Source organism: Cynocephalus volans, chromosome 9, assembly GCF_027409185.1.
Source record: "Cynocephalus volans isolate mCynVol1 chromosome 9, mCynVol1.pri, whole genome shotgun sequence".
In the NCBI taxonomy this organism is placed as follows: domain Eukaryota; kingdom Metazoa; phylum Chordata; class Mammalia; order Dermoptera; family Cynocephalidae; genus Cynocephalus; species Cynocephalus volans.
Window position 1 is genome coordinate 123,194,610 of NC_084468.1, and position 72,089 is coordinate 123,266,698.

Below are 72,089 nucleotides of genomic sequence, written 5' to 3' on the forward strand. Positions count from 1 at the left end.
TGGGCACATGCAGTGTTCTGCTCCATAAGGACTTGATTTATTTCCAAGAACTTTATTTTTGTGTTGCTTTTTAAAATCATTTAAAAATATTTTTGTTTTCTAATTGCTTATTGCTGATGGATGGAAATAAATTGATTTTTATATACTGATTTTGTATCAAGGTGAAACATTTATTAATTCTAATTATTGACTTGTAGATTCTTTTTAGTTTCTACATAAATAATCATATCTGCAAATAATAACAGTTTTTTTTCATGCTTTCTAACTCTTATACATTTTTAACCTTTATCTTGTTTTATTGAACTGGGCATGATATTCAGCACAATAGGAGCGGTGACAGCTGGGTATATGTCTTGTTCTTGATCTAAAAGGGGATGATTTAGACATTTCGCCATTAAATATGATGTCTGCTTTAGGTTTTTAATAAATACTGTTTTTTTCCATTTTCTCATTAAGTGTACCCCAACCTCACCCTACTTGTCTTGAATTTATAACTTCATTGCTCTTGTCTATAATGGGCCAGGTGCCTTCTGCATCATATCTAAAACAAGCCTGAGAAATAGGTGGGGCAATTTCTATTCAATTCACTTACAAAAGGGGAAACATCGTTAAAGAGCACAGATCTCATAGGGTATAGAGCAGGGGCTTGAGCGCAGATCTTCTGACCTCGAATTGCATGTGCTTTTTCACTACCTTTCACTACTCTGGGCCCTGCAGAGGGCTAATCCTGGTCACATAAGTCCTGGTGAGTCTGCTAGTGAACCATTCATCCAACTCTGTGTTCAATATCCAGCATATCCAAGCGAGTTTCATGACTGAACAGGCACTGGGAGGGATGCTAGGTTATTGGACCAAACTTTGGAAAGGACAGAGCTTTCTAAAGAATGAGAAGAAAAAAATAATAAATAATGTCTTCTCTTCCACTAGGAAATCCTATTCCATCAAACAGAATGATAAAGTGGGCAGCATGTACCCCAGGGAAAATGAAAGTCATTCCATTGGAGTGTGGGAAAAATATTAGAGTTCTGTGTTTGTATGGATATAGATGATATACACAGAAGTTCAGCATTATTAATATTTAGTACATGAATTGACACCGGATGTCAGACAGGCACATGCCTTACACCTGTGAGATTCTGGTATCCTGATTCTACAATGTGGAGAGGTTAACAGCAGCCTTCTCAGGGTTCATTCACTTTCACTGGATTATGACAAGGTGGGTTTACAAAGAGCCTGGTTTTTACTGTAATATTATCTTAAATGGTAAATTTTATAATCCTTTGTGATGAGTGGAAAATTTCAATGAAATTGTACTTAGAAAAACAATATTTTATAATGCTACATATATGATTTATTTAATAGATATATTTATTTATATGTTTATATATTTCATACATCACTGTAGTAGAATATGGCATTATAGATTATAGGCAGTAAGTATTCAACATAGCTATGTTTTCCCAGGTTAATGAGCAGTACCTTTCATTTGTTTTTTTGTGCATTTTTTTCTATTAGCAGTTTGGATGGAAACCTTTCCAAGTAATTATATACCATGATGTTTCTACTGTGAAAATTAAATGAAATAACTAATGGAAAGTAGCTAGTACAATGCTTGCTGCACAGTAAGCATTCAGTACATTAGAGCTATTGTTTCTCCAGAAATTTAATTAAGACAACCACAGGATGGATGGGGTGTTAATTCACCTGGCTGGCTTTTTCCTAGACATTACATCAGGAAATACTCATTACTTTGGGAGATTTTCCTCGGTTTAGTCCTTTTTCTGATCTTTAAAGGCTCAGAACCTGGATATTTTGTCTGCACACTATGAATAGCTTCACCTTTCAGGACAGTCTTATTAACCAAACTTGTAAGACCAACGTACAAAACCAGAATCCTGTGTAGTGTAGTCACAAATAATGAAGCATATTACTGTCACATGGATCGAGGAGCTGTGCTGGCTTGATCAGAGCATTTTCTCCCTGAAGGCAGATTTGGCAATCAGAGAATTGCTTGGAGAGCAGGTGCTACACTTCTCTCTGTGTCATGGAGACACAAAAGGATTACTCAAAGCAACATCAATGCATTGAGAAGCCCAGAGGGTCTGCATCCCACAGAAAATGGGAACAGCCCCCATTCAAAGTTAGCTTCTCTTTTTTATTGCAAAGACAAAGAAGTTTCACGAGAAAATTCAGTTGATTAAATCATTACAAAAGGACTCAAGGACATGGGCAGTGTTACAAAAGTTATCTAAAATCTAGCTTAAGCAATGGAAACTAGTGACATCAGTAAAATTGACAATGTGACATTCCAAAGAACAATTAGTGAAAAGCTAAGTTGGTCAAATTGGCTCATTATCTAAAGTATAACCTCTCCTTAAGCAAAAGTTACATTCCTATGATAAAATCTAAGTACAATTATCTCTAAAGTTTCTCCCAACAGACAGCTTGCTTCTAGCAAATATATTTTTTCACATCTTTTTCTTCAACAATTCTTAAAATCTCTTAACAGTATCAGTATGACAACTACCTGTTAGCTCTAAAATTATTAAAGTATACAATCCCATACCTAAGCAGTGATTAGAGTTGATCAGATGGGCTTTTGCCCTCTGGCTATAGGTCATAGCCTCCTACTCCAAGGGCTTTTGCCCCAATATATATTTACCTAAAAACCCTATCCTAAAAATCAAATGAGAATCAACATTATTTAATTAGAATTGATTAAATGGGCTTTTGCCCTCTATCTGTAGACTTTGGTCTTCTATCTGAAGGCTTTTGCCCTATACATGCATTTACCTAAAAGCCCTATTCTAAAAATCAAATGAGAATCAAGATTTTTAACCTACCACAAGCAGGGAATCAGGATGAAGGGAATTTTCACTTGTATAAATGTAACGTTTAATGATATCTGATATGTCCATTTCACAATAGGGATTAGTTGCCAACAGGCCTAGGAAATTCTAGGAGGGCAATTGTTTGGGCAGAATTAGGACAGGTAATGTTTGCCTCTGTGACACTTGTTTTCTGATAATGTTTATAGCTAACAACCTTCTGCGCTTAAAAAAATTTTTTTTTTAACTTTTATTGTGGAGATTTAAAAACATATAAAAATACACAGTATAAGATAATAAACCCAGCTTCAACCATTATCTGCACATGGCCAGTCTGGTTTTATCTATAATCCCCATCCATTTCCCCTACCTCTTGTATTATTTTAGAGAAAATGTAAAGCAACTTGATTGTTTTTTAGGATATTTTATCTAATCAAGTCCTGCTGGCTTGAGAGTTATTTATTTATTTTTTTCTTTCTCTGGTGATTTTAGGTATCTCTGCTGTAATTTTTTTTTTTTGGCAGCTGGGCTCCTGGAGAGCAATTTTTGAGTTCTCAGGGAAAGCCCATGTTTTGATAACAGTTACCATTACGATTAGGTGGGGTACATTCACTTATTTTTACCTGTTTTTGTTACTCAGGAACATCATTAGAAGCAACAGTTGTTGGACTGCACTGTAAAGCAGGAATGCCAGGTGTTCTGCCGGGGAACTTGATCTGCATATGGGATCTCCAGGAATGCAGTGATTCCAGGTGATTCTTCTACCCACTGACGTTGGAGGAGCAACTGGCCCAGAATGTTTTCAGAGATTATTAAGGGACATAGGTCTCAAGCCGGGGTGCTACAGAAAAACTGGAAAGGAGACTCTCAGAAAACCAGCTGCATTTTTCTTATGCTTTCCCCTCTTCTCTCTTCCGTTAGCTCTTACTTCTCTTTGGAAGTTTGTGAGGCTAGAATCTGATGTTCCATGTGGCTGTGTCAGGGTCATTGTTCTACAGAGTAAAGTGCATGCTCTTTGAAATAGCTGTTGACTGCTTTCAGGTTTCTGGCTGTGGGTGCTTTTAAGTACTAGATAAGTAGTGTTCCTGTACACACACATGCACACGCACACACACACACATATACACACACACAAACATGCACAGTCCTAGTGCCATAGTAGTCCTAATATATTAGTAAAGAAATTTCAAGAAATTTCTCTATTATCTCCATTCTATCCGGATAAGTTAATATCCTTTCAGGGACCAATTTAGTTGGTATGGGATGGACACGGTAATTTGCCCACTCATACGGTAAGACTGAATATAACTCCATTTTAAATTTCAAGCTCCATTTTAAGGTACTTAAGACTTTCTGCTCCAGATAGGAGCTAGATTCTAGAGTCTAGAACAAACTCAGGAAGCTACTAGTAGGTAAAGGTTGATTTAATTCTGTATACTTTGTGCATGTGATTAACTAGAAGGTAAATTCCCCTGGTGAATGATGAGTCTTTCACCACATCATGGTTGACTCATTAAAAAAAGTGATAGGTCAGAGTATAAAATTAGATTAATTTAGGACTAATGAACTCATAACTCATGCTTTGTAGACAACTGTGCTATAGCCAGATAGATATTTTAAAGAGCTGTATGACATACAAATGTTTTTTCATTTTATACGATAAACCAGCTTTGTTCAACTTAGTTCACTGCAGGCTCCAAAAGTGCTATTAGCCCTCTTGAAATCTGGGCTTATTTAAAAAATAAAAACACCCTGCAAGTCTTCATTTAGCTATTCAAAGTTCAACCTGGATGACAGGAAAGACCATCACCTGAGTTTTTGGGTTTGTTTTTAAAATGTATTGAATGATCCTTTCCAAAAAAGTTCCTTGTTTCATATCTTCATGTCAGAAACAGGAGAAGAAATCCTCACCACAAGAGGGAGCTGGACAATGAAGAAATTCATGGATTGTTTTGTAAATAAAAGAAAAGCTGGGAGAGTGCAGGTGATTTACAGTAAGACCATCAGTATTAGCAGTGGTGACATTAATTTTTACTAAGTAATTACTCCATTCTTTTAGTTGCTCAGATGAAAAATCAGAGTTTGTCCTTGATTCCTACTTCCTAATGTATGAAGCATGTCTTTTTATTTTTATAAAAAGCCAAACCAGAGTCCATACCTGCAACCACTTCCTTTATGGACCTCTTACTCTCTGTGTGACTATTACTCCAGGGCCAGGTATCAGACAACTAAAGACAGCCTCTATAGCCAGAGCCCACGAAATTATTCAAGTTAGCCAATCCTAAACTTGCTTATCCGGCTTCCCTGTTACTTCCTGCAGAAACCACAGTAAAGGCTCTTCCCACATTTTCCCCTTGATCCTTCTACCTCCTGATTGACTCTGGTGCTCCCCTGGGTGCCGCCCTCTCCATAGCATGGCATGCCCCCTCTTATTGGGAATTGTGAGTCACTGTCTTTTCAATGGCACTTGTCTTTTGATCTGTTCGCCTCACCATATCTGAATAATAATAAAATCTACAATTTAAAATGCCTAACCCCACATCTCAGCAAATTCTATTCTCTCTGCCTTTATGATACATCCCAAGTTCAACAACTTTGTCCCACCCGCCATCATCATGAGCTCTCTTCTTCCCCGAGTCCGCCACTTGCACTCCAGTTATTCTCAATGCAATAGCCAGAGTGATCCTGCTACACACCTAAGGAAGCTCTGTCACTCTTCTGTCCACATCCCTCGAATTAAAGAGCTAATAGCAATTACAACTTTACAAGCATTTTTGGAATCTGCAGTAAACTAAGTTGAACAAAGTTGGTTTGTTCTTAAAAACAAAAGTATTTTTGCTTGATTGGTTGGCTTCCTATTGCTTTCTGAGTTGAAAACAAAGTCCTTAACATGTTTTTCAGACCCCGGTAGAATTTGATTCTCTGCTGTTCCTCTGAGCACATCCCCAATCCTCCTTCCTCGCCAGCTGCCCCAGCCTCTCTGTGTTCCTCGGACATTGCACGCATACTCCCCCTCAGGCCTTGGCTCCTTGCTGCCCCTCATCAGCCTGGGATCTTTCCCCAGAATCCCCTCCCTCAGGAAGTGAGGGCTTTCCCAACCTTCCAAAAAAAAAATAGCACCCCTCCTGCCCCTGCACCCCTCTCCCCATGCTGCTCCTTCCCCTTTATTTGTCCCCTACACTTACCCTGGCACACGCAGTCATTTACAAGCTTGTATAGTCAGTTTCTCCCATCAGAATGTAAGCTCCATAAGGGCAGGGACTTTGCTTGTATTCACTGCTGATTTGTTAATGCCTGGAAGAGTGACTGCTGTGTGGTAAAGCTTAAGAAACATGTGTTGAATCGATGAAAAACCTAGAACATGGTATCAAAAAAATAAAAAGATGCCCTAGCTCAGTCACGCTCACATCAGATACCTAGAGAGTGCTTTGTATGCATCCAGTAGGATACATTTGCTGATCCTCAAAAGCCTGTCATTCAAGGGGGGGCCAGCTAGATGTTTCACTCATTAAACAATCGAGAACCTGTGGTATTAGCCTGGCATGGCCTGTCACTGTCCATCCATGTGGGGCAGGGAAGGGGGGACCACTGAGGGCAGATCTTTAGGAGTCATGCCAGGCTTTCTGGGGCAGGGGCTCTCACTGGGGACTTCTTGGAAGGAAGCAGGCTTTGGCTATGCCTGGAAAGGTGGCATCCCAGAGATGAAGGGACAAAGTTAGTGAGCCCACTTCATGGGTCAAACACTCAATCTTTTTTTTTTCCAAGTATCATTATTAGTTTACTTTTACAAATGGGGAAACTGAGGCACAAAGAAGTTATGTCACACAGTTAGAAAATGGCAGAACTGGGATTTTAACCTAAGGTGATTACGGAAGTTTTCTGAACCAGAACAATCTACCGACTCCCATGTATTCATTCTACAAGCACTTACTGGGTGCTTACTATGTGTCACTTACCGAGTGCTCAGTACAGATTAAGGATGTATTAGTGAATGAAACAGACTAAAATCTCTGTCCTTTCTAGAGGGAGGAGACAGACAATTAACAACAAGCGTAATGGATAACTAAATTCTACAGTATGTTAGAAGGCAATAAGTGGTATGATGAAAAATGAAGTGGATGCTGGGGGGAGGAGAATGTTGGAATTTAAGTGGAGTGGTCACTGAAGTCCTCCTTTCGGTAAGGGCTTGAAGGAGGCAAGAGAAGGCACTGTGTGGACATCTGGGAAAAAGACACGCCTAGGCCCTGAGAGGGGAGCCAGCCTGGCACTTCTAAAGATGACAGGGGGTGAGTGTGGCTGGAGTGGAAGAGGGAGTAGGACATGTGAACAGTCTTCTAAACCTCAAGCAACCCTGTGCAGCAGGGTTTTTCCATATTTGCTCAAGGCATAACTGAGTGAAAGCAGTCGGACTCCAGATCCCATGTCCTTTCTACTGCAAAACCCTCTCTGGTGCCACCACAGAGAGGTGGGAGGAGTGAAACCTCATCACTGAGGATTCTTTGCGTAGTGGAGGCAAGGCATGAGAGAGAAGGCAAGGGACTGAGAAGCTGTGACTGCAGCCCTGGCAGGCAGAGGGTGTGGAAGTTCTGGACCAGGACAGAAACGGTTGAGAATAAAGTTTTAGGAAGTGGGTCTGTGTGTTGCATGGATTGGACCAAGGAGGGACCGTGGTCAGGGAGATCAGTTGATTGGTTGGCTCAGTGAATGATCAAGGGAAAGGAAGACTAAGGCTATTAAAGGATGACCTTAGCCTGTGGAGAGCACGAAGGAGCTAAGGGCAGGGGAGAGGAGCACCCATGAGTGTGGTTAGGAGAGCAGCCTGGAGCCCAGCCACCTGGCTTCATCCTCTGCCTCTACCACTCCCAGCCCAGTGCCCATGATATTTAACATCTCTGTGCCTCAGTTTGTCTTTCTGTAAAATGGAGTGATAACAGTACCTATATCGTGTGGTTGTCAAGAAGACCAAATGAGTAATATGAAACATTTAAAACTGCCTTGTAAACTCTAGATAAATGTTGAACTGTCTCCACAGCCGACACTGGCAAATTCTCTAAATTGATTTGAAATAATTAAAAAAAAAAAAAAAATCCATTTCCTTATTCAAAGAGACCAACCTCCCTTCTTATCTGAAGAAAATACAAAAACAGAGCCTGATGCAGACGAGGCAGCTACTTGGGTGGCCAGCCCACCTCTCACTCTCCCCTTCTTCCCTGCTGGGAGAGCCTGGCTCTGCTCAGCCATCTGCCCTTTCCCACAGCCCCATGCTGCACTCAGATGATCGTGGTGCCCCACTGCCCTTGCAGTGATTGGGTTAGGTTTCCTCGGTGTTAGAGGCCATACAAAAGACTTTCCTTTTCATGCACTGGCTGCTGCCAAATCTGACTGGATGTCTGGTACTGGGATAGCCGTGTTGTAACAGCAGGTGAGCCGGCCCCTGAGGGCAAAGCTGACAAGCTAAGTGCAGGGCAGAAAGACAGAAAGAACATGGTTGAGCTGCCACATTCACCACCCCCAGGGTCACTCAACACTTCTTCTTATGTGAAGTAGTAAACCCTTCTCACTATTGAATCCATATTGAGTTGGGTTATGTTTCTTGAAGCTGGAAGCATTCTGATACTTGCAGAAATAAAAATTTCATGGCTATCTAGATGGATTCATTAATCCTTTCCTATGTACACTATAATTGAAGCTCTAGATTCAAAACCCTGGCTTTTGGTTTTCATGAAGAAATAAAATTTTAGGAGAAAAACATTTACCAGGGGAGTTAGCATTATCTTCTTATATGAAAAGTAATAGTTGTTTTCTGAAATACTTTTGGGGCAAAACCTTATTGAACAACCCCAAATCAGTCAGATGCTGAATTAAAAGATGACTGCTGAAATAATTTCATATTTAATATGAACTAGCAGGCTGAATGATTCAGAATATTCAAACCCAAAAGCAGATATTTGTAAGAAGTTTATGTGGGATGATTACTGAGAATAACATAATTTGGTCTTGATCTTCTTCACATTACCTTATTCTATAAACAACCTTGGGTCCACACCAATCATTTTAACCCATAAAAGTTGTCTGATCCTTCACTTTGAGAGTTTAGCTTCTTAGACTCACCTCAGTTTGTATTAAACTTTTGATCCCACACCTGTATCCCCCACAAGGACGAAGAATATTAATAGTATGATCTGATCCATGTTAGTGGGTGAAACCCTGCCTTAAAGATCCAGCATATGTATCTTTAATGTTGTAGGGGAGGGTTTGGGAATGCTGACTGGGATTTGAGTAGGAATAAGAGATTCCTGCATTTCTGAGCTCCAACTCATCTTAAGATCACCAAAATCTACCACGACATCTAACAAAGTTTCTATATCTTCTTTAAACCATGAGTTGAAGATTTCTGTTTTTCAGATCTCTTCCCTGATCATCTCATTTGCATTCAATTCCCTTAACATTTATGTATTCAATCAGACACTTTCAGTTGACATGGGTAATTGTTCATAGGTGTATGTGAAGTTAAACAAATACATACCAACCTCCTAAACTTACTATACTTCTCCTCAGCTCTTACTATAATGCTTTGAAAATGGTAAATGGCTAATAATATTTTTAAACAACTTAAAATGTAAAGTTTGCTTAGTAATTTAAATATACAGGTAGACATGTCATTAAAAAAACGTTTTGGTACTGCTTTTCTGTCACAGAAAACCAAAGAAAGAAGATGACAAATGATTGTATATTTTGTTTAATACTTGCATTGTTCCTATAGCATAATTATAGCAATCTTTAAATTTACTTTTCATTACAAATATTTGTCAAGTTTTGTTTCAGAAACATTTTTCCTACTCTCTTGCACATGCACCCAGACACACTACAAAAAACTCATTCATAACACAGTAAGGGCAAACATTATTCATGTAAACATCTTTCATTAATTTCCCATAATTTAAAAAAAAATCATAGAATTATAGATATTGAATAAGGCTCATAGATTAAGATCAAATTCCACAAAAGACCAAAGATGCTCATTAACTTTGATGGGGTTAACTTTTGGTTGCAATAAACGCTGAAAGCAAACCCCTGGCTTCTACTCCTTAAACATACCTCACAACCTAATAAATGCATTTCAGGATAAAAAGAGAACATAGAAAACCCAGGAGGAAAAACTTTTGAAGCAGGGAGCTCAGAATCATGGTCATAACTTTCTTATATGGTAAGCAGGCATTACATAGTCCCTGTAGTTTCCTAATACATGAATCAAGATTAATTATAGTAACCCAAAATATAACCAAGTAGCTATGTTAAGATACATTGGCATGTGTGTTCATATTGCTAGTATACACAGTGAAAATTTGTCATAATATTTTTTCATTTCATTATATCCAGGACCAAAGTTAAAAAAATAAAACCCCAAAAAAACCACTCAAGTTGAATATCCTTATAAAGGAGTTTTTTCAATAACATAAGAGTCAGGAGAGTTGGGAGGTATGTCCTAGGGACGTGCGTGACTGGTCTTGATATTAAAGCGACTTCTAACAACTGTGTGTCAAGTCACAGAGGAAGCAAGGATTTTCGTTATCCGAGGACGTCTCTCTCTCTGGTTGGAAGTTTGGTGCTGGGGTGCATAGTCTTTTCCAGAGCTGAGACAGGAAATGCACTGTGCTGAGAAATGGGCCCCTTGCCAGCTGCTCCCTCCTGCCTTCCTCTCTCGAGGTGGAGGTCAGAAGGCAGAGGTTGCTGGCAAAACCGTGAAGTCCCACCCTGGGGTCTGAACCCCAACTCCACTGAGGGCAGCCTCCCTGACAGGTGTGACTAGGCAGTAAGGGTGGCGGTTGATGGCGGCCAGGGAACCCAGTTCTGAGGTTCCCATGGCCAAGTCTGGCTTCTAATTCTGCTGCCCTGCAAAGAAATTGTGCTCCAGGTAACTGCACCGGTGTCTCTAATGCCTCTGATTCACTCTCGGGCTCCTCAGAGGCCCGTAGTGATATCACTAAAAGGTGAACACACCTCTGTTAGCACCTAACTTACCACCAGGAAGCGGCTGAGGCACTGGGGAAACCTACAATCTCTCTCCACATCAGATGCAACGACGCAGGGGAAGTTGCCATGAGTCAGAGTCATCTGTAGGCTTTTGATTTTTAAAAATTAAAATTGACCTGCATTACATCTCAATAGACTCAGATAATTCTCACCAAAATTTCTGTGATGTGTTTAAATAGCACTGGAATAATTCAACTTCATTTAAATAGATTCATTCTACCATGAAAATATTTCATACAAACATCTATTTACATACAAACACATTAAAATTTGTGAAAAGGGTTTCCACCCCATGGTTGTATGGCTTGAGATAGTTTCATTGCTTTGAATATGTATGCACACATTTGGCAAAAGAAAACTATTAAAATTTAGTATTTTAAAAACAAAGTGACACCGAGGCTCCAAATTCCTGAAGGGAAGAATCAAAAGAACAACCTATCAAGGTACCTCGAGGGGATGTAATTTAATATATTTTGTGAACCTTTGATCTGTGGCAAATAAATAATACATACAACTACCAGTCCTGCAACAGTTTTGCTTGTTTTTCTAAAACAAAAGATGTCTGGATTCTAAATCACTACTCTTAAGACAGAAACTTGAGGCAACTGTTTTAAAACAAAGCAAAACAAATTCTACCTCTACCTTCTTGGAAGAGTTTAAATGCATTTTGCAGTGAGTGATTTAAATATTTATTTATTAAATGAAAGTTACTAAAAGTGCCACATAACTGTCTCACTGAGAAGACAACCCTTTAATTCACTGTTCACAATCGATGCAATTTTAAGTTACAGTTAAATGTTGCAGATGGTTACATTTGGCCTCATTGGCCTTTTCGGGTTGTTGGTGATAAGGAAATAGTTTTTCAAGTGTGAAGAGCCCCCATAGGGCAAATAGGTTTCACTATAGTCTCCCAGACAGGTTCAAAGAAGTCTTGAAAAACTAATTTCCTTCTTAGTTTCTCAGGGAGACCAGGGATGAAGCAGGTTAAAATAAGAATAGGTACTGCAAAACTCAAGTCCTCCTCTCCTGCTGCTATTTAATCTCATCATTCCTTTTTGTCAGATATTCAGTCCTTCTGGTTGTTTTTGTTAGTCCATTCAAATGTCCATTTGGGGACATGCTTCTACAGATTAGTTCGTATTCCTAACTCTAACACAAGATAATATTTTGTCATAGAAAATATGCTAAGGAAAGATCTAGTCATGCAGGAGCTGGACTGAGATAGCTCTGAGTGATCTGCTCGAGGCCAGGGTGTCATGCACACGCAGGGCTCCAGCTGGTTCTCAGGAGAGCAAAAAGCTATTTCTTTATTCCCCACCACATGGAATCTTCCACATTTCTGTGGTGATTATGATGCTGATGAAATGACCAGATTCGGCTGCTTCCTAACATAGTTCCTTCCACAGCGGATGTAAGGTAGAAAAATACATTCTAAGGCTTTTCCACTTGCACTTTGATGCAAACAAGGGACAAACCCTTACTTCCTCAACAGTTAATTGCTAGGGGATCCTCAGGCCCCTTGACTTCTTTCCCTATGTACAGAACACAGCCAATCTCAAGCCCCTCTCCAGTTCCAACCTGGGACAAAGCCTTACATTTGGGAATGTGTGTGTGTGAGGGGAGAGGTGGTGGGGGAGCAGGCGACACAGAGCCAGACAAAGACATGAGCAAACGGAGAGAGGCATACACAGAGGGCAAGACATAGGTGGGGAGGGTCCGATAGGTGCACACAGAGAGCCAGAGGGAGAGACTTGAAAGAAAGGACAGCAGTTCAGAACATGGAGACTTCAGAGCTGGACAGATTGGCTGGGGCTGTGGGTACACATGGACACCCAGGCATTTTCGCACATGTAGAGTGAAAGGAGGAAGAGACATGGCAGGAGAAAGAAGAGACTGAAGACACGGGAAGTAGGAAGAGACTTAGGGAGAAAGACAGAGGCTCAGCTTGGGTGTGTTGCTTCTTCTGAGAGTTGGAAGGTCACAGACACTGCTGGGTTTTATGCTCATAGTGTTATCATTCGATATCTAATTTGAAGAACTGATTAGCTGGTTAATCACTACTTACACCTCTTCAATCCTTTTTTATCCAAAACATTTTTTAAAAATTCTATTTGAATGGGATAATTAGAGCAGGATAATTCCTTAGGACCGAACTTCTACTCCACTGTAGCCATGACCAGGACAGTATCACCCTCAGTAATGAAAATCGTTCAGAGCATAGCACATCGGGGGTGTAACCTGCTATCTGCTGCCTGGCCTCACTCCCTGACCTGGCTCCACAATCCAACTGACTGCGGGTCATGAAGACACTCACCTTGGGATACATTTACACTAAAGCACCTATCAGAATAAAAGTCCAGAGATCCCGCCCATCTGTCACAGTTTACAGAGTGGTCTCTTTCTACAGAATAGAAGTGATCCTATCCTGGTGCCTTTTTTCTAAAAAAACTCTATTCAGTTCCTTTTGTGGGAGATCTTTCTGGAAGTCCCAAAAACTTCCTCTCATGTGTGAACCATCAGTTTAAGCTTTCAAACAAAGATTTAACTGGACCTCCCTGAAACCATAGCCACAGAGCAGCCAGGTGCTCCATGAAGCCATGCCTTGCAAAGAGGGAAGGGTGGCTCTGCCATGGTCTTGAGGGCTGAATGCTGTGCCCAGGGGGCGCCTGATCTGAAAGTTCTGAGCAACCCTGGATCAAGCACTTTTGAAGTCTTTGCAAGAGCAGTGTGTAACTGACAAGAAATAGCAAACTTCCTTCTGCCCATTTCCTTATTTTTCTCTCACTCCCAGCAAGCCTCTAATCAGCTAGATCTCAGGCTCTGTTACAGCTTAGAAGGCTTTAGCTTTCAAGACCAAACAGGTGCCACTGCTCACAGCTGCAGGTCAGAGCAACTGCTGCTCTCCAGACCTTCTGGCTACCTCATCAAGATGGCTAAAGAAGACATGGCTATTGCATGTGGTGAGGATGCTTATAAAAAACCAAAACTCTCAGGACTCACTCAGAGCAATCCCAGTTATGTTACAAATCTAATTAATCTAAACTAAAAAATGGATTTTCTCCTTATTTCTGCAGTTGTGATTACATATGGCTTGCAATACGGCTGAAATGCTGTTGATATTGTTGCTTTAAAACTATACAGGTGTTAACTCAGTTTACAGTGCTTTGAAGCAGGCAAGTGCTTTGAAATTACAATGATGAAGAGATTTAGCGTTAATGTTTGAATTGTACCTAGTGATCGGTGTGTCTGCCTTAATAGTATTGATTTTTAAAAAAATTCTGAATTCTGTTAGAATTCATTTGCTATTTGACTTTTGAATTCAATGCGCTGTGCCACAAGCCAGACTGCACTATGTACATGTAATGTGTACCCAAGGAGAAAAAATTATTAGCACTATTGAAGATATTGCAAAATTGCCACAGTTACTGCTTAGAAATACTAATTTTCCTCTCTTCTTTCTTAAAGTATATATTACAACTCTTCCATAACTTAATGCAAAGTAAATTCATTTCTTCTCACATCTTAAAGCAAAGATATCTTTGTTTACATGCGAGAATAATAAATCTATAATACCCTGGCCCTATGAGCCAGTACTTTATATTAGGACATATAATGAAATAATGATATAGAAAGAACCAGAGAGACCTACACATTGCCACTGATGCAAAATCCATTTGGAATTTTTCTCTTGTAAAGGATATCTAAGATAGGGAATAGGACTGAGGGGAAAAATGGCTCAAAAAGCGGGCTTCTGTTCACTAACAGAAAAAAGAAAGCCATTCTATTGCAAGATACAGATCAAAGGTTAAAAGGCAAATTATACTACATTTAGAGAATAAAGATGTAGTAATTCTCTACCCTTGATATGGCACAGATGCAAGTGTGATAACACAGTTTGCACTGGCCATAGGAAAAAAACACCATGGAAAAACCACTGACTAAAAATGACTGAAAAACCCCATTTCCCTTTTTCAGTCTAATCATTTGGCATCTCTGAGTGTGGTTCAAATTTAGACTTGAACCACCAAAGAATATCATGCTGTCTTATGTCAAATGCTCGACACTACCTCTCAGTAGGACATCGTTGCAAGGCTAGCTAATTTTAAATCTGGTATGAGTAATACAGTCAAACCTAGTTAGTATGCAAGAAAGTCGTTGCTAACGCAGGGTGAGAGGATGTGATGTCACAGCATGAGCCGTCCCTGGTTGTCCCGTTGCCGGATAAACGTAGTGCATAGATCCAAATTTCTATTCCAGGTCTCTGAAGCCCAGGGCTGGGCCTTCACTTCTGCTGGGTGGCTTGAAAGGCCTTCAGCTCCACCTGGTACCACTCAGGCGCTTCAGGCCCACTCTTCCCCGGGGGGCTGTGGTCATAGCCGTAGGCAACGGTGAGCTCCTCATTGGCCTCCACAGCTTGCAGGGTGCGGATGCATTTGATGGGCCCAAAGCGGGGGTGGACAAACCTGAACATCAAGATGCACACCGTCATTTCTGGGCCAGACCGGGAAGTTAGAAGCACAGGCTAGCAAAGGGGCTGCTGCAGGAATCACCCCTGTGTGCTTTTCCCCTCCCCTGGACACCACTGGCAGCTACTCAAGGTGTGGTCCACAGATCAGCCAGCATCAGCTTCACCTGGGAGCTTGTCAGACAGGTAGCACCTCAGCCCCTCAACCCACTCCCAAGGCCTGCTGGGTTGGAATCTGCATTTTTAACAACACCTCCAGGTGACTCACTGCCATCTTAAAGTTTGAAAAGCACTGCTCTACATTCCTTTTTGAGCATATTTGGTACTTTGTATTTACGAACCAACAATCACGGTCAACACCAAAAACATGTCCTTAATGAGTAATCGGATCTAGTGCAGCCTGTCAGCATTTCAGCTCATCTGGCTGGTGGCATCAGATGACCTGGCTGTCAGACCAGAGTACTTTTGGAGTTGTAACAAAGAGCCCCATGCATTTTCAAAAGCAGAGAATTCTGTATTCCACCCTATAAATATAAACGGAGTATTATTTTCTAGCATAAAGTAGATAAAGATGTTTTTCCAGGAGGGAAGTCTAGACCTTTCTGCCAGTCTGCTTCTTTAATATTTCCCTGCAAAGCCGCCTGTGAAGGGAGCACTATCTCATCCCTGTGACAAGTCCTCTTGGAACCAGAGTGGGGTTAATGCTGTGACTATGTACATTTGCCAAAGGCCCCCGACCCCATTCACCTGTGGGGAATTCCCTGCAGAACAGACAGATAAATAAATGATAGACTTAGCTCACCTCATGGCTGCTGAAATGGATATATATAAGGGATGGCCAGAAGGAAATCAGCTCTATTTTTATATGCATCTAGACAAAACAATCTCATTCATTTATAGCTGCATTTTGAACAAATGGCAGGTGAGACACTGAGGGGGAAGGTTCCAGGCCCTATGTTAGACTGACATGTGGAGCATGATAGTACTTGGCTAGTTCCATCTATGGGTGGTGGAGAAAGGGGAGTGACTGTGGTGCTGGGACATCTTTTATGTGGAGTACAAAAGAACAACCTCTACCTCATACCAAAGGGTTCTCTATGTCTACCTACCTGGGGATCATGTTTTGTGGAAAGGACACAATGTGGGATCAGCAGATTTTGGTGTGAGTCCTGATTCCATACATTATTACTGCCTCCTCTTGGAAAGCCCACCTCATATTTCTGAATCTCACTTTCCTCGTCTGTAAAATCGTGATGATACTAGTAACACTTATCCTACAGGATCTTTGTGGTGACAAAATGGAGTCACATATAGAAATTACCTCACACAGTGCCTGGCACAAAGTGAGAACTCAACTAATATTGGTTACTACGTATGCGAGAGAGTATGCATGCGTGTGTGTGTGTGAGCATGTGTAAGTGTGCAAGTGCACAGAATTATCAGATTCTGCACCATCGGAAAGGAGATGCCTGGACCAGGCATTCAGGAATTCCTTATTAAAATCACAACTCTTCGTTTCAATTAAAATATTTCATTAAAAAAAAATACTCCTGAAGTGAAGCTCTGGTTAATCTTTTGGTATACTGAAAAAAATCCTGTGTAGAATTTCTGGCCTAAAACTTCTCTTATGATCCTCTTGTATTTTCATTTTCTTGTTCATTATTGTTATTTTCAGAGAGTGGAAAATAGACTGAAAAGAGAGAATTCAATTTCAGGTGTTGATTCTTGAAGGTGGCACTAAGGCCCAATGGTTAAGAGCACTTTACTGCGCCTACGAGACCTGCGTTTCCTGTATCTGGGATCTGTGATAGTAACAGTGTGGCCTCGCTGAGTTAGTGGAGGGCTGAATGAGATAATGCATGAAAAGCATTTAGCATGGTGCTGACCTCGAGTGAGTGCTCAGTAAACATTAGCTGCACGATTAGCAGTCAAACCAAACCTCTGTGCCAAGTGATTTAGCCTCTTGTCTACATGTTACCTACATTTACAGCTAGAAAGGTCTATTTGTCTATTTGCCCATTTGGCACTTTGTACCAGACTGCAGTTAAAACAGCTTACAGAAGCTGTTTTTGTTTATGTTAAAGCACACATAACAATGCCAGTGATTTTGAAAACAAATGAATGCCATGAATCAGTATCTGAATTTTATATTTGGTTATATTCAAGTAGTCTTCCCATTACCCCAAATAACTAAGATTTGGTCACATTGGGCTTACAAACAAACAAACAAAAAACTACAAACAAATGAAAACCTGCAGAGCACAGGGACTTGATTTTGCATAAATGGAACTTTCTCTTATCTCCTGTGCTCTCTTCTGGTGAGAAAAATAGTGTCCTTACAGTGAAAGCACAGAACTAGTTTGGTTTAAAGGAGAAGTCTAAGTGGCATTTATAATCGTTAGTTATCACTGCTTTAAAGGGTTGTTGTTAAGCCGTATGCAGCTTGGAACTCTGCTTTGGCCTAATTCACACTGACCATGAAGGCCTTGGGGTTAATAACAGTGTCAGTTTCATTTCACATGACACATGTCCTTTGCCATTTCTACCCACCCTTTAAACAGACGTTGTAGCTTCAGTGCTTGTTACTGACTGCCAAGGAGAGCAAGTCACTGCCAGAACAGTTTTAAGGCATCTCAGGGTTGCAAGAAGAGACATTGTTGAAGCACCTCCAAATCCTGGCAATTTTCCTACAGATTAAATGTACATGATCTGATCCTGCTTATGCTAATAAGCTAGACGACTGAGGGATTGCAAGCTCTAACTGAGCAGAAAAGCTAGCACACAGCTCCCTGGCTTCCAGAAGAACCAGTATTCTTAGGCCATGCTAAGGACAGCAGTGATGATAGAATCCCAATTGCATCCTTTAGAGAATACGCAGAGATGCTTGGCTCTGGGAAGAGAACGTGCAGGGGACACATGAAAACTACTAAAATATTTGTAGGACTACCAGGTAGAAGAGAGGTTGACATAGTGCACAGGACAGAAAGGGAGATAATTAGGGCCAAGGGCAGGATGTTACAGAGAAACCCATTTGGGCTCAATATAAAGAACACTCTAGTCATCAGAGCACAAAAGCTAATTTCATAATGTGGATTTTATCTGTCCAGACAGGTACATTTGTGGGTAATAGTAAGCTCCCCACCAATGGAGGTTTCCAAGAAGAGGTTCAATGAGCAGGAAAGGGAGGATCAAACCTCCAGAGGGTGTGGGATTATTTGAATCATTCTTTTAACAACAGCTTTGTTAATATTTAATTCATACAATTCAGTGGTTTTCAATATTTTCACCAAGTTGTATAACCATCACCTTATCTCATTTTAGAACATTTTAATCACCCCCAAATGAAACTCCATCCATACCCATTAGTAGACACTCCTCAGCCCCCTCCCCAGCCCTAGGTAACCACTAATCTGCTTTCTGTCTCTATAGATTTCCTATTTTGGACATTTCACATAAATGGAAAAATGTGGTCTTCTGGGACTGGATTCTTTCATTTAGCATAATTTTTTCAATTCTCATCCATGTGGTAGCCTATGTCAGTACTTCATTCCTTTTTACTATCAAATAATAGGGACTTTCTGATTTGACAAGTCTCTTCCAGCACTGAGACCTCATGCCTGGGCTTAGGACTTAGTTTTCCTCCGCCCTTTCACATCACAAAAGGGTTCCTAATCTTCTCTTGTGCAGAGTAATTTCAATTTTTACTATTATTTCAAATAACACAATCTTTAATTTTCTAGAATGAGAAAACTGAAGGACAAAAAAGCAGCAACAAAACAGCAACCACTATACTATTGCCACAACTTTTCTGCTCTTCGAAGCACTTTTCCATTTCTTAGCTTGCCAAGGCCAGAGAGTGGGGCTGCTTAGGTTTTGAGTTTCAAGTTATAATCCTGAGGCAAGGACCCTTGGTTATTCTGATGGAGTGGACTTTCTCTGAGCAGGATGACACCTTTTACATGACCTCCTCAGGCTCAGGGCCCTAAGGCATAGATCCACTCCAGCAACTAGGAGCCCTACTTACATATCATAGATGCAGTTTGGAGTGAAGGAGTGATTTGCCTTGTGTCCCAAGGAGGCACAGTACTTGGACACGTGGTTATAGGGTGCAGGCACATCAATGACCGTTTCTTCATCGAGGGAGAGAGTGTTCCCATTAAGGGCCCAATCCCTGTTGTCAACCTGCAGAAAACAGGAAAGTGACCATTAGAGAGCCCGTTTCTCCCAAAAGCTCAAAGGACATCAGAGATATTAACTCATCTATCCTTAAACTTCATGGTCTGAGTGTTAAGAAAGTGAAAAAACCCAAGGCATCTCTCAGCATGCTGATGGAGCAAACGACATATGTGGGCAGCACCGGGCAGCTCAACTTACGATTTACTGACTTTTCCTCACATTATATGGAAAAAAAAGGATTTAAAGTCCCTTATAAAGACGCTCCAAAAATATAACCAGATAACTTGAATTAAAAGTAGATGAAGATGAGGCAAAAGTAAAACAAAGCAAGAATGTCAAATGGAACCAGAAACGTGAGGAATACAAGAATACACTCCAGGGAAGTCCCACACCTGCGCTCAGGCGGGCCAGCAATGTCACCCGCAGACAGTCACCAAGGACCAGTGTGCTTTCCTATCTATACCAGGACTCACTGTCTACAGCACGACCATCAGGCTTCCCCTCTCCAAGCCACTCCTGACCAACGCCCTCCAGGATCTGGTGATGCCGGCGGAACAGCCTTCTGGAGCAAACAGGATCACCTTTTCATACAGAACTGTTGACTCTCAAAGTATACCGTCTCTCCTGTCTGTACATTACAATTGTGCTTTTATATGTATTTGATATTCACTCAACAGATATTCACTGAGTGTCTACCATGTACCAGACACTGTTCAAGTACAAGGGATACAGCAGTGATCAAAAGGGAAAAAAAATCCTCATGGATCTTAATACTCCAGACTGTCATGTGATACTGATATATGGCACTTGGTACCATCTACCTTATGTTGCCATTAGTTGTGTATTCTTCTTATCTCTCCAGTAGGATCTAAATTTTATGAGGGCAAGGAGGGTATCTTATTCATTTATACAATACATCATAGTGATTTTCAGCACAGAGCCCTATTTGAAACCCTACTTGAACTCTGCCATTTCTGTATTTTTGACCTTGGGCAAGGTGTAACCTCTCTAGGCTTCAGTTTCTTTACCTATAAAAGGTTCAAATAAATAATTAACATGTCAAGAATCCCAAAGTCACCTTTCATATGCTGAATTTCTTGGACTTTCTGGATTGTAGATGGAGAGGTCTGGCTATTGCATGGGGACACTGTCTGCCATCACAGCTCAGCATTAGAGCATCGCCATCTTATACCTGTGCAACTGCTTTCAATGTGTAATAACTTGACTGTTTCATGGCATTTCCCACTTATTGTTCCACAGGAATAAATGAAAATGTGAAGATGAATGTGGGATATGAACCATAAGCGTGAGTCCCACACACTTAATAAAAAGGGAGATAAGGATGGAGATCACTGGCTGTGCTAAAAGCATCAAACGTTTGCCCCATGAAGTAGGGGCCTGGCCAGTTAGCTCAGTTGGTTTGGGCGCAGTGTTATAACACCAAGGGATCAAGAGTTCAGATCCACCAGCTGCCAAGAGAAAATAAACAAAAAAAGAAATGAAGGGACAGAAATTTTAAAAAAACAACATATATGAAGTCTCTGAAATATATCAAAGATTGTGTCATACAGGTAAGAGGTGATTCTACTCCTTAACTTTCTGTTTTTAATTTTGGGGGCAATAGAACCCTACCTGAAGAGATGTAGGCTATTGTCTGGCTTTTGCAGAAATAGAAGTAGGGGGCCTTCATATAAATCACCCTGCCCAAGGTCATAAGTAATTATTGACAGAGTCCAATTTGGTCTCAATCTTTCAGGCATTGGGTACAGTCCAATACATAGCAATTACTGTCTCATTGATGGCGTCATCCCATTTTCTATAAAATAGCTGCGGAATTTTAAAAGATCATATTAAGGCTCAAAATAAAAAGGAGAAAAATATCCAATCAATTTTACAGAAAAGTCAACATGTTTGTTCCTTTATATTTCTAGTGAATACTAAAGTAAGTAAAGGGACTTTGTTTGAAACAAAGCCCTTTAACCCATCAGGTGGATTTTCCACTTCTACCCCGCTCACCTCTTGGTGTGTAATTCGGACTCCATTATAAAAAGACATTACAGTATTAGGTCCCACTGCTACCTTTGAAAACAGTCCTTCTCCAGCACTGGAAATGAGAGATTCAGCAACATAAACCCTACACAGAAAAAAGAGTTGAATAATAACTTTTTAAGTTTAATATATCATTCCTTATATCAATCACCAAAAAATCATTATGGCTACTGAATCCAAAATGTTACTTCATGAAAATCCAAAAAAGAAAGGAGGGATGAAGAGAAAGTTAAACCACAATATTTCAGCATTGGAAAATAAATAAATGGCAGCTTTATCTCTTTTAAGAGTGGTGTTCAAAATTTGCTCTCTAATAAGGTGGTTATTATTATTATATATTCATAAAGCTACTCGGTGCTTGACATAAGGCTTTTAGGATAGAATTTTATGTTTTTAGTTAATGACAATTTTTACTGTCTTACTGTACAAGTAAAACATTTTCCAAAGTTAATTAAAGCTATACCCAAGTTTGTCAATGTCAGACAGGAGAGAAAGACTGTTTTAGCTAAGCCCCAAGATGCAACTTTTACATAAAAGAGTGGCAGTTAATGAGATATAACCAATAAACACTTCCTAACAAAAGGGTTTATAGCAGGGGTTAGCTAACTATGGCCCCAAGGTCAAATCTGGCTGCTGCTCATTTTTGTAAGTAAAGGTTTTTGGAAAACAGCCATACCTATTTGTCTAGTATTGTCTATGATTGCTTTAGCATTATAGAGGCAGAGTTCTGTAATTGCAACATGGATTGTATAGGCTGCAAAGTCGAAAATATTTACTACACAGCCCTCTACAAAAAAAGTTTGCCAACCACTGGTTTGTAAAAGAGAAAACAGCACTCACTATTATGGAACTGGATTTAATGAGAGAGAATATGTTCCATCAACAACTATTTCAGTTCATTGGACCCTGATGAAATGACCCTGTAGGAACTGGTCATCTGTAACTTTTGTTATATGGATCTTATGCTTATTTCATGTATTGAAAGACTGAATTATTGCTTCCAACTCTTTATTCCTTCCCTGTGATAGAATTACACTTCCTACCACTTTGCCACGTGGCCCTGTGGGGCCTCCCTCAGAGAGGGTAGAGTATATATGCCTGTCCCCCTGGCTTAGCAGTTGGCCATATGATCTGCTTTGCCCAAAGTGACTGCTTGCTAGGTCTCATGTGTGAAGAGGTATGGCCAGTTTCTGCAGCCTCCTCCAGAGTTTTCATCATTTTCACAGAAGAATATGCCCGAGGGGGCTGTTGTTCCTTTAGCCCCAGTCTTGGAATAAAGACATGTGAAACAGACCTGAACCCCACTTGAAACCTGGAGTCCAGCCTCGTCCAGGTGGGCCTAGTTGAGCCCACTCAAAAGTGGCTGAATCTCAGCCAACCTACAGAACCATGAGTGTAATATAAAACGTTTGCTTCTGTAAACCACTGAGGGCGTTGTTATGCAGCATCATCGCAATCACGATGATGGAGAGGACTGATACATACAGTTACAGTACCGTTGTGTTTGGGGACTAACAAAGAGATGAACCTTTCCCTTTCTACCTGGGCCAGAGCCTTATGTCAAAAAAGAGGCCATTCATTAAGGCCAACCGACCAGCCCCATCAGTTAAAATGGGGAAGAGGCCCATTTCCCAGATGGGAACAGAAACTGAATGGAGGCAAGCCATGCTTACAAAGACCAAGGCAAAGAGAAAACCCACTTTGGATGGTACCCTTACTCATAGACAGACCAGCTGCTAGGAAATGAGAGGCATCCCAGGCAGGATACCAGAGAAAGCCGTACCAAGAACCGAGGGCTAGGGTTTAGCCATCACAGATGAATATGAGATGCAACAGGACTTGACATGCTGGGAGTGAGCTTATAAAATCAGAAACGTGTCATTTAGAAGCTGGAATGTTTTTGTGCTTCTATACTTTCTTTCCCTCCTGCCCTCCCTTAGTGAATAGAGAAATTGTCTTGTGTTCCAGACCCCCTTAGCTGGGCTAAGAAGAAAAGCAGATGTTCTGTGTGTGTGTAGGCCCCGCTTTAAAGTGTGTGAAATGCTCCCCTACCTCTAGGTATTTGTAGCCACAGCACAAACTGTGGCACCAGAGAACTAAGAAAGGGGACACTTGGGCAGGGCATAGCTGGCTGCCTGGCCCAACTGCTCTGTCCACCCAGAGATTTCACTCTAGGACTGACACATGGGCTGTTCTATGCTTTATGGGTGGAGAAGCTCTGTCACAGGGACAGATGAGAATAAAAATATTCTTCAGAATATATAAATATTTATTTGGAAGATGTGCCACGGAAAAGGACACTTTAATGAGGAGCTTGGTCTAAGCAGGAACCTAGCCTGAGCAGAGAGCCATAGAGGCACATTAGTTCCCACCCCTAGGGTTATTTAACCTCACATAAATAATGCAAGTAAAACCAGAAAAAAAAAATTACCTCTCCAATTCATATGGATCTGGAAGAAGAGCATTAGTAGAAATGCAAGATGACGTTGACTTATCAAAGTGGTATACTGAACCTAAAAGGCAAATGAAAGTATCAGTACAGGTACAGAGCTAAGGAAGAGCATTTAAAACATTTCTCTCTATCCATGGGACAAGGAAGAGTTAAATAACTAAAAATGTTATTCAAGTTACACCAACTAGAATGGAATCCTGCAATTTAAATCAACAGTTTTTAGATTTACTCCTCAATTTTATTTTCAGGTCTTAATGAATAGCCATCAGACATCCCTCTTTTTTTTTTTTATTGAATCATAATTGATTATACATATTTTGGGGATTCAGTGTTGACATCTGTTGATCAAATCAATATTACTAGTATGTATATTGTTACGAATTGTACTTATTCTCTATGCCCCTTGTCTAATCTCTCCCCATCCCCCTCTCCCTTCCCCTCCCACCACTGATAACCCTAGATTTCTTCTCTCCTTCTTAAAGAGTAATGGTTATTCTGTTGATTTGTTTCCTAGATGATCTGTCCAATGCTGAGAGGTGTGTTCAGTTCCCCCAATATTATTGTAGAGCAGATGCTTCTTCTGTCACTCTGGAATGGGCTTTGTGGAGAGAGACATCCTCTTCTTTGGTCTCTGCTGGTGACTCTCCTTACGTCAATGCATTCCATTGGCTGGTGGACCATCTGTGTGGTGATTCTGATGTCTAGCCACTTTTGCAGCAGCTGTGGTTACTGTGGTGGCTGTGGTGCGCCACCCATATGGAGGTGATGTTTTTGGCATGCTCCTTGGTGCTGGCAGTGTGCCTGGTTGTGGGAGGGGGGGGTCTGGTCCCCGGCTCCATACCTTGAGCCCCCAGGCAGGGCCCCGAGGTGCTGGTGGTATGCCTGGGCTGAAACTAATGTTTTGTCCTTTGCTTACTTCTAAAATGAGGGAACTTCCTGTGGAAACCAGTACTTGAGCTGTGTGGTTGAGCTAAATTGCTGCTTTGCTGCTGTTTCCCTAGGGAAGACTTTTTGTGCAACTCAGGGTTTAATGGTTGACTTTATAGGTACTTCCAGCTCTCCAGAGACCAGGTGCACCTGGGTTGTGTAGAAACTATGATCTGTGCCTGAGTCTTTTCATCAAACTGCACTCCATGCAATTCTGCATTCCCAATCAGTCTCCTCTAAGTGGTCCTGTGCTGATTGGGGGCTGGATTGGCTGTCCTTGCTGTGTCCCAGTGTTCTCCCGGTGGGCCCATCTCCCCCACCTCCCGTGCTCCAAACAGTTCTCATGGGACGGGCCCTGTGCCAGTCCCTTGCAATGACTCACCAGCCTCTGAATGGCTCCCCTTTTTCAGCTGTTCTGGCTCCTTTCTCCTATGTGGGTCCACAGGAACCTTATTAGTGGTTGTCCTGTCCTGGGGGCCACCAAGCCCTCTTCTCCCCTGCCGCCTCCAAGCAACTCCATCTGAAGGGCATAGCCTTGGCTTCTGCTGGCTCCTGCTCCATGTGCTCAGCAGCTCCAGCCTTAAAGTGGCTGTGGCATGAAATGCTGATAGCAGTTTTTTCTTTCTCTCATTGTGGCTTCTCCCCCTTCATGAACTCTGTAGGTCTCTCCTCCTCTTCCCCTGGGCTCCAGTGGCCCCAACTTGGCTGTTGTTATATTTTTATAGTTGTAAATTGGTTGATTTGTGTGAGAGAGTGACACTGGGGACCATCTATTCTGCCATCTTGACTGAAACTCTATCAGACATATCTCTTAAAAATCCCTATTTTCTCTTAAATTTTCTTTATTTAAATGATTTAAAAGATGCTTGTGTACTTAAAATTTTTAATCAAGAAAATTCTTTGTCATAAAATTTTGAGAACTCTCTGGTCAGATCAAATTGGATAATGGTTTAAAATTTTCTTCATACCAGATACAGTCTGTAGAATGCAACAACAACCCTGGCAGTTGTCCCCTTCATGGAGAATAACATTCAGCCTTATCAGAATTAACAGCGCTGCTTTTGATAAAGCATTGACAAAGTCGTCTTATTTCTATTAAGGTGGTTCTGAAGTCAATTAGTAATTTATTCCAGCAACTAAGGCATGTAACTTTCCTAGAATTATCGAGAGCTCTCTGCAAAGGATTAGCCTAAAAGAATCCTCGCAGAGCACAGTGAAGACGTATGATGCTTTGAGGGCTAATAAGTAAAGAAACACGTCTTGGGACTGGAAGGCTTACTCCTGCAAAGTAAATTATTTGGGGGACTAAGGCATCACTAATAATCCCATTAGGTAATTCCTCAGTGGTTATCAGTAGTTACCAGGTCCTCTTTCTGTTTTCTTTTTTTTTTGTACGACCAAAACCCAAATGAATACCTCAAACTAAAAGATAAAAAAATCCAAATCAGTCAGTACCTAACCTGGAAACAGATCATTTGAGTATTTCAAAGACAGAGAATTTAATTCAGAGAATTGATTATACAGGAGATGGAGGAGCTGAGAAACCAAACAGGGAGCTGTGAAGAGCCCAGAAATTGGCCAGAGGAGGAAGTTGCCACCCTAAGCTGGAGAGACAAAGGGGAAGGTGGGGTTCCCAGAGTGCTAGAGCTGGGGTAGCTGGAGATTTGGTGAGCCTTCCTGTGGGAAACGGAATCAGGAGGTAACAGGGCCACTGCTGGAGACGCTGCTTGACACAGACAGAACTTAAACATGTTCCTTCCCCCGTCTTTGTCCTCTGCCAGTGGCCTCTCTTTGGCCAAACCCAGACAAAGTCATATGCACAGGAGCCTGGGAAATGCAGTCTGCAAGGAGCAGAAACCCCCTGCAATAAAAGCAGGGCACAGAAAGGACGAGAAATGGATCTGAAAGCAAACCAGTGCTGGACCACCACATAATCCGTGAAAGGAACTTAGTCCAAAAAAGAAAAACACTTAAAAAAAAACCCCAAACATATGTGGAATGTACTCGCATGTTCTGTTGTGTGGAAATTCTCCTATGAACTTCCATCTCCTTCTTTAGACTAAAACTCATCACAAATGTACTGAGTGCCCACTACATGCAAAGCACTATTTTAGGGACCACGCAGATATAAATAGGAATAACATCTGTTCCTGATTTCAAGGAGTGTCTACCTCCTTTTCCAATGCATGCTGTCCCTTCTTCTACTCCCTTAGACATGCTCCGGGCAATCAGAACACATCCTTTACTCCTCCTCCCTTCCTCTATACTGCAATTCATTCATTTGCTCAACAAACAATTATAAGAGGTGAGCCAAGCCTTAAAGACAGAGTAGGAATTAGTCAGGGAAAGGAGTTTCTGTGTGGAGGGGTGAAGAGGTGAGAAGAAATTCTGGCCGGAGTCACAGATGAGAAAATCACCATGTACTAGGTGGAGAACTAGAAGCAGTCTGTGGTTACAAAAGCACAATGACAAAGGGCTGGTGGGAGAAGAAGCCAGCAAGGTGGCAGGCTGGGGAGTGCTTTACGCACTACGTTTCCCCCCGCCCCCAACCATTGGACCTGACAGTCACATGACCCTGTAGCCCCCAATTACTGGCTAGTCAGTGGTTCAATAACTATAACTGAAGGAAGGAGTGCAGGACAGACACAGAAGTGGCAGGACACTAGAGAACAGATCTGTGTGTAGGTTCCCTGGAGTTACCCACAGCAGCCATGGTTTCTGACCCTTCTGAGGTCCAAACTTTCAACATTTCCTTAAGTACCTGAGGCCTGCCAGAATCTTGCCAATAAAGCCTCTCCTTTCTTTTTTGCTTTAAGTTATTTTAAAGAGGGTGTTTGTTATTTGCAACCAGAAGTTATAAGAAAAATAATCATTCCCTTGAGAATTATCACTCAAAATCTGTTTCTTATTTATACCAAGAAGAATGTAATAACAACAATAAATTTCATTATGATGTTTTATGGTAGCTGCTAATATCCATATCTGATAATGAAGAAACAGGTCCTGAAGGGATAAATAACTTGCCCAAGATGATAATATAGTAAATGTTAGAGCTGAGATTCAAATTAGGTGACTCTTCAGTTTGGGCACTTATCACTAAAAATGTTGTCGCTTCTGAAGTTTTAAAATTTACATCACCAATCGGGATTCTCCCCTTCCCTGAGTCTCCTCATTTCTGAACATTATAACACTGTCTCTTCTCAGAACATAGGTCAAGAGCACAGATAGTAGAATTTGTAGTTCAAAGATTACTCCTTCCTTTTGGTTTTAATAACCTTTTCATTTTAGGATAATTTTACACATATAGAAAAGTTGCAAAGACAGTATGGAGAATTCTCACTGTTTCTTCTTCTTCTTCTTCTTTTTTTTTTTTTAAAAAGATGACTGGTAAGGGGATCTTCACCCTTGACTTGGTGTTGTCAGCACCACGCTCACCCAAGTGAGCTAACCAGCCATTCCTATATGGGATCCAAACCCGTGGCCATGGTGTTATCAGCACCACACTCTCCCGAGTGAGCCACGGGCTATTCCCTCACTGTTTCTTCTAAAGTTAATTTTTTACATCTTATGGTACATTTGTCAAAATTAAGAAACCAACATAGACACATTACTATGAACTAACCTCCAGACTTTATTCAGATTTCACCAGTTTTTCCACTTATGTCCTTTTTCTATTCCAGGATCCAATCCAGAATCCCACATTGCATTTGAACTGCCTCAATTTTTAACTCAAAAAAACCAAAAACTGGGACATTTAAAGCAACCCAAATTGGACCTAAATGTAAATGCTAGGTTTCCCATTTTTGGAAAATCTTCCTTTGAGATTCTCCTTCAGATCCCAGAGAGCTAAATATTATTTAGGCCTATGAATGCCTACAATTACTACCTTTTCTGCTTTTTTCTCCTTATAACCTAACCTGGATTGCAAATACGTGCATATATTGCTTTCAAGGAGTCAGACCAATCCAAGCAGCTTTCCTATGCTGTGCCACTCAAAATACAAAATCTTGATTTTTCTTTGTATATTTTCCTGGTTTTATATAATAAGTAATTTTACACTCAGAAAAAAAAAATGTTTTACTGTGGCATGTTGCATTTTTAAAAGAAAATAAGATTTTTTTTTCTAATATGGATTCCACTGGGTTCCCTCATATATTAAGTGTGGGCTCTGAAGGAGCAGAGGATGCCAATGTGTATTTATCTTTTCTAGTCAGAGCTCATCAACTTTACAGTTTGTACCAATTTGGGGATCTACCTGATTTGGTTCTTTAATGTCATTAAATCATAGTTCAGTTTTTTGGAGACATAACTATTTGGAATTGACTGAATTACCGCTGTCATTTCTTTACTCCTTCCCTGCATCAGAACTATACATCTATGCCCTTTGTCATGTGCCTTTTCAGTATCTCCCACTAACGTGCATCATGTAATTTCCCTGTCCCGTTGATGTTTGGTTTGGCCACGTGACTTGCTTTGACCAATGAAAAGTGGGTGAAAGTGACATTGTGTCAGTTCCAAGGTGTCTGCTTATGCTCTGTCACTCCTATGATCCACTGTGAGAAAATCTTGCCAATAGTCGCCAATGTCCCTTCAGACTGGGCCCCAGAATTAAGACATACAGAGCAGATTCAAAGCTGACCCGAAGCCATCAGTCCAGCCTGGCCCAGCCAAGTCAGCCTAGACCAGCTGGACTACAGACCTGTGCTTGCTGTTGTAAACCACTAGGGTGCTGAGGTGTCTGTTATAGAGCAAAACCTAATACACCATTAAAGTGAACTACGTGGAGAAGAAAAGAAACTTCTCAAATGAGCCCTAACAACATGTACTGGAATTAGAGCAATGCATCAGAAGAAGATTCAACATACTTCCAGCCATCAGTTCAAAGTGAGGCCTCCCATCTTCAGTGGACATAAGCGTGGCTAGTTTTCCTTCTATCATCTCTCCATCAATGAATTTTCCATAAAGTGCAGTCCTCTTGTCGGGGTACACATAGGCTATCTTCTCTCCAGTCATCTCCCCATCTTCATTTACTTCTCCTACAAGGCTGCCTCCATCCTGATGGGAGAAACCAAAAACCAGAAAATATTATATATAGTATTTATCTGTAGGACACTAGTTCAAGAAATTTCTCTCCTGCACTCCCATTGTTAATAGCACCAATACAGATAATAAGAGTTTAAGAACCCAGAGCTTTTCACTTGAGTGAGAAAAACAAGATGCGTATCTCCTCATCCAGCTCCATACAAATGTCCTGCTAGAGAGTTACTCATGGGGTATGTCCGCCTGACTTAGACATGGGAGACTGAATTACACTTTGTAATCCTGGCCAAAATATTGATACTCTATCTTGGTTTGTTATCTGAGAAGCAAATATGTTATTTTTTATAACATTAGTTACACACATTTAAGGGAAATGTAACTGTTACTTTTGGCCAATATCAAATGTCATAAGGATCTGTAGTGAGACAGTCTCACCCACTATTCATATGATCTCACTTCTCAATGGTAAATTTTGGATTTCTAGTCTATTAAGAAAATCTTCAGTTCAAATGTACCTAAGAATTAATCTAGTGCACACAAGTAAAGATAGAATTATTTGCGTTTTCTAAGAGATAAACAAAAAGACTTCTGGATGCTGCCTTTCTGAGAATCACTTTTTCGAGTTAGAAGGAAAAGTGAAAAAAGATCAACTAAATCCTCCTCCATTCTGTATCTCCTCTTTCTTCCCACTCTTTATTTACTGCTCCCTCTTGCCTCCTTCCAGGAGAGAAGCCAACTGTGCTTCATGTTTAACTCTTTCGTTTACTTCATTCCTAGAGTCATTTGGTACTTTAGGGCAGAGGTTATCATATAATTCTGTACCCTGGTAAGTGCTAGAGATATAGCAGATGACCCATAAAAACCTTGTGAATTGAACCAGGATACCAAAAAGTAATGAAAAATTTAATCCAGGGTGCCAGAGATGTTTCCTTTTTTTTCCATCCAATAGGTCCTTATGGTATAACTTTAAAAACGTAAGACTTCTGTGGGTTTGATATAACAACAATAACGCCATGACATCTTCTAAAAGCTTGGTTAATTTCTCCAACTCAAGGATCTAGGAACAGCTACTCAAAGTCAGTCATAAAGGATGACTTTTGAGTGATCCCAAATGCTGCTTATTGAGAGACAGCAGGAATAAGTAACATCAGGTACCTGATTTCTCCAGCTTGCTGTAGTCTAATTGCTCTTTGGAGGAAAAGGTCATAAATTTAAAAACGAATCACAGAACTTCCATAGAGAGTAAAATACTTGGAAGCATTTTTCATGGATAGAAAGTGCACTTAGGGATGTATTATTACTCTTTCTCCTCCTGGAATTAATTCTTAATAACCCAGCATAAACGGGGATGATACTTTCTGCAAGATCTGCCTTCAGGCTTTCAGTGCCGATTACTGAGCTGAAGCGTATTAGCGCATTTGTGCTTCTTATACACTGTAACTAATATAAGCCGTCAGCAATACTATTTATTTAAAACAGAAGTCTGTCTTTTTAGGGTCTCACACCTTTTTCCTTAAAGGCTTTAAACTTCTGGTTTTGGAGGAAGTGAATTTATCTGCCTAGAATGATAACGCAGAAACTCTTCTTTTATTTCCAGAATTAGTTATAAATTTTTAATTAAAAACTTTATATCATGGTTCCAAGGTAAATTTTTGAAATCAACTGTCCTTAGAGTGAGCTTATGAATACTGTAGGGAGAATCTTCATTTTTTTTCCTCCCCTTGTTCCTGCTTTGGCCCCCATGTCACAAAAGTTTCCTTGTCTGCTGTATTAGTGAGCGTTGGGGAAAAAGCTGCTGCTTTCTCTCCCCCACGCACTGGTTCCTCCCCATGGTGGAGGAATCATTCATTTGCTTGGTGAGAAGGTAGGGTCTGATACCCACTGACACTCGTTTCTCTAGCGGGTGGGGGTGAACAGGATGAAAGCTGCTGCTCCCATGTGTCCAGCCTCATTTCTGCGCACCCTCCTCTGGGTCCTGGGAACCGGCAGTGCATTCGGGCTGCACCTATCTCCTCTCCATTCCTGCTCTCTACATGGGAAGCTCCCCCAGGCAGGCCCATTCCCCCAAGGGTGCTGGGGACGAGCTGCTCTGTCTGAAGCTGGTCCCTCTGTCCAGTTCAGAGGGGAAGAAGTAGAAAAGCCCATTTTAGCTTTGGATCCACACCACATCTCCAATCTAACATTGCCATAATAAAACCCACATCTTGATCCCTGACACCTATGTCTATTTCTTAAATTGATTCGGAATTGAGAGCAGAGGGTGTGATAAGCTCCCTCAACTGACAACAGATACCATACATAAAGCAAGTGTTATCAATCAAGTGAATTTCGAAAACTTGTAACTCCCCAGTGCTTCTTTCCTAAGGCCGAGTCTTCTCTTGGTGTTTGATAAGATAATAATTAAGGCTAATGGCTAAAATGTAGCTGCATTTTTAGGTTTCAAAGAGAGAGAGGCAAATCCATTCTCCATTCTTAGTGCATTTTTGTTCTGATCTAGGGACTTTAACTGGTCATAGTCACACAAGTAAATTGATAGGTAAAGGGAGAATCTGGTAATCCACAATTTGCCTCCTTCCTGTAGTCATCCCCATGTAGGGAGTTCCATTTTCAGGTTGTGAGTTTAACTTTCAAGAGCCACTGTCATATCAGCAGCTCACCAGCAATGGGCAGCAAAGTGCTCACCCTGGCTACTCATGAAGCAAAGTTTCAGTGTTCCCAAACTGGTGAGTACCTCCATCACTTCCATTCCTTCTGCTTGCCTTCTCCTGAGCAGTAAGTGCTGCAACTTTTGATCTATTACAGATGCTACCAAGAGTTAAGTGCTTTAGAAATTCTTAGAAAATGTTTTCCAATGTTCTTTTCTTATGCTCTGTTCTTAGAGTATAACTCATTTTTTAAGAACAATAATGTGTAAGTAGATTTAGCTGGGGCTACTTTTCTTATTATTCATATAATAAGAAATTTGTTTTTATTAATACTTTTTAATAACAAGATAAGTTTCAGAGTAAGAAAATGTATTTTGACTTAAGTTCTGGGTAAAATAAAATATTAAATAAAATATTTTCTAAAGTCTATTTTCTGAATCATTTTCTGGAAATTCACTAACAACAGATGGGATATTTGAAATGCAAACAAAAATTACAGCATTAATTCCCAACCATGGGTTTTGCCATGTCTTTTTGCTCTAATAAACTCCTGAAATGTCATAAATGCTATCAAATATTCAAAGCCAAGTTAATTTTAATCACCTTAACTTAAGCAATATAAACCATAAAGCACCTTAAAAAATAGTTAGGGGAATTGTAAAATCAAGCAACAATAGTGGAGTAACTTTATAAAGATTAGAAATTGCTTAATTAGTTCTTACATATGAGAAACAGAGAATAAAATTAATAGCAACAATAAAATATTCCACAACCTCTTTCTATATGCCAAAAGAACTAGGAGCAATATATTTTTGCCTTCCTTAGTGGTACAATAAAGCCAATTTGTCCCAATTTGTTTTAATTATGATTAATCATTCTTCCCCAAACAATGCTGAAAAGTAATTAACAGTAGATCCAAAGACCAACAATCAAAGTCAAGAGTGAAAAATGGTGAGAGGGTATGTCTCATCGACTCTTGGCTTCAGCTGTTGTGTCTCTCTGGTTTCACAGCTTCACAAGTTCTAACATAGAGAAGACATTTTACTCTTTACTGTCAAGAGTCAAAGTATTGTCTTAAAACATGTTACTTTCCAGCAAAATGAACAGTCGTAAGGCTTACTGGGTAATATATCCAGCACACTCCATGACGAATGTTATCTTTATACTGTCCCTTGAAGATCAGTCTTCCATCTGTGTCATATTCCTGGGCTGGACCATTCAGCTCTCCATCTACATACGTGCCCTGGAGAACTCCCCCATCCTCATAAGTGTAAACCCCCTGGCCTTGCAGGGCATCGTCCACGTAATACCCCTCCAGGGTGCTGTGAGAGACGGGAGAACAAAAATGAAGAATCAGACGATGACTCAACTCTCTTAAAAGAAAAAGTCACATCCAAGGAACTGCATGCCCAGCTCTGTCTCAACCTTGACATTCAATGCAACCTACTGGATTCTCATAGATTGCTAGGAAAAACACTTCAGAGATATGGGTAAAATGAGGAAGAGACAGAGAGATCTGATCCTTAATCTCCTGATTCCTACTCATCCTTTTTCTTTGCTGGAGGAAATAGAGAAGAAAAGAGCCACAGGTGGAAAATGGAAACAAGTCTCACCTCAATATGTGTCTAAGGCTAGATGCTGACCAATACTGGGCAATAGAGATCCTGGTGTTACCCTTCCACATATAAACCACTCATGTCTAATTTCCCTCAACAGTGGTCCCAAATTCACTGGTAGTTCTCACCAGATGATGGCATGTATATAGTGATCTCTAATAACACAAATGTGTAAAATGTCTACATATGAGTGTACTTCAAAGAGTTAGTGAATACATGGAATTAAAAGGTAACATGAATCTTTCCATGGACTTTTGAAGACCCCTCGTATTTTGTTCAAGTCAATAATGTATTATTTATGGGTGACTGCCACAAGTGATATCCAGTCTAAAGAATCTCCTTCCATCTTTTTGGAAGATCTATGGGGATTTATTTAAGTACAGGTATGCATATGTGTGTTTATGTGTATACATACACAAATACATGGCCAGTGGGGGCAAATAAGGAAAACAGCAGGCTCAAGCCTGCTTAATGTCATTAGTAGCCTGATAAAGGTCCTAGACTGCAAGAAGGCTCACTATCTCTCTCATCTCTCTATCTCTCTCCTCATGACGGTCTGCAGGTTTGTCCCCTCCAAAGCTCATGTAGAAGCTGGATCCCCAATCTGGCAATGTTGAAAGGTGGGGCCTTTAGAAGGTGATTGGATCATGAAGGTTATGCCCTTATGAATGGACTAATTAATATATTAATGGGTTAATGGATAAGTGATTTATCATGGGAGTGGCACTTGTGGCTTTACAAGGAGAGGAAGAAACATGCTAACCTGCTCTTCCTCAGCCCTCACTATGTGATACCCCACACCACCTCAGGTCTCTGATGTGAGTTCCCACCAAGAAGAAGGGCTTCACCAGATGCACCTCCTGGACCTCAGACTTCTCAGCCTAGTTCACTAATAGAAACAAATTTTACTAAGAAATAGATTTTGTTTCTTATAAATTACCCAGTTTCAGATATTTTGTTATAAGCAACAGAAAATTGACTAATACACCTCATAAAACACATTTGGAAATTCAGAAACAGTTTTCAGTGTTAGCCTCTCAAAGGCCATTATACAATGAAACTAACTTTGCCCCCAAATTCCCTTTACATACTGAAATTTGGAATAAATGGAAGACCAGCTCAACTTATTTAAAAGTTTTTAAATGTAAGAAATTTAGAAACAAAGACAGCTTGATATATGCAGATAGCACTGATTGATAACTCAACTAGTAAATAGTTACAGTGTGGCTTCTAGGTAGCAGGCTTTGTGTGAGGCTCTACAGAGCAAGACGAACAAAACACAATTGAACAGGTGAGACTGGCAAGCACACACTGTGTACGGGGCAGGGGAGCAGGGTGCGGCGAGATTGCAGACGGGGCCATGGGGACTGAGGTGGCTACACCTGACTTTGGTAAAGTCTTGTCTTATTTTAGTGCATGACTGAGAATGATCTATAATTATTAAATAAAAAGCACAGCCTAGATAACGATTGCTTCTGATTACATTGCAATTACACTATTTGTAGTCTCCCAAGGAGATAAATAGTTCTCTTTCAGTTTTGTTTGTACTATCAATGACAAACAGGCTTACTAAATCATGAAGAGAATAAAATGCACTTTAGCATAGCTGTTGCATAAATAATCAAAATTCTAAATCAGTGAGGTCAGAATTAATGAGATTTAACTGTCATTAGACTCCCACAGTTAAAAGAAAAAATGACCTTGGTGAAGGATAACTAATCAACTGACATAATGATGCAATATATAGTTCAAAAAACTATTTAATCATTTATCTTCATTTTTAGGATTGCCAGATAAAATGCAGGATGCCCAGGTAAGTTTGAATTTCAGATAAACAACAAATAATTTTTTAGTATAAGTATGTCCTAAATATTGAATGGGACATAATTATATTAAATACTGTGTTGTTTATCTGAAATTCCAATTTAACTGGGCATCCTGGATTTTAATTTGCTAATCCTGGCAACCCTATTGACTTTGGATACTCAGCAGCATTCAAAATGTTCATGTGTATGTTTGGGTAGAATAATTCCCTGACAGACTAGTCTGCCAATACTTCTCAGGTTTATGATCAAATCTATGAGGCACAGGTCTTGCAAATCAGTTAAAAAATAATATGGACTGGGCCGGCCCAGTGGCTCACTCAGGAGAGTGCAGCGCTGGTAGCACTGAGGCTGCGAATTCGGATCCTATATAGGGATGGCTGGTGCGCTCACTGGCTGAGGGTGGTGCAGACCACACCCTGCTAAGGGTTGCAATCCCCTTACTGGTCAAAATAATAATAATAATAATAATATGGACTTGCACATATTTCCCCCTGACCGTATCCAGTGGCTTGTCCTATCCCCCCTTACCAATGGAGCCCCTTCTCAGATCCCTTTATCACAATACTAAGAACAAACTGCTATTTCCCTCTTAGCCCAACTGACTTACGGTGCACAAATGCAAATTCTTAAGCCATTGGAGAGCAAATCTTACTGTATTATTTTTTCAGTATTTGCTGAGGAAACAGCTTAGCTCTCCAGGCAGTTTTTTATGGTAACTTGGAAGGAATCTGATAACAAAAGGTCATGTTGTACACATGAACTGGGTTCTCCAGGGCAATAAAAATGATGTTTTTGAAATCCTCTGTCACTGAGGAAATAAAATATAAGCTTCTTAAACTGGCCTTCAAGTTACTACCTTTCTAACTTTTTCTTTCAAAGGAGGCTGGCAAACCATGGCCTGCTGCATCTTTTTGTAAATAAAGTTTTATTGGAACACAGCCATGCACATTCCTTTCTCTCTTCTATGGCTGCTTTCATACTACAACAGCAGTGTTGAATAGTTGCAATGGAGACCACATGTGGCTCACAAAGCCTCAATTGTACTATCTCATGCTCTACAGAAAAAGTTTGCTGATTTTGCTCTAGAACCCTCTGCTCATGTTACTTTACTCGCTGGCCTTTATACATCTCAGCTTCCATACTATGTTTTTCCTTCCTTCTTCCCTTAAAACATACGTGAGCAAACTTTAAATCCTTGAGGACACATTCAGGAAAAAAAGTTGTGGATCACAGCTTTTTTCTTTTTTATTCAAAACAAAAATAACCTTAGGATAATAATGAATATTCTCAAATCTCTGGCATTTTTCTATTCAAAAAAGAAAGAAAATATGAAAAAAATGACATTACTTTGTAGTCACTAAAATGTTAACGTCTGGTCATATATTTGAAAAGTGGGTACATAGAAAGTAGCTTTTTAATCTTTCTTGCAGAAATTGGATTGAGGATTGTGTTTTGGAGCAAGTCTGTTCATCACAGTCCCTATGGATCCTGCTCATGTTCCACATGGAGCCCTCCTTTCCCGATATGTCTGTCCTGCCCTCAGCAGCCCCACAGTCCACGTTAGTTACTGCAGCCTAGTCATTACTATTACAGAACGTTCTGTGTCTTTACTGATGTGAAATTCATGTGTCCTATTTCTCTAACTAGATTGAAGCCCTTTACAGGAACAAACTAGGAGATATGCATCCATGTGTCCCTCTCCTAACGTACAAACATAGCATCTCTTCAATTGGTATTTCCTAAGTGAAAGAATGGAAATGGGAACTTGGATAATTGTACTTTGAGAAGACACAGAGGGAACGTAACAACGTTATTGAAGTGCAGGGAGTATTCTTTAAATGAATTGGATGTGCATCCAGTCTGCAAGTTGAGAAAGTTTCTGAAACGTTCTGTACTTCATTTCTTCATCTGTAAACTGGAGCTACTAATAGGGTTGTTATAAGGATTAAATGTGTTAATATCTCTCAAGTGCTTAGAATATGGTCTGGCACATAGTGATTGCTTAAATAAATAATTTAATAATTAAATAATAATTTAATAATTTAAATAAATAACTTAATAATTATTTTTAAGCCTGCACATTCCTAATATGATGGCCAGCTTTCTACTGAGAAACTGGGTTTATTTATTTTATTTTTATTTTTTTGTCTTTTTCCTGACCGGCACTCAGCCAGTGAGTGCACCGGCCATTCCTACATAGGATCCGAACCCGGGGCGGGAGCGTCACCGCGCTCCCAGCGCCGCATTCTCCCGAGTGCGCCACGGGCTTGGCCGGAAACTGGGTTTAAAACACCATCATCAGGACCAGCCTGTGGCTCACCTGGAAGAGTGTGGTGCTGATAACACCAAGGCCATGGGTTCGGATCCCTATATAGGGATGGCTGGTTAGCTCACTCGGGAGAGCACGCTGCTGCCAACACCAAGTCAAGGGTTAAGATCCCCTTACTGGTCATCTTTTTTAAAAAACACACACCATCATCAAGGGACCAATTATGAGACAAATGGAATAGACAGTTAAAGAAATTTACAAAACTGCTTTAAATCTACTTTATATAAAAACAAGCAAAAAAGATTCCTCTCGGCAATAATTTATGAGTGATCCATTTGAATGGGTGAAAGATGGAATAAATGCTTTTTTTAAGTTAAAACAAACAAATAAAAATCAAGTCAAGCACTACAGAGATGTAGAAAGTAGAAATTCCTAGACTCTTACTCAATTTGGCATATAGTATTGAAGGCTTTTTTCATTTATGTGTCATGCAGTTTCCCACCTTCTGTTTCTGTTGTTTTAACCAAAAATGAGATCATATTATACACAATGTTCTGAAATTGTATTTTCTTAAAATTCCTTTCAACATCTTGGCAGATTCTTTAATATGTTAAGAAATTACAAAAATGGCCTTTCAATTTTTCAATTTTTCTGGCACCAGCGTCTGAATCAAACAACTGGAAAATGTGAGAAAATTAAAACATCAATTTTAATTAAATTTCTTTCTCTGCACATGACACAGACCATTTTTACCTGTTTTATCAAAGCTCTTGTACTTAGAGTTAAATTTCCAGTAATAAATTAAATTAGGAAATTTAACTTACAAAGAAATGAAGAATGTGTTCCCTTCCTTTTGTCAGCTACAGCAATATAAGAACCAAGAGGGATATTTAAAAAGGGATCAAAATTCTACTTTAAATTTTCATCTCTAACCAAATTATAAACTGTGACTCTTGGTATTAAAATATTGTTTTAGGAATTATTTTATTTGACATTATATATTATCTCTGAAAATACTACAAACTAAGTAGAGAAGAATAAGACCCAACCCACCCATTAGAGCTATTTCCAACCAGAAACTTCAATCTCTTCCTAGGTGTGATAAACAAGTTAAACGGAGCACTATAATGCTTCCACATAACATATTGTGCTATCTTTAAAGTTTTTCTTTTGCCTTTTAATAGAAGATCTATAGGTCTACAGAATCTGATTATTATATAGGCTCAAAATAACAGTAAAATATTAGAAGAGCAATTAATTTAGTTTTGTTCTCTAAAACAAACCCTAAGAAAACCATCTGCTATGGGCTGAATGTTTGTGTCCTCTCAAAATTCATGTGTTGAAATCCTAACCCTCAATGTGATGGTATTAAAACATGGGGCCTTTGGGAGCTGATTACATCATAAAGGCAGAGCCCTCTTGAAAGGGACTAGTGCCCTTATAAATTTCATCAGAGAGCTTGCTTTCTCTCTCTCCTCTATATCATGTGAAGATACAACGAGAAGCCATCTGCAAACCAGGAAACAGGCCCTCATCAGACATCAAATGTGCCAGTGCCAGGATCTTGGACTTCCCAACCTCCTGAACTGTGAGAAAAAAATGTTTGTTCCTTAGGCCTTCCAGTCCACGAAATTTTTATAGCAGCCCAAACTGATTAAGACACTCTCCCAGCCATTGTTGTCAACTAATCATAGAAACAAAAATAATGATAAAAGATAATAATAACAGTAATAATCCATCCTTTCTCCTGAGCACCTACCAAGCACCCTCACTCTACATGGTCCTTACAGTTTTTCTCATTCCATCACAATAACCCTGAAAAGTAGGTATAATTATCTCAGTTTTACAAATGAGAAAACAGAAGTTTGGGGAGGCCAATTAGCTAGAACCAGACTCCTCTGAATTGATTCCTCAGGAAAACCTTCCATCAATCTGCCAAGCTCCTACCAAGCTGTTAAAGCTCCTACAAGAAAGTAACTGAATTCACCCAAGGACTCCTTTGAACTTTTCACAATTATAGCTAATGAGTGACCTCAAGTAAAATTAAAGCACAGAAGAAAGGCAGTCAGGACCACAGCTATTTCCTTGCTTCTAGAAGAGGGTAGTAGATGTAGTGAAAAGAGTGTTGGCTTTAGAACTGAATTCACCTTGACTTGAATCTCCATTCCAACCCTTACTAATTAGGTGACCTTGGGCAAATTAGTCACTCTGTGCCTTAGTTTCTTCATAAGTAAATGGCATTACAAAACCTACTTTACAGATTGTTATGAAGGCAATGTGTCCAGTATTGAACAAATGGTAGATATTCAAAGTTATTCATTTCTTTTCCACTCCCTTTCTTCTTGCATGTCACACCTTTTTTTTTTTTTTTTGCCTCAATCAGAACAGTTCATTAGAATACAGATGAATATATTTGCTGAGCCTGGTTCCAGCAAAAGCTGGACAGCTGTCAGGAACATATAAGGTACTCTTGCCTTGTGCGGGAGGTTGGAATACAAGACTTCAGAAGTTCATTCCAACTCCAATTTCTCTGAAACGTGGCCAAGCACTTTCTAAAAACCAAACACAAGAAATCCTGCATTGATCTGCCACCTGGAAAATGTCAGCATTTCTCAGTGGCTCATCAGATATGTGGTCTCACTTAGGTTATTGGCCAGTGATAAACCACAAGGAGCCCTCTTAGCTGGACACATTAATGTAGCAAATCAACATAAGAAAATTGCTTGGGCACAGGAGAAATGAAGTCATGGAGCAGTAAATACTTTGAAATCTAATTGGCATGTCAAGTAGAAGCATCATCTCTACCTCATAATCAGGCTAAAAACTGTATGACTCCCTAATAGTCTATAGCCCCCAAAAAGCCAGTTTGCATTGAAATACCTGTTACCATCTTTCCTGTTACCATTCTAAGTCCTGCCTTCAAGTACATAAATCTTAGTTGAAATGAGAACAATTAAGGGAAAACACATTAAAATAAACATCCAGAATTAGGGATTAGTATAAAAATTATACTAATAATGAAACAGATGTGCATATCAAAGTATTTTGAACACTAAACATTTTCATAATATGTTACAGTACTCCGGCTAATTCACTGGGCTGGACAGACTCCAGATCTACATCAAAAAAGCCTCAAGATTTCTTTTGCCTCACTGCATAAATTCTTTTCTCTCAGGATCAGAGTCGATGTTAAGAAGTTTCAATTACATAATCTTATGACAATTTTCTTCTTTCTTTTTAAAAGGGGGAAAAATGGAAAACAATAACTGCTTGAAAAAACAATTTAAAAAATAAAGTTAATTTTCCCACTCATTCCTCATTTGTGAGTTAAGCCATCTGGTAAAAGATGAGTGGTTTGAGTTTAGGTTTCTGACTTAATAAGCAGGCTGTAGTAAGTTCGCTTTTCTGTTCTACATTTTGTCACATAATGAAGAAAAGACTAAGTCTTGATTTTGATCTCAAAACTAGCCAACATTCTGAACCAGTAGTGAACAAGTAAACAATGTACATTTTGACTATTTAAGCTGAGTTAGAAATAGATAGCTACTTCTGTATTTTACCTTGAATATATTTAATTAAGATGCTTAAATTCTCTGCCAATGGTGGTTGCTTCTATGACATGGGGAGGGGGCAAAAAAAAAGGAAACATTTTCATTTTCTACATTTCTGTATTTCTGGAGGATTTTTATTCCACCAAGCATTTGTTATATTTACAATTTAAAAATAAAATAACATCTTCTTCTATCTAGAAACTTGGTTAAAAAATTTAATGGCCATTTCTCCTGATAATCTGGATATTTAAAATTCTTACTTAGGCTAATCATGTTCTTTGTCAAGGAAAAAACTGATTCTAGAATTCTCCTGATATTAATTCACATTTGTTTGAATCCTTCTCATAAATCACACACCTGGGTTCAGGATTCATATAAGGTTAAAATGCATCAGCCCACATCTTCTGTTACTACTCCTTGTGATTTTCCTTCTCTCTTTCTAAACATGGGTTTCTACAGTTGTGAACAAACCCTTTTATGGGGCCATAAACCAGCAATACAGGTTTGAACAACTTTCTTCAACAGAAAGTTTATGTTTCCTCACCTGTTATTTCAAAACCTTGATTTCAGCCTTTTTGAGTGAATTTTTCCAGATCAAAGGAAAAATTCCTGACTGTCAGTAAAGGCATAGGGTTCCCACTTAATTTTACCAACACATCAGACCCTAAAAATTGCAGGAAGTAATAGGGAGAAATATTGATAGACAAATGTAAACAAAGGTGCTGCTTCATGTTGAAACAACTGACCCTTTCATATCCAAATCCCATATCCCCCTCAGAAAAACCTAATAGAGTCCACAGTCTTTTTTTCAGTCATTAAGACTTTCTCACTAATTTTTACAGCAAATCCTTTTGGCAGATGTCTCATAACATGATCAGATACTGGGCTTAAGGAAGATGAAAATGACCTTTTAAGATCCTGTCACCATACCACTTCATCATGTGTAATAAAAGCAATGATACCAACATTCTCCCCCCCCCCCAAGTACTGGCCCCGTCTATATGAAGCCTAAGACAACCTCCTGAGGTCCTTGCTAATGCCACCATTCTGTGACTCCACTATTTGATGTCTCTACAGGTGTTTGAGTGGTGGGTATAAAAAAGTGAACTGGTGCTTGAAAAGGAAAAAGTCGATGAGTTTATTTCTAGCCTATAGATAGTTATTGGCTAGTGCTTCAAACTGACCTAGTGCTTCAGCTTTTTCATGTCTTGACGCACAAGCAGATGACTGCATCTGTAGACTACACTGTGGTAAGTGGGTGAAGCTGCTTGGGGCCAGAAGTGCCTAGCTTGACAGAGGAAGGGAGATGCTCAGGAGGACTCAGGCCCCACGTGGCTACCCAAAAGGCTGAGGGGATCAGTATCTTGGGCTAACATGTAGCTCATTCTTGGCACACTGGTTCCAAAGCACACTGATTCAGAGTACTGATAGGTCTAGCCCATCAATACTCTGTGTATCATGTCTGTGAAGCAAGCAGGTAACCAACACTAAATTCAAGCAAATCTGCTGAACTGTTTTCCCAAAGAGTTAATCAATTCCTGGCTATAATCATCAAACTAACAGATTTAAAGCATGAGCATGTGTGTACTTTGGGCAGGAGGGAAGGTGTTCTGAATGAATTCTGCCCTCTCACCCTCTCATTCAGGTCCTACAACCACCTGGCAAGGACTTTTTCTCTTTTTTTAAAGTATCAAATTAAGGGAAAGTGCTATGAAGCATAACAGATGTAATAGACACAGATTGTGCCCTAAAGGAAACCTCTGTCCACGGGGACAGGGGAAAAATAAGACATTTACATAAACATATATTTATTGAATGAATAAAAGAATAATTGCAGCATGAGGTAAAAAGTAACACTTTCTAGAAAAAGAGCTATACATAAACTGCCATGGAAATGGGGCAGGAAAGCTTCCCCCTGGACAGGTTAAAGGATCATGAAAGAAGAAAGCGCTGATACCAACATCTTGAAAGAAGCCTCTACGGGGCTCAGGTTCCACCAGGTATCCACAGCAGGGCAAAAGAAAGGAAGTAAGATATCTGACAACTTAAAATGTACACTTTGTAATCAAAGCTCTGCTAAGAAAAAAAGGTGGGCTGAGAGATTGGGGACAATGGGAAATAGAAGGTTGGAATTAATTAAAATGAAATTTTACAAACATTCTATGGTGGGTTTTTATTGCGTTCCTCATCTGTCCTTATATCAAATAATTGAGAACCTGATGAACTGTTATGATCTTTACAAACAACTCACTTGGCCTACAGAAAAGGGATCTGGGTCACAAGCCAGTCCCTGCTATGACCCTTCAGCTATCAGCTTAGACATTTCCTTTCCCAAAGGAATTCCTAGGTTTAGGAAGCTTTGGCCTATTACCCAGGTTAAAAGTTTAGTAAGTAGTGCTATATCCCACCGAATCCTATAACCTGCTTTAGCTAAGTCCATTTCTGTATTACCCAATCAACTGGTCTGAAAATAGATGGCCCTTTCATGGCTCTGAATTCCTCTAAATGCCTGAGAAGTTCACACGGTCACTCTTTGCCTCTGAAGCTGACATGGTGTAAAAGTCATTGCTGAAAAACTGGGCCAGTGCAGCCCAATCTCTCCTTGAAAGAGAAAAGTCCTACAGCCATTCCCACCTATCACAAGAGTTAGGTAAGGAGCCTCGGCCTCACAGTGTCCGCAGACAGGAGTCAGAGGTAAAAAGCGCCCTGCTGTGAAAAATATTTCAACTGGAGGTAGACTGGAAAATACTAGTCCTGACATCAGCATTGAGGTATCCCATGAAAAGACCAATTATCCCAAAGACAAGCATTAAAAAAACCGTAAGTCTACAGCTCTACCCTCCTGTGTCTACCTGTCGATGTCTTACTACTTAGATTGTTACGATATGACTATGACGAACTTGTACCAAATAATTTCTTCACCAGTCTCATGAGGAGAGGGAACATGCTGAGAAACTGATGAAGCTGAAGAACCAACAAGGTGACCGAATCTTCCTTCAGGATACCAAGAAACGAGATCATGAAGACTGGGAGAGTGGGCTGAATGCAATGAAGTGTGTGCTACACTTGGAAAAAAGTGTGACTCAGTCACTACCAGGACTGCCCAAGGTGGCCACTGACAAAACCAATCCCCTCTTAAGTGATTTCATTAAGATGCATTACTTCAATGATAAGGGAAGTCCATCAGAGAATTGGATGACCATGGGTGAATCAATGTTGCAAGATGGGGGCCCCGAATTTGGCATGGCAGAGTGTCTCTTTGATAAGTACACCGTGGGAGGTGGTGGTGATGAGAGCTAAGCCTTAGGCTAGCTTCCCCATAGCCACTGGGGTGACTTCCTGGGTCACCAAAGCAGTGCATACATGTTGGGGTTACTTTCACATTTTGTATAAGTTGTACAAAAACTTCCACTCAAATTATTCCACTTGTATCTTTCCTTCAGATAAAATAATTTAGTAACCCTCCAAAACAAAACAAAACTGTGAGTGGTACCTGCCATCAAAGAAGAAGAACTTCCCCCGTCCGTTCTTTTCTCCATGAACAAAGTTCCCCTCAAATCTGTCTGTAGAGGAGTAGGTGACTGTGCAGAACCCATGTGGTAATCCGTCGTCATCCAGGTGCCCTGGAGAAAGCGAACCACATGGCAAACCTTAACATCTGCAGTTACATTAGCACTCAGACGCTGCCAGGCAAGTCCCCTTGAGCTGCTGAAGGGTCCCTTCCCTGGCACGAGGAGATAGAGAACGCTCAAAGATTTCTCATCTCCCTGCATCAGCAGAGTCAACTTGATTGTTATGTACACTTTGTGAACTGACAGGTCCACAACAGAGGGACTTAGACACATTTCAGAATATGAACTTTAAATAAGCTTGCATTTTCCCTAGGACTGAGTGTTGTTACCAGCAATATTATCTGCAGTGCCTATTACAATTTACTGAGTACTTCCCCACACAGTACTTCTCATATTTGGAATTAATGCCCCTAGTCTCACATGCTTAACTGAAATGTGGTTGACATCACACTGTTACATATAATACTGTAAGTATTGTCTTTGCTGTAAATTGTCTAATTCTAGAACACCAAGTATGCAGTATGATCTTATACGTCATTCTATAGTATGATGAGGAGGACTGCTAGCAAGTCTGAAAACCCTGCTGTTGTTTGTTACATGCAAACAATGAGGATACAGTCATGTCTTTAAACTGCCCTAATATTTATACACCTCATTGTCCAAATATAAAATCAGTCTTTCTACGCTTAAACTTAAGCTTAACCTTAAACTTACTGCTTTACTTTACAAAATCTTTTAGCTTTAAATGTTTAGTAATAACCTTGTTGTATACCCTCTACCACTGTGTTCAGAGGGTTTGTATTTTAAATGAAGCCAAAGTATCCACATGGCCATGTAAGTAGTGATCTTGAACATCAGCAGCAGTTATTACACTGATCTTTAAACTGCTGGTTCCTATTGGGTCACAGTCTAGCATATTCTAATATTTATGTTTACAGTCAATATTTAGGTTTTTATTACCATCTACATATTTCACAAAATCCAAGAATCACCTTACTAACATCTCCCCAATCACTCTGGTGAGCTGATTTTGCAGAGGTGGGTGAAAATGAAGGCAGTTACTCTACTGGCTTTTCCCTGGTTCACAATCTGGGTCATGGATGAAAAAGATATGAAAACATTGAACACTGTGTGCAGTGTAGGGACATTAAACACTTAAATGTGGCTTCCAGATGGCTCACAGATAGGAAAGAAAACACAAACCATACCACCACAATGAATGCTTTAGTCTCCTAAGATGATTTCTTCTAACATGATAAAAGAGTATTATCCCTTGGAAGAGATGGTAAGTAAGCATTCTTATAAGGAATTGAAAAAACTCTTCATTTGAGTTATTGGTTTCATAAACACAAAATAACAGTAAACAAATACAATGTTTTATTGCTACATCTGACTGCACAGAACAGGTTACCTAGAACATGTTATAATAAAATAACTACTTAAATAAATCACAGTTGATATGGTTCCTTTCCTCTTAGCACAGATATTTTTCTATCAAGGGCCAGGAATTAATGGTCAGCAGGGAACTAGGCCATAATTGCTTTCTTCTCGCTCAAAAACCAATTGTACATGATGTAATCCAACGACACTTAAGTCATGTGAAATAATTTGGACAATTATTTACTAAATATTTACTGATGACATTTCTCTCATTGAAATGAATTAAATATACTTTTTCCTTTTCACAAAAAAACCACTCATTGTACAGCTAAAAGCTTTCTTTTATGAAATGTTGTTGGGATCAAATTAAATGTAGCCATTAACATTTCTATGAATTTAGCGTCTTACCTTTGATTTAGGTATAAATATCAGAATAATCATTTTAGCCTCATACTGGCGTATTTACTAATTTGTTGAAAATGGCTTCCTCATACAAAGCAGTTTGCAGTTTACATATTCAGACTTTAAAAGTTAATATTTGATAAAATTTGTTATTCCATTTAACATCAAGAGAAATGTGATAAACATGAACACTAAGGAAAAAAACTACAATGTAAATTCATTTCCACCTTCCCTCAGCCCTGTCTTATTTCTGAATAAAACACTGAAGATGCACCTTCAGCAATGATGTTTAGATATTAGCGAAAATTGAAAGTGTCATGTAACACACTAAAAGCACTTAGAGGAACAGTACTGATCCCAATTGAGATGACAACAAAAATATCAACGCCACTCCATGAAGGATACTTATTTCAATGCCTCTTTCAACAGGCCAGTGAAGAGAAGTCCTGTCACCTTCTTAATCTCTTGGGAGAGAGAGAGACAGAGACAGAGAAGAGCCACTGAATGATGGACATTTCTTAGGTGACCTTGTGCGTTTAGAAGGAAGTGTTTGAACATGTGACTCTTTCCTGCCATTCTAAAGGTTTTTAGGTTGCTTGTTTTGAGAAAGTTCTGAAATCTTCATCAGACCACAGCAGGATCCTCCTTTTGTCTTGTTTTGTTTTCTTTTCATCCTTAGGATATGATCAATTAAGGGAACTAGAAATTCAAGGTTGTGACCACTCAAGACTTTCATTCTGAATATTTAAGCCTGGAGTGGTTTTCCTAACAGTAGAACTTTGTATCTGAAACAACAGCCACAAGCAAGACAATAACAACAGAGACCTTCCAAACAAAGATATGCGGGCAGAGAAAAGATTGGGTTTCGTGCCTCAGATCCCTTCAACATGAGTGTTAGAATAGACTCTAGTATAACTCTTGTTCAAATGCCAGTTGGACAACAAGATCATGTAATATTTTGTCATGTCAGTGAGTCAATTTAATGAGGAGGGATACTGACATATAGAGAAGGAAAAAAAGATTTGCATACCAACTGTGTATCTGGCACTGGGTGCTTTCTTGTTATCTAATTTAAACCTCACAACAATTTCCCAACCCCCCATCTTATGAGAGTGCCAGTGCTACATGACTAGCCCTAGAGATACATTAACCACTCTGCACAAATGCTGAATGAATGCTAAAAGCCCCTTCCCCAAATCCATCAATTCCCTTTGTCTTTAGAGAAAGGCAAACTAGCTGGACACTCTTTCTTCCTTACTGATGGTGGAAAAGGTCACCTCTAAAAAGGTAGAAATTCCCAGGCCTATGGTAGAGAAGTGGAAGACTTTGTGGTTAAGATAATGCTCATAGAATTACCAAGTTTTCAACAACATATCCTGGTTGCAAATTCCTATCCCTTCCAAGTGTTACCTAACTCAAAGAGAAACACTAGTCCTCCCTGCTCTGATTGAGGTCAATTTGTAAAATGTGCCAAGTCAGCCAACAGCCTTCCAGGCCAGTTCCACTAAACAGAGGGTGAGCACCAGGCCCAAACAACAGGGAAAATTAACTCGAATGACTGCTCTGTGTTTATAATGCTGCCCTAGCTAATGTACCGTGTATCTGTCTGCAGCATGATTTTAAATATTTATAGAAGTTAGAGAAAGGGAAGAAAAAAGTATCGGTTCACAAGTCTACTTTTTCACTTTGTTCTAAAGATCATATCCACTGAACAGATAGAAAGTTAAATTTTCCCCCTCAACTTACTTCTGAGTGAGATTTTTCCCTAAACTGATAAGAGCCAGGCATGTATTCTGTGCAGCGGATGTACCTCTCAGCAAAGGAAATTCCCTCCGGAACAGACATCGCTGCTTTCTGCTTGAGGCTTACTTACCAAAAATCTGAAAGTGGTGTGTGTGTGTTTCCCTCAGAGAAGAGACCTTTACACACACCATTGGTTTTGTAGACCAGGACACTCAATAATAATAATAATAATAATAATAATAATAATAATAATAAGCAAGCTTATTCTGTTTAATGCAAAGAACATGCCTTCTTGATGCTGCATTTACCCTCGCTGTTAAAAACAATGTGATTTTTTAAGAGTAATTCTTTGCAAGAGCTCAACTATTAGTGACAGACATAATTTTAACGTGTGGACGAGGAGAGAGTGGTGCTCCCAGTACACTTAGCATGCATTGATCCTTGGTACAGAGCACGAGCAGTCTTATTAGAGATGGGCAGGTATAATAGTAAAGGTATTGCTAATAAAAAATAAAATCTTAATATTTTGAGGGGATTGAGGTAGTGGAACACTGAGCTCATTGTTTTCATTCTGGCCCCTTGTTCTGGGGATCTTAATATTTCCCCTTTTTGAGCATTCTGCCTCAGTATCTCCTGTACATTTCTAGGTCTTTCTGTTTTCTCCTGCCCTCACAACTGGGCATATGAACGTTTGCAGAGAGCCTTCAAGGTGATGGCCTCACCTGCTGTTTCAGCCTCCTCGGACTGCCCTGCTCATCACTGCTTGTTCATATTCCCAGAGTGGAGCTCCGACTCTGTCATCCCATCCCGAAAGAGCCCCCATGGCTTCCACGGCCACCAGCACACAGTCCATGCACTCAGCCTCTTTTCCCTGTCTTCCCTCCACTTTTCTCCCTCTACATCCCATGCTAACAGCAGAACCGTAAGATTATTCTCTGAATGTGCCTGTGTAATTCCATACCGCTATGTCTTCACTCACAAATGTCCTCTCTCAACTTGACTCTATGACAACCTCTCCTGGGAAATCTTTCCTCATCTATTTCCCCCCTTCAACCACCACTATTCATCTGTATACATGTGATATATTTATTTGAAATTATATTAGGGATCACGTCATATTCATCTTTCTATCTATAAGCAGAGAAAGAGACAGATACAGTAATAAATATTTCTGTTTGCAAAGTCCCTGAAAAATAACACTGGAAAACTAAACATCACTCTCCACTGAACATTGCAATGTGCCTCAAAGTGTTTTTGAAAAGCTGCACCAGAGCTCAAGTGGAGTTCTCAGGCCCTCTGAGGCCTAGGGCCTGCTGCCTTCCCAAAGGAGCAGAGGAGACACAGGTACATTGCCCCTCCACCACCCATCTCTCCTTGGGGATTCATGCACCCTGATTTTAGAACTTCACCCAAGCTACAGTTCCACCCTTACAGAGAACCAAGGTGTATATGATGTATAAGAAATTTAAACTCGAGTCCTGAAGGGATCAATTTCTTCCCCAAAGTAAATTTCTAATGAGGAAGAAAAAGGATGTCCGTTGCAGAGGCTGTAAGTTAAATTCTCTTCCCCCAAATACATTGTTCTGAAAGTCACTGAACTCTATCGGAACCAACCTCTACAGAGTTACACGGATCAAGAATGATACTGACACAATATTTAACTGTTGCTTCCAAATTCAGTTACCAAGTGTTTTATATACTTGACTGACTCATTAAAAATCAAAAATCAAAACTCTAGGGAGACAGTTTGGAATGGTGGCGGGGGGTTCTGTAAGTCCAAGCCTTTCTTCCCACCTCACTGAGTGTCTTTGGATTAGTTTTTAACTTCTCTATGCGTCAGTTCCCTCCTCTGTAAAATTAGGATAGTATTAGTACCCACCTCATAATACTGAATGGATAATGTCTGTGAAACACTCAGCACAGAGCCTGCACATAGAAGGACTAAACAATTATAGCAACAATAATAATAGCTATGACAATGAAACTACTGAGAACAGAGGCTCTGTTTATAGAGAGAGGTAGGTTAGTTGGTACTTGAACACCAGATATTCAGACTAGCTTCTCTCTGGGAAAAGATCATAAACAATTTATACCAATCCCCCATGCATGTGTTAGATGTTAAATAAAGACTACTGCAAACAGCACTAAAAAGGCCAAGAAAAGCTGGAGAAAAACTGGGTGCAGTTTACTACATGTGCATACACACATGCTCCAGGCACTGTGCAAGTTACAGCCTGAGATGTTTCTAAGTACGTTTAAAGATTCTGTGTCACTCTAACTATTTACTGTTCGGTATGACTGAGTGACCACGTGTCCCAGATTGCCCCAGACATTCAAGGCTTAGGCCAGTTGTCCCAGCATAATTATTAACAGTGCCCCCTGTCAGTCTCAAGAGTGTTCTGATTTTGGACAACGTAGATGGTCAGCCTATATAACAGAACCTTCCTTGTTTATATAAAGAAATTTCCCAGTTTCTAATCCAGCGGACAGTCTCACAACACTGATACATTTCTAAAGCTCTTGTTCACATTCTGCAAAGGACCTGAGGACCATGGACAACTGGATGTTAAGTTTTGAAACAGCTTCAGAGGGGAAAGTGGTTAAACGTGGGGAGCCCTACTAAAGATCAAGGGTTTGTATTAAATTTTTACAGGTAAAAGTAAACTTTGAAGAATGAGAGTAAGCCCTAACAAATTGAGAAGAGTATTTTACCATGAAGACACAAGTCAATACGTTTTAGATGCTAAGAAGGCTTCCTGTGGATCAACTCAGTCAATGTCTTTGGGTCCCAATAAGCCCCATCATTGGCTTTACTTATTAGAGTGATAAATAGCTCTGTGAGTTTACAACAGTGTGAAAATTTTCTGAAGTTAAAAAAACACACACTTTTTATTTGGCTTTAAAGCTAGTTGAAGAAATAAGTTTAAATATTTACATTAGACTGGATACCTTTTAAAGAATTCAGAAATATTATTCTAGTTAATCTCACAATAAGACCTCAGGAGCACTGCAAAAGGAATTATGTTTATGAAAACATTAAAATTGATTTCTCCCAATGTAGCAATAACTATGTATCCTTATGCATTTGGACAGTGCTGCCACTTTATTTTTCTTTGTCCTTTGTGAGAGCTTGTTTATATAAATTAGATAGAAACCAGACTCAACCAACAGCTAAAAATTATTTACTTAGATGCTTGGTTTAAAATATTCTAGATAATACCACACAACATTGAAAAACATCACGACGTGCTGTATGGGGTGGAACCAAATAAATAAATAAGCCAAAGAGTATTTACCAGTATTCACTGTTACAAAACCATAACATCTCATGATACAAATAACGAGATTGTATAACGTCCCCGCGTCGTTTTTCAGAACTAGCAAAGAAAAAAAAAAAAAAAAAAAAAGGTGGAGAAACTCAGCAAAACAAAGTGTCGAGAAAAGTCGGGGGAAGGGCGCTAGAAAAGAAGGGGCGGAGAAACACGACACCAAAGCGGTGATATCACCCACAGCCAACTGCATGGAATTCAGAAAGTTAAGTGTCACCCAGCAATTTCGGTCCGGGCTTGCGGCGCGCCTGCACAGCGTGGTGACAGCGGAACCCCGGCTCGGAAGCAGAAAGGGGGAGGGGGAGGTTCGACTGAGTTCGCTCAGGGGCAGCAGAGGGAAAGGCCACCTGCCTCCCGGACGGCGCGCGTTCGAGCCCCAGGTCCGGAGCTTCGTTCATTGCCCTGCAATGATTTCATCTTTTCGGAAGAGCGGCCGTCCCGGCCGGCCGCGGCTGCCACGTGCCTGATCTGGCCCCGTGAGCTGCGCCGGGAGGCCACGGTCGCCTCGGGGCGCAGCAGCGAGCAGAAGGAAAGGGCTGGCGGTCGGAGAGGGGATCAAGGGTTGCCAAGCCTGGGCTGGGGGACTGCTCCGCGGAGACCCCCAGCCTCAGGGGGCTCTCCCCCTGAGCATCTCACTCTCCATTCCCGAAAGGAGAGAGACCAGAGTGCGGGGCAGATTTCCCAACTCCGAGGGCAGATGCAGGCTGTGGCCGGGCGGGACGGGGTCCCCTGGCCTGGCGGAGCCCCATTCCCGGCCTGCGCCCCGCCGCGCAGTGCGCGCTCCCGGCGGCGTGGCCGTGGCTGTCCGGCCCCCGCCCAAGCCCGGCAGCCGGCCACCGCGCAGGGGACAGCGGCGGCCGCGGGGCCCGGCGCCGCGCCGGTGGCAGCCCGCCACTCCTTCCGCGCTCTGGGCCCTCGTCGCCTCCTCCCCCGGCCCCAGAGAAATGCTTGTACCTTCCACCGCCTCCTCCACCATCTCGTCGTCGCTATCCATGGCGCCTGGGGACCCTGCCCAGCTTCGGGCCGCGCGGCTGCCTCCCGTCCCTCCGGGTGGTGCTCCCGGCGGCTGAGCGAGCGCTGGGGCTGAGCCCTGCGAGTTTGGAGGAGGAGGAGGAAGAGGAGGAGCAGTCGGGGCCGGCTCGCGCTGCCTCCCCCTACAGCCCTTTCAGTTCCTCGGCCTTCAGCTGCTGCGGCAGCGGCCGTGCCCCCTCCCTTCGCCCACTTGCCCCTGGCCTCTGAGGCTCCGGGGTGCCGCCGTGGCCGCCGCCGCCGCTGCAACTTTCTCCTGTAATACCCCCTCTTTGTTATCGAGCAGCTGATCCGCTGACATCACCCGGCGCCGGTGCGCTCCCTCCCTCGCTGATTGACAGTTCCCTGTCCCTTCCCAGAAGTAAGGCTACCCCAAACCGAAAGGCGCTCCGGGGCCGCGCTTAGTCTGCGCCCCGGCCGACCAGACCCTTGTCCCGCCAGCGTTTATCGTGTGCTTATGAGCGGCTTGGCGCGCTCCGAGCGCGCCACGAGGTCCCTGGCGCTGCCGGCTTCTCGCGGGCACTTGGGACCTCCGGGTACCCGCCCTCCGGGGGCTCAGAGCTCCCGACCTCCAGCTGTGCCAGGGCAACTTGGAAGTCCGCCGTGCACCGCCCGCTGGCCCCCCTCGGGACAGCCTCCAGAGTGCTAGGGGAGCTGAGAAGCGTTTCTGACGCTCTGGCGCCTAGACTTCCTCTTGCCCTCGCCCCCTCTTCACCCGGAGCTGCACCAGTGCGGCACGCACGAGAGCGCAAGTGTCCCTGTGGCCCCGCATCACGTCTGCGAGCCAGTCTGCCCGACTGGAGGGGGTGTCATCCCGCCCCGATTCCTCCGGACTGCCGGTCCCATCCCAATGTCCTCAGCCTCCACCCTCTTTCGGATCGCCAGGCCCTTGGGTGATTCAGAAATTCATCAAATCCAAATGGCAGCGGGCTCTTTATCAGGCAGGAAACAAGCCACACGGAAGGCTCGGCAGGTTCCTCCTCGCGGTTGTGGCGATAGAAAAGGAGCCACCGAGTGGAGCTAACGAGGAAGGACCCTCCCTCTGGCGCGCCTCCTTCTCGCGCCTCCTGCTGTACGTGTGATGTCCCCAGCTGTCTCCCTGTTTCTCCAAGTGCCAACCACTTCACAGATTCAGGCGTCTTCAAGTGGAGAAAACCAGTGGGCTCCCGATACGCGGCCCAGCCACTTAGTGTCATTATGGCGCTGCCTCTTACAGGTGGCAGTAAAAGGGCGGCCGTAAATAGCCGGTTAAATGGGTGCAAATGTACACAATGTACCGTGGAATTACCGGATGCCGCTCTGGGCACCTGCCAAGAACAGCTACTGCATGCATGGGGGGTGGGGGGCGGGAGATGAGAAAGTTGTTCCAGTTTGTTTTCTGAACAATAAATGAGACTTTGGGGATTTCAAAGTACTTCCAGCGCCCGGGAGACCACTCCTTGTTTGTTTCTGTGCTTAAATGCCATATACATACATACATACATACATACATACATACATACATACATACATATATATACACACACACACACACATATATATATATATTTTTTTTTTTTTAAATCGAGTATTGCTGGCTTTTTTGTTTTTGAGGTTTTTTTTTTTTGTGGCTTGTTTTTTTAAATTCAGTTTTTCCTCTGTGAAAAAGAGAACAATGCTAGGGACATTAGCCCCATACACTGCCAGGAAGTTTGGCTCCTTTCGACTGTTTTAGAAAGACAGGAAGAACTCTGGACCAGGAGTTAGGAGACTTGGGTCCTGGTGGCACTCATCTGCAGCCAGTGTCCTGTGTCCTGGGAGCACGCCCCTCCCCCGCCCCGCACTGCACCGCGCGCCTGAATTCCTTCTCCAGGAGGTTAGAGGTTTAGGCTACACTGGTATCAGGTCCCTCAGGCTTAGAGTAGATCATCGGAGGTCCTTCAGCTTAATCTCGACCTCTCTGAAGTATTCCGGCCTAGGTTTAACCTCCTTAAAGTCCTTCAGTGCAGATACCCGGGGCCCAAGGCTACACAGAGAAAGTGTTCCTGCAGTGGAAGGTGGGAGAGCCACTGCAGATTTAGGTCACATCATTTTCAAACATGAAGCACAGAACAGGATTTTATTTCTGATTTATTTATTTTTTTAAGCTGTCATTTACTGAGCTTGGTCATTTGCAGGTTTTGAGTTATGATATTTTTTCTTATTTTCCCTTTTTACATATTACCACTTCCCTTTTGTATTATGCTGATGCATAAAAACACACCTGATATTCATCTTCTTCCCCAGTTTCCTGTTTATTTAAAGGGGCAAAAAAGGTGCTGAAAATTAAAGGAAGCAGCAGAAATAATTTATTCCTTTACTCAAAAGGGTGAGGCAGGGAGTAGGGTGGGTTGGAAGAAATCTCCCTTCAGAACACACAGGAGACACAGGCTCATGGTGGGTAGGTATGTGGGGGTGGGGGGGGGAGGGGAGGGATCATGTCACAAGTGCCCTGCCCTTATTTTTAGGTTCAGAGGAGGATATCCAACTGTCTGTCCCCTTGGTGCTGTGAGGTTTTCCCAGCCTCTAATGCACACCTAAACTGTCAAGTGCTTCCTTTCTACCTGCTACCTTGAGAGGACTTGGAACTCTGCACACAGTTCTCATCACTGGAGCAGGCCTCCTCTGCACCTGTGAGGGATGGGGTGGCAAGTGACCCGGTCTTCCCAGCAGAATTGGCAGGGACGGGAGTGAAAGCTGCCTGAGAACCTTCACCAGATCTGCATGTGAGGCAGCAGCAACCAGGACACAGTCCCATTCCTCTTCCCCCACCACTCATTCCTGCTGGCTTTGGGCCCAAAGCTTAGGCAGAATGTTTTTATGACTCCCTTAAGACACACTTGCATAGAGAGAAGAATTGTGGTTACTAGAGGCGGGGAGGAGAGAGAATGAGAGGTTGGCTAATGGACATGAAATTACAGGTAGTTAGGAAAAATAAGTTCTCGTAGTGTACAGTCATGCTAGGCATCTATAATTAACAATAATTTATTGTATTTTCTCAAATGGCTAGAAGAGAGGGGCGCAAATGTTCTGTTCACAAAGAAATGATAAATTTTTGTGATAATGGATTTGCTAGCCACCCTGATTTGAGTATTTCACATTGTATACATGTATTAAAATATAACTCTGTACCCCATAATTATGTACAATCAATACATTTCAATAAAAAATAAATTCCTTAAAAAAGATACATTTGCATTTTTACACATCATTTTGTGTATGTTTTCCGTCTCCTTCCCTAGACTGACTGAATCTTATTTATAGTCCCAGAACCCAGCACCGTGCCTGGTACAGAATGTGGGTTCAGCATTGCCAGTGATGATTTTGCAGATAGGAATATTCTGTTTTATATAAACAGAGCTGAGTCTTTCTCACAGACTGGATCTTTCTCCTGTGTTTTGGCAACGTGCTTTGTTTCAGCTCTAGTCTAAAGAACATTTTTCTAAGAACATTTCTACTTGTACTTCCCTGCATCTACTGGCCCCAAATCTGCTTCCATTGCACTCTTTCCCCCAGTTTTCTCCATTGAGAGATCATTTCATAAACCGTCTTTCCACTTGGCTTCCCACCAGTTTCCGCTGTCCTACTCTGTACCCACCAGTGTGGTCATGGCTAGAAAATCAATAAAGCTCTTAATCACAAACAACGTGCAGCAGCAGTAGTAACGGTGTGGCGGTGTAACAGTGTGGCTCAGCTCCTAACTTGGCAGATCCCAATGCACCAGGACAAGCCCTACCAGGGAGGAAAGGGACTGCACAGGACATCCAACATCTAGGCCCTGGGGTGGGACTGGCTTCCACGTTCACACTGAGGAGTGACTTTTCTAAACTGCTCTGACTTAGCTTCTATTGCCTCCAAGGATATGTCCTTGTCTTCACACTCAGCATGGGAAACATCATTCTCTCTTCCACTGCAGCAAGCAATCAAAATACTGAGTTAATTCTATCCATTTTCTACACAAGTCTTTCTCTGGATAAGGCTGGTGCTTACTTACAAGACATATAACTTTTGCAATAAATATATTTTACAAGTTCCCGTCAATTTGCCACTATGCATGATAAGCAAATTGTGAAGAGCCTAGTGAATGGGGGCCTTGTGTGGGATTCACTACTGTTGGCTGTTACTGACTTCTCGCCCTGCCTTGCTGGTAGTCATGGGAGGGCCCAAGCAGTCTTCTGGGTCTCCATGTTCCCGGGAGACGGGAGCCTCAGCGGTAGGGTGTGTCATCGGGGACTTTCCAGGTGCCCTGGTGGATTTATGGTTGGTGTCCTGGTTCTGGTTTCCACTACTTGCTTACACTGCTGGCAGGGAGACAAGGCTAGAAGGAGTGAAGGAACTCTTAAAGTAATCAGCAAGTCTCATTTTGGCACTGCTCACTTCTTAACAAGATTTTTTTTCCCACCAAATTTGCCAGTTTGATTAAGTTTTCATCTTACCTCTTTGGTTCCACGAAGAACTAGCTGAGCAAACGGGCAATAAAACTCTCTGGGCCTTAATTTTCCCATCTGTAAATGAGGACATTGCACTACATAAATTTTAAGCTCAAACCACTGTTCCTGGGGAAAAGCTAAATAGAGCATGCAGAGCCCCAGGGACAGGCACAGAAAGGGGAAGAAGCCGGAACAACTCTAAAAAACAATATCAAAGTCCCGAGTCATCTCACCTTAATGGCACTGAGATGGGGTGAGGGAAGGACCTTTATCTTTACTCTAGAGAGGGAGGCATGGGAGTTTCAGGAGAACCACAGTTCTTGCGTTCAGAATCACTGAGTCACTAATCAAGAGGCTAACTGTGTTAGTGACAACTGCAGGAACAGGAGGGAGGGGTGGGAGAGGAGCAGCGAGCAGGAGAAGGGCATGGGGGAGAAGATGAGGATGAAAGAGGAGCATTTGCAGCCTGTGGAGCACAGGGAAGAGCAGGAATATCAAGGGCACCGAATAAAGGTCCAGGAGCAAAGAGAGAGATGGAGACATTCATTGTGCTGGAAATAGACCTGACTGCATCAGGAAGACAACTCACGAATTCAGGGTGACCTGATTTGATTACAGCAACAGGAAGAGCAAGAGAGAGAGGGCAAAATAACCTGACCCGAGGAAGTGAATTAAATAATAGAGAAGACACCACAGTTGCCATGGCATTGAAATACTTCATGCCCCATTAAGCTCCTTTTCTCTCTTTTGCTTGATTCTTGATCTTGCAACATGTTAATGTCATTGCAGTATATCCAATAAACTAAATTTAGACCTTCTGGGGCATGGGAGAAGGGAAGATACAGCCCAGATCTCCCTCTTTGTGTTGACTCTGGGCCATATTCTTCCTCCGCAGTGTGTTTGATTCTCTTGCTCTTTGCATTGTGAGATATGAAAACCCTTGTGAGGCCTGGGTCTGGTGAAGCTGCTGAGTGACACAACTTGAAAGAAAAAAGAGAAAAATTGGAAACAGTTTTTGGGGGCAACTGGTTTAGAAATTACTTCAGAAAAATCAATAAGATGCAGAAATTTGAAAAAAAAAATACAACCACCATCAAAACAAAATGTATTTTCTTAAATATTATTATATTTTATTGCTTTTGAAAAATTATTTTAATGGGCTATAATTAAGATTATTGGGTCCTGCAATTTGGTCTTATGCAAAAGCAGATATTGCAGAGGGTGGGTACATTTTATACTCTTTTGACATTACTGTACACAGGATGAATGGAAGGGTATTTCCAGCTGATTCATTTACCACACATGTCACAACATTCATCAAGACCCAGATCCTGACCTTCCTCAAGTGGATTCACATTAACCAGACCCCAGAGACTGATGTACATATCTGAATAATGACTGACAGATCAGAATACTCTGTCATGGCAAGTACAATATCTCTTTGTAGATAAATGGACTTGAGAAGATAAGTTCCATCTAGAAGTTTATGTAGTAAGTATCGAGTTAGGATAAATGAAATTAATTGTGTGGTCCACAGGAGAAACACTCTTGACACAATGTCCTGAAAGAATGAGGCCATCTGTACGCCCTCCCACTTAAGCCCTGCAAGCTTGAGACTTTGAGATCCTTTTGTCCATACTCTGGTTTATTCAAACCAGTGTCTCTAAACCAGTTTCTCCACATAGCATCTTATATAGCCAACTAGGCAGATGTACACTTTTAAGGTCATAATCACATTCTCTTTCTATCTTCTTGATATTATAGTTGTCACTTCAATGGGAATTTGAGGTATCCCTAAATTCTTCAGCCACAAATTCAGTTACTGTCTCAGTTGACTGCCACTGAATTCTAGGCAAATCCATTGCGTGTGCAGATTTTGTTAGTCTACCTTTCTGAGGGCAACCTGGTTCCCAAGGTCTCGGGGAAGCACGTCATTTTTGCTTCATGGGCCACCAACAGTGGCCTAACCTTCCTTAAGCTGCCATGGATTTTAGATAAATAGACCAGACATATGGAGACCCAAGTGCCTGTCCTGTGGTAGAGTTGTACATGTTTTCCTGAGTACCCAGCTAGAGGAGTTGAGAGGTTGGCCCTTTAATATCATGACTTAAGCAGTGAAATTTCACTTTGAAGATGCAGATACCATCTACCATAACACAGATGGAGAGCAAAGTGCCCTCTTCATTGTTCAAATAGGACTCCCTGATTTTGAACTCACTATCCAAAAATGAAAATATCCACATGGTCCTATTAACTCAATCACAAACAAGAACAGGTTGATGAAATGTTTCAGGGGACCCTGACATTGAAATGACACCCTTGATCCCTAGGCAGCCCGCACACAGAGGGGCTCGATGCTAAGCCATCCCTCCTGGAATGCACTTTGCTGGGGACCTGCCTTTCAGTCTCTTTGAAAATGGAGTGTCCTTTCAGGTCATTTAAGGTTCTATCGATCCTTCTTGCTGAGGCCATAGATCAATTCCCAGGAAATTGGCTTGACCAAACTTCTGGAATGTTTTTCAGACAAATTTAAAGACCCAAGCTCAAATGCTCTTGTGTTCATGACAGAGGAACACAAAGAAAGCGGCCCTGTGGTAGGCCTCGCACTGTCTCCTTGGAAAAATGCCAGTTGAGCAGCTCTGCTGTGGGAGTAGGTCTTCTGCAAGCCATAAGCAACTCTTCCCAGCCTGGCATCCGGGGAATGCCTCAAGCCTGGGATAAGCATGAGCTCCCCAGCAGGACAGGGAGCCTAGTTATTGCTCGGCTGTGAAGTCTGGGCACCTCCTCCACATTGTCTGTGCTCCCCCCTCTCTGTTCTCTCCCTGTGATTCTCTACCTATGCAGGTGTGGCAAAAGGTTACAATTTGAACCAGGCTAAGTTTATTCTCAGTTGAAATAAGAGAGAGAGGCAGCTCAATGATCCTTCCCTTCCCACTGATATTGGCAGAGAGGATCTAGGAAGGCCCAGTAGCCAGCCTCGACCTACCCCCCTGTCCTCTAGCAGGTCCTTGACTCCACTACAGAAAGAATTCAAGGACAGAGTTATAGTACAAAATGAAGACAGGTTTAATTTAATGGTTAAGAATTATAAGCTTCCCAGAGAAAGCGTGGCCTACCTCCAGAGACTGAGCAGGATCTGCACCAAGTTAATATAAAAGTAAGAAATGCACACTTAATGTTTAGTGCGAAGGGTAGGCTGGCCCAAGAGAGTGAGCAATAGCCCCTTAGAAATAAGCTTAACACAAAAGTAAAGTATACATATTTCTTCCAGCAAGGTGCAGGCGGACTGCAGGAAAGCGAGCAACAGCTGTAGCAGGTATGATACAAAAGTAAGAGATACACATTTACAGACAAAGAGCAGGCTGGCCCCAGAGTGAACAGCAGACTCCTAAAGGCAAGTTTGATACAAAAAGAAATACACACCTCAGTTGAAGTGTGGGCTGGCTGTAGAGAGAGTGAGCAGCAGCAGCCCTGCCTTCTACCAGGATTCAACTTTTATAGTTTCTCTATCTAATACATATTTATACCATCTAATGAATATTCAATTAAGGGGTGGTTCCCTGTTATGTAACATAGTCTTCACATGCTCAGTTGATCTCTTTTTAGAGCACGTTCATTGGTCAGATTATATCACATGCTCAAGACATTCAAGAATATTCTGTGCTGTTTAACATCTCTAGGGGAAGGTCATTCAAAGGAGAAATTCCACTTTACTCAGCATGCTTGGCTGCTAGGGTTATATACCCCTTTTTACTGAGCATGACCAGCCTCTGGATTCGTATAAGCCAGTCCCTTGTGGTTTCAATTTCCCCCTGTTGGTGCTGAAAATAGGTCTGATAAGCAGAAATAACTTTCCTCCAGGAGAGGGCCTAGAGGAGGGACCTGAGACCTTGGGGAGTGGCTTGAAACCCAGAGGTGTGTCCTGTAACCCCAGCCCACGGAAACCAAGCATCTCCTATCTCACCACCAATGTTGTAGGTTTGGGGTATCTGCAATTAACTTTCCGCATTTCAAAATAGTTCCTCTGAAAATGTGTATTAAGAATTTTGGTGCTATACAGTGAATTTATCTTCTTTACAGGCTTATTTTCATCCAAGGGACTATTGCTGTTGCTTCCATACTCTTTGCAATTTGAATAAATAAAAAGCAATTTGTCATCTCTGATTTCATTTGTACCTCACAGTATCCCCAAGATTAGAGGAGTTTAAGGACTTGGCCAGGATTACACAACAAAAACATGGCCAAATGAGGCTCAAATCAAGGCCCATTGGGTCTTCAACCATACCTCACATTTTGTGCAAAGTAATGAGAACCTTTAGAGGATGGCCATAGGAGGGCAGGAGAGAAGTGAGAAGAAAATGGCATTTAGAGACAGTCTCCTGTGTCCTAGGAACTTGAGTCACATAATTTCACTTAAAACTGAAAGTGATCTTCTGGAGTATTATCACCATTTATAGATGAGCAAACCTGAGAATCTGAGTTTAAATAACTTCTCTGCGGTCACATAACTTGTGAGAGCGGGATTGGAGCCATAGCTGTCCAAACCATGAAGATGCACATACAGAAAGAAGAAAGTGAAATAACAGGACAATTGTGGAGAAATAATTCTAGAAGAAGGTTGAGTAAGGAAAAGTTCTTGAAGAAGCTCTACATCAATTTTCATGGTGCCATACAAGATGGACTTATGGAGAATACAAAACCTCAAAAGCATATATATGGCTGGCCTAGGGTAGCAGAGGAGAGCATTGAATTTGTCTTTGCGGGTACGATTTTATGGAGGTGTCCCAAGTGACCCTACCTTATTTGATATGACCCTCATTTATTTGACATGACCCTCATTTATTTCACACGACATACTTCTTAGGCTCAAGTTGCTGGTTTGTTTTTCTGGTTATGATGGTTGAGTGGAGGGCTGAAATTTTTTTCTGTTGCAATGTGTTATCCTTCATAGTGCCTAGCATGGTCTGGACATGCAGATATCCAGGAGATTTGGGCAAGTGTATTGCCAGGAGGAAACATTTTGCCGTTCTGCCATTGAGGACCAATCCAAACAAGCCCACCATGAGCAGGGTGGTTGGTCATGGCTAACTATGACCAGCTGAGGAGCAATTTACATCTGACAGATGACATTTGAGCTGTGGAAGTAGAAGACAGAAAAATACTTTTTGGATATTTTCATTAAATTTTTTTTAGAGGTCCAGTCTTAATCTATAATTTTAAACCACATTTACTTTATTACTTTTAGAAGAGAAATACTCATTGTAGAGATATTAGAAAAATAGAACATCAGAAAGAATAGATACTAAAACTCAAAATCCTAACTACCAACACTAACCACTATAAACAATGTGGCAAATGTCCTCTTAGAGGTTTTCTAAAAATATATAAGCATAGATAAAGTGTGCTTATAGGACACATAATATCCTGTATTTTTTCAATTAACTCCATTCTTTAGAAGTAATATTTCATATTAACTGTCCAATAGTGTACTTATTCTGTGTACTACAATCCAGCATTTTTTTTAGTGTCATTCAAGATGGACTTGTGGACAGTATTCTTAAAACTAAGAATAAAAATGTAAAAATCTATACTCTAGGAATTATTTCACGTATAGAAGTAAGCAATCATAAGCTTTTGAGAATAGCAGATAATATATTTGCATAGAAAACATCTGAAAAAATATAAACCAAAATGTTAACAGTAGTTATCTCAGGGTGATGTGATCTCAAGTGATTTAATTTTTTCCTTTTGCTCATTTAAGAAAGTTTTCTTATAATGACCATTATTGACTTTTATAATTACAAAAGGGAGTTATTTTTTTAAAAAAAATCCTAATAGCTGGAGGAAAGTTTCTTTATTTTTCTAGGTTTTATTTTCTTTCTGTGTAATATGGAAATTCTACTAATTTTTACTCCATAGTGAGGTCATGGGGATTAATCGATATAATGCAGGTAAAACACTTTCAAGAGTCCCAGGCATGTGATAAGTATATGGTGTAAGTACATGTGATAATACATAGTGTGAGTACACGGGGTGAGCGCACGTGGTGAGTACATGGTGGTCATCATCATCCCAACTGTCTTCATACTCATGGGTGCTTCTGCTTCTACTCTTGCTCGTTCTCCATGGAGTAGGAGAGTGAGATCTTTCAAGTCAGGTCGCGTAAGTCATTGCCCTGCTTAAAGCCTACCAATGTTGTCCTTGCCCCTACATCAAATCTAGACAGTTTACTCTGTGCACAAGGACCTGCTGGATCTGCCCCCACCCCCTCTGCAAGCAACCCTCTCATCACTCTCTCTCTTGCTGTGTAGATAAGCTCCAGCCACAATGACCCCTTTGTTCCTGGAATAAAATCAAGTTCTATGCTACCTCGGGGCCTTTGCATTTACTCTTCTCTCTACCTGGGATTCTCTTCCCCATATCTTCTCATGGCCAGTTTGTGGTCTTCTCATGAAAGTTGCCTCCTCAGAGAGGTCTTCCCTGGCCACACACCCAAGGGTAGCTCCCCAGCCACATTTCTGTTGAATACTTCTAGTTAATACCTCCCTTGTTCACTTTTCATCATAACATTTGTCACTACCTTTCACGTTCTTGTTTACTTGCTTTATTCTGGTCCCTTGTGTCAGTCTCTCCATAGACCTTGTTTGTCATATCAGAGCCGTCAGTAGAACACTTAGAACAGTGTCCAGTGCATTGTGGGTGCGCAATACATGGTTGTTAAATACTTTAATTAATTAGGTATGTTATCTTTATCAGGTGATTGAACAGTTTAATCACTTTCTCTTCAGAGGGCTGGTGTTTTCCTAAGGAGAAAAAGGGTAATTATATCACTTTATTTCAACACCCTCCACCCTTCACTCTACCCCCAGTTAGAAAGAGGATGATTCAAAAAAAAAAAAAAACAAACAAAAACCAAAACCGTCTGTTTCTTAGGATCCCCCAGATGTGGCAGGATATGTACCCCTCCTTTTCAGATTGAATTTTTTTTTTTTTTTTGAATAAGGCTGTCCAGATTTGAAAAGAGAACCCTTACAGGCTTTGACTCTGATACATGAAGCTGGACGGGCAGTCCTTACTCTACAAAGAGGTTGTGTTCCCAAAGTTTCTTTGTGTACGTTGTTTGTTTCCAGCACAGAATGCATTTTTTGCTTGAAACAATGTTCCCAGACTAACCCACAAAAGCCTATTTAACCCACAATGCTAAGTAGAAAAAAAAATACATTGAAATTCTAGGAAACGCAACAGGGAAAATGAATCAGAAATAAAACATAAATGTTTATCTTGAATACTGGTGCTTGAGGAAAAGCAGTTTCTAGCAAAGGCTCATGAGGCAGTAAGGGTTGGGGTGTGGAAGATTCAGGGAGCAGAGGGGAAACCCAGCTGTGGTGGCTGAGCCTCAGTCCTGCATCTGATAGGGTTGAGGCTGTGGACAAAAGCTGAGCCTGGTCTGGAGCAGCTTGGGCATGGGCAGGACTGAGCCTGTCTGGGGGAGCACTCCTGCAGATGCACATGCAACAGAGGGCAGGCCAGGGCTGACGCCGACACTTCCACCCATTGAATTCTAGATGCTGGAATCAACACAGGAGAATTCTTCCATAAAACTGAGATTCAAGTATGTAGTATTGGTATCTCATGAGCTTTCTCAGGGAATTTCTGCCTTTCTAAGTAAAAACATGATAATATATCTTAAAAAATAATAGGTTCATTTTGGTTTCATCAGTGTTCATCATAAGGTAATTTTGGGCATCCCCTCCCCACATCTGATCTTTATGCTGCAATTTTGAGACAAAAGCTTTTATGTCCTAAAAGTTAGCACTCAGAAAGCAGGAGAAATCTCCTTATATCAAGAGGTTTTATAAAATTTCTCATGCTATGGGAAAAACCTGAAACAACTCCAATCAACCTTAATTTTGGATGCTTATAGAAAGGGTCCCCCGGGAGAACTGTTAAAGAAGGAGGTAAAGAAATTTAACACACAGTAATTATTCCTGGAAAAAGGACCCCACAATTAAGTGTTTTATCTCAGTGTAAATGAACTCTTAAAGACCACTTAAAAGCAATAGTGGTAAATATAGGTATACTTGAAGTAATGATGAATCTAAATTTAGAGGACAAATACAAAAATAGGGTAACATTTCTAATGACAGTGTCTTTTATGGAATTTTAAGTGCTTAGGCAGAAGAAAGAATGTGCTCTTGAAAACTGTTAGGTGATTTCAAAATGGGCTCTAGTGATGATGAAGACACTAATGTCAAAGATGTATGTGAAGAGTCTGAATAAAAGTGTTTCATGAAATGGGATATTGAAGATAGCAGTATTTCTTAAAATATTATTTTATGAATGTGTGCTTTAAATGTATGTGAGTCAAGTTAATATATTAAGTATTATAGACATTTGACTCTTTTATCTACATCTCTGGTAGTTTATTTTATTTATTTATTTATTTTTGGAGCAGCCAGATTTATTTATTTATTTATTTATTTTTAATTTTATTTTGTCGATATACATTGTGGCTGATTATTGCTGCCCATCACCAAAACCTCCCTCCCTTCTCCCTCCCCCCTCCCCCCAACAATGTCCTTTCTGTTTGCTTGTCGTATCAACTTTTTTTTTTTTTTTACATATTTTATTTTTTTAATTTAATTTTATTTTTTTTAAATTTTATTTTGTCGATATACATTGTAGCTGATTATTGCTCCCCATCACCAAAACCTCCCTCCCTTCTCCCTCCCCCCCTCCCCCCCAACAATGACATCTCTGGTAGTTTATATATCCAACTAGGTTAGTTCAGGGGGGTAAAAATCTCATTGGAAAAATAGGGGTGACATTATACATGTCATCTCTGTGTGTTCAGGCACATGTGGAACACAACGATACAAGTTTGCTTCTAAAGGAGGCAGAGCATACTGGACTAAGAGTAAGAAGATAAGAAGGTCCAGGCTGTAGCTCTGGATTTATTATTGCAGCCACATCCTCTGGGCAGGTCATTTGTCCCTCTGTGCCTCAGTTTTATCTAATGTAAAAAATGGAAGTAGTCACACTTCTTACATCACTTTTTTATTACCTTTATTATAAGTATACAGACTCAATTATTGATTAATTTGTACTTACAGTTGGAAGAAGGGTCTGGAATAATCCCAGATGACTATTAATTTAAAATGATTTAAGATTTTACTTAGTAATATGTTTTGTTATTTACATTTTGTATCTACCTGTAATTTTGCTTTAAACAAAATAATAAGACTAGGCTATAAATATTGGCTTCAGGGTTTGAGGAGTTACACTAAGTTCTCCTTTCTAGGCTGTTGGGTTCTTCATGGAACCTGCTCTGCAGTGTTGGCAGCAGTGTAACATAAAAGGCTTCAAGGTCAGGTGGCCCAAGATCAAATCCAAGTCCCAAGAACATGTTACAAATCATCTCTGTTTCTGGTGAACTATTCACTGCCTCTTATCCAGACAAACTCCCAACCTCTCTTGTGTGACAGGCAAGCTCCTCAGTGGATCTTGATTCCAGCTGGTCATCAAAATCCAAACTGAAACACAAGGACCATATGATCATCTCTATAGATGCTGAAAAAGCATTTGATAAAGTTCAGCACTCATTCATGGCAAAGACCCTCTATAAGTTAGGTATAGAGGGAAAGTATCTCAACATAATTAAAGCCATATATGCCAAACCCACTGCCAATATCATCCTGAATGGGGAAAAGCTGAAAGCTTTTCCTTTAAGAACAGGAACTAGACAAGGATGCCCACTCTCACCACTCCTATTCAACATAGTGTTGGAAGTACTAGCCAGAGCAATCAGAGAAGAGAAGGAAATAAAGGGCATCCAGATCGGAAAAGATGAAGTCAAACTGTCCCTGTTTGCAGATGACATGATCCTATATATCGAACAGCCTAAAACCTCTACAAAAAAACTGTTGGAATTGATAAATGATTTCAGCACAGTAGCAGGATACAAAATCAACACACAAAAATCAGTAGCATTTCTTTTCTCCAATAGTGAACATGCAGAATGAGAAATCAAGAAAGCCTGCCCATTTACAATAGCCACCAAAAAAATAAAATACTTAGGAATTGAGTTAACCAAGGAGGTGAAAAATCTCTATAATGAGAACTACAAACCATTGCTGAGAGAAATTAGAGAGGATACAAGAAGATGGAAAGATATCCCATGCTCTTGGATTGGAAGAATCAACATAGTGAAAATGTCCATACTACCCAAAGTGATATACAAATTCAACGCAATCCCCATCAAAATTCCAAAGACATTTTTCTCAGAAATGGAAAAAACTATCCAGACATTTATATGGAACAATAAAAGACCACGCATAGCCAAAGCAATGCTGAGCAAAAAAAATAAAGGTGGAGGCATAACACTACCTGACTTTAAGCTATACTACAAAGCTATAATAACCAAAACAGTATGGTACTGGCATAAAAACAGACACACTGATCAATGGAATAGAATAGAGAATCCAGAAATCAACCCACACACTTACTGCCATCTGATCTTTGACAAAGGCACCAAGCCTATTCACTGGGGAAGGGACTGCCTCTTCAGCAAATGGTGTTGGGATAACTGGATATCCATATGCAGGAGAATGAAACTAGATCCATACCTCTCACCGTATAAAATCAACTCAAAATGGATTAAGGATTTAAATATACACCCTGAAACAATAAAACTTCTTAAAGAAAACATAGGGGAAACACTTCAGGAAATAGGACTGGGCACAGACTTCATGAATACGACCCCAAAAGCACGGGCAACCAAAGGAAAAATAAACAAATGGGATTATATCAAACTAAAAAGCTTCTGCACAGCAAAAGAAACAATTAACAGATTTAAAAGACAACCAACAGAGTGGGAGAAAATACTTGTAAAATATACATCTAACAAAGGATTAATATCCAGAATATATAAGGAACTCAAACAACTTTACAAGAAGAAAACAAGCAACTCAATTAAAAAATGGGCAAAAGAGCTAAGCAGGCATTTCTCTAAGGAAGATATCCAAATGGCCAACAGACATATGAAAAAATGCTCAACATCACTCAGCATCCGGGAAATGCAAATCAAAACCACATTGAGATACCATCTAACCCCAGTTAGGATGGCTAAAATCCAAAAGACTCTGAACGATAAATGCTGGCAAGGTTGTGGAGAAAAAGGAACTCTCATACATTGTTGGTGGGACTGCAAAATGGTGCAGCCTCTATGGAAAATGGTATGGAGGTTCCTCAAACAATTACAGATAGATCTACCATACGACCCAGCTATCCCACTGTTGGGAATATACCCAGAGGAATGGAAATCATCAAGTCGAAGGTATACCTGTTCCCCAATGTTCATCGCAGCACTCTTTACAATAGCCAAGAGTTGGAACCAGCCCAAATGTCCATCATCAGATGAGTGGATAGGGAAAATGTGGTACATCTACACAATGGAATACTACTCAGCTATAAAAACGAATGAAATACTGCCATTTGCAACAACATGGATGGACCTTGAGAGAATTATATTAAGTGAAACAAGTCAGGCACAGAAAGAGAAATACCACATGTTCTCACTTATTGGTGGGAGCTAAAAATTAATATATAAATTCACACACATACACACACACACACACACACACACACACAAGAACCGGGGGGGGGGGGGGAAGAAGATATAACAACCACAATTACTTGAAGTTGATACGACAAGCAAACAGAAAGGACATTGTTGGGGGGGAGGGGGGAGGGAGAAGGGAGGGAGGTTTTGGTGATGGGGAGCAATAATCGGCCACAATGTATATCGACAAAATAAAATTAAAAAAATAAATAAATAAAATAAAATATTAAAAAAAAAATCCATCCCTGTGGTATTTGGTCTGCAATAGACAGCAATGTCCCCGTTTTACCTGTTGAAACCAAGCAGATCTGGGTTCAGATTCAAGCTCTATCACCAGGCCAGCCACTAACGTCTCTGTCTTAGTACATTTCCTGTAGCTTATAACAGAAAACCTGAAATTGGGTAATGGATAAAGAAATAGAATTTATTTCTTATAGTTTTTGAGGCTGGGAAGTTCAAGGTCAAAAGGGAGCACCTGGTGAGGGTCCTCTTCTTGGGAGGGACTCTCTGCGTGTTACCAGGCACACAGGGCCAGCGGCCTGCCCCCAGACAAAAACCAGACAAATGAAAGTCAAATGCTGGTGAAAATGGAAGTCAGCTTTTATTCAGAACACCGATGACCTGAGGAGAGATGATAGGCTGACCTATCTCTTTGGTAAACCTGAAGGAGAATGGCCAGGCTAAAGCCATCTCAAAGACTCAGATCTACTGAGGATTTATAAAGGGGGGGCCAAGGGAATGGAATGTGGGAAAATGAAAAGCAGGAGGGAGGGGCACGTGAGCAGCCAGGGCTTCATGCAAGGTCTCAGGAGCAAAGCCAAGATTCTGTCTTGTTTTTGTTCCCATCTTTGCTGTTATCTCAAGGTCTGGGTAGTACATACAAGTCTGCAGCTTTAGGCTGGCTGGAAAACAACTTTACATTCATGTAAATAATGTCATCTTTCCCCATAACCAATGTTCAAAATATCAAATAACCATGGGAAAAGAGGGAACTCAGAGACATGCATGCCAAGGAAAAAAACTGTCTTTTAAAAATTTGCCTATAGTCCATGTGGTTTTAGATCCCAACATGGCTTCAGTCCTGCTCACTCCAACATGCATTTTCCTTAAGTGGTGCAGGGCATTGCATGGTGATAAGGAAGAGTGTACTAACGTGCTCCCTCAGATCTCTTTCTCCTCTTAAAAGGCCATTAGTGTCACTCCTGTGATAAACTATTAGTCCATTAATCCATTAATCCATGAATAGATTAATCTATTCATGAGGGCAAAGCCTTCATGATCCAATCATTTCTTAAAGGCCCCACCTTTCATATACCATATTCAGATTCCGCACTCTCTTAATACTGTTACATTGGGGATTAAGTTTCAACATGGGTTTTGGAGGGGCCATTCAAGCCATAGCAGTCTCTGAGCCTCAGTTTTCTCATCTGTCACACGAGGGTAACAACACCTCATGGGCTAGTGGTGAGATTTGCAGTGCATGCTGCCTGGTAGGCAGTCTGCAAATGGTCGTGTTATTATCATGGAAGAATAATGTTTGGGGGACTTGTGGAGACCTTTTCCCGTCACTTATTAGAGGGCTTCTGCACATATCTTTCCAAGGCAGAATAGTGGTCCTGCACCACACGTTAGCTGAGTAAGAGGTATGATTTGAATGTCGCCCCAAAGCTTGAACAGCCAGAAGTGTCATTTTGCTATCAAAAGAGGAAGCGTTGTCGGTGGCCATCTATCAATCCCTTATTTTGCACAAACAAGATCAATGCAAGAGAAGAAAGTTTTATTTGGGAGTAAAGGTCAAGTGGAAGGTCTGGGGTGCAAAAACAGAGATGGGTCTGGAGAGGACCGTGTTTTCAGGTCAGAGAGTGTCAGCCCCAGCCATTGGGGAGTTGGGGCCGGTGTGAGGTTGAGGAGACAACTTCTGCAAAGGAAGCAGGCCAAGTAGGAGCAGAGGAAGGGGGGATGTTGATGGTGGGATAGCCTCCTGCTTCTTAGTATTCTGCCCAGACCCACCCTGTGGGTAGACTTAATTTTAAGCTTTGAATTTCTTCCCTAATTATGGGACCAGCCCACTTGGACAGGACACTCCTCTCCAAGCTCCAGCTCTTTCATCTCTAAGACGGGCAAAGCCAAAGGCCTCCCTCATAAATCAATTGGAACAAGTAAGCAACAGCTCAAGAGCAACTATAAAAGTCTTGATTGTGTTTCTTGAGGAACATGTTAAGAGACCTTGGGGACATATATCTTCTTCTCTGGAGCAGTCTGTAACCCTGGAAAGGATCCAGGCAAGTCTGTGGGAGCCAAATTGCATCAGCCCTACTTTCAAAAGCTTTATCTTTTGCTCTTTGTGTTTGCAGCTGAATTAGTTGAGTTGTAGTAACAGAGGTGTAAATCCTTGTGTGTGAATATGCTCTTCATCCCTTAAAGACAATGCCCAGGTGTCATTTATATCCCAAATCCACGATTTGCTTCTGCAGCTTTCCAAGTTCTTTCATATAGTGATTGCCACCCAATAACTTAATATATTAACAATGAATTTTCTAGACAAAGTATAGATCCAGGTCATTTTTTCTCTCTGAGCCTTTGTTTATTATGCAAGAGAAGGTTGGAGGAGCAACAGCTAAGGCTCCTTATTGTGATAAAGTCCTACATCTCAAGAAGCAATGGCCCCAGGCAGTCCGTGGTGAGGAT

General features: G+C 41.0%; 1 protein-coding gene across 2 annotated transcripts; it reads right to left on the reverse strand.

Moving 5' to 3' along the window:
• Window positions 1–9,551: 9,551 nt before the first annotated feature.
• SETD7 (SET domain containing 7, histone lysine methyltransferase) lies at window positions 9,552–54,146 on the reverse strand. 2 transcript variants are annotated; one of them, XM_063108810.1, is made up of 9 exons: window positions 54,076–54,146; window positions 53,259–53,394; window positions 45,372–45,501; window positions 33,737–33,938; window positions 29,797–29,986; window positions 23,984–24,065; window positions 21,520–21,637; window positions 19,352–19,509; window positions 9,552–15,325 (listed from the first exon to the last, which is right to left on the reverse strand). In XM_063108810.1, the coding sequence occupies exons 1-9, from the start codon at window positions 54,103–54,105 to the stop codon at window positions 15,145–15,147; spliced, it is 1,227 nt and encodes a 408-aa protein (XP_062964880.1). In that variant the 5' UTR covers window positions 54,106–54,146; the 3' UTR covers window positions 9,552–15,144. The 2 variants fall into 2 exon arrangements, with proteins under 2 accessions (XP_062964880.1, XP_062964881.1); XM_063108811.1 differs by lacking the exon at window positions 54,076–54,146 and adding an exon at window positions 53,903–54,066.
• Between the last annotated feature and the right edge of the window lie 17,943 nt (window positions 54,147–72,089).

Coding starts and splice junctions, on each gene's coding strand:
- SETD7 (XM_063108810.1), bottom strand. CDS start 54,105: ATGCGGGGCCACAGGGACACTTGCGCTCTC. Junction 33,939..45,371: donor TTCTTCTTCTTTGATGGCAG/GTACCACTCACA, acceptor CGTCTCTCACAG/CACCCTGGAGGGGTATTACG. Junction 19,510..21,519: donor TCCGAATTACACACCAAGAG/GTGAGCGGGGTA, acceptor TGTTTTCTGCAG/GTTGACAACAGGGATTGGGC.